General features: G+C 36.5%; 4 protein-coding genes and 1 non-coding gene across 7 annotated transcripts in view; 3 read left to right on the forward strand and 2 right to left on the reverse strand.

Moving 5' to 3' along the window:
- LOC145778001 (ribose-5-phosphate isomerase-like) overlaps positions 1-1,548 on the forward strand; it is a 7,504-nt gene extending 5,956 nt beyond the window's left edge. The window contains exons 6-7 of the mRNA XM_082589382.1: positions 708-807; positions 1,246-1,548. Coding sequence (XP_082445508.1) covers positions 708-807; positions 1,246-1,334 — 189 coding nt within the window. The 3' untranslated portion in view covers positions 1,335-1,548. The remainder of the gene's footprint in view (positions 1-707; positions 808-1,245) is intronic.
- LOC145778000 (prostaglandin E synthase 2-like) lies at positions 1,375-5,788 on the reverse strand. Its single transcript, XM_082589381.1, has 6 exons — positions 5,479-5,788; positions 3,822-4,022; positions 2,740-2,951; positions 2,168-2,371; positions 1,855-1,972; positions 1,375-1,577 (listed from the first exon to the last, which is right to left on the reverse strand). The coding sequence occupies exons 1-6, from the start codon at positions 5,779-5,781 to the stop codon at positions 1,437-1,439; spliced, it is 1,179 nt and encodes a 392-aa protein (XP_082445507.1). The 5' UTR covers positions 5,782-5,788; the 3' UTR covers positions 1,375-1,436.
- Positions 5,789-19,972: 14,184 nt separating this feature from the next.
- Positions 19,973-24,624, reverse strand: LOC145778692 (uncharacterized). Of its 3 annotated transcripts, XM_082590245.1 has the most exons (6): positions 23,689-24,624; positions 23,511-23,604; positions 23,288-23,347; positions 22,695-22,791; positions 21,169-21,240; positions 19,973-20,891 (listed from the first exon to the last, which is right to left on the reverse strand). In XM_082590245.1, exons 1-2 carry the CDS (start codon positions 24,392-24,394, stop codon positions 23,552-23,554), a joined length of 759 nt encoding a protein of 252 aa, XP_082446371.1. In that variant the 5' UTR covers positions 24,395-24,624; the 3' UTR covers positions 19,973-20,891; positions 21,169-21,240; positions 22,695-22,791; positions 23,288-23,347; positions 23,511-23,551. The 3 variants fall into 3 exon arrangements, with proteins under 3 accessions (XP_082446371.1, XP_082446370.1, XP_082446372.1); XM_082590244.1 differs by lacking the exon at positions 23,288-23,347 and having other exon boundaries at positions 19,977-20,891; positions 23,512-23,604; XM_082590246.1 differs by lacking the exons at positions 23,288-23,347; positions 23,511-23,604 and having other exon boundaries at positions 19,977-20,891; positions 23,605-24,624.
- Positions 24,625-24,839: 215 nt separating this feature from the next.
- On the forward strand, positions 24,840-25,002 carry LOC145779162 (U1 spliceosomal RNA). Its single transcript, XR_014290514.1, has one exon. It is a non-coding gene; the product is annotated as a U1 spliceosomal RNA (small nuclear RNA).
- Positions 25,003-37,783: 12,781 nt separating this feature from the next.
- Positions 37,784-40,846, forward strand: LOC145779054 (uncharacterized). Its single transcript, XM_082590632.1, has 3 exons — positions 37,784-39,301; positions 39,589-39,729; positions 40,222-40,846. The coding sequence occupies exons 1-3, from the start codon at positions 37,784-37,786 to the stop codon at positions 40,378-40,380; spliced, it is 1,818 nt and encodes a 605-aa protein (XP_082446758.1). The 3' UTR covers positions 40,381-40,846.
- The last annotated feature ends 17,690 nt before the right edge of the window (positions 40,847-58,536 follow it).

A 58,536-nucleotide genomic window follows, 5' to 3' on the forward strand; every position in this document is an offset into this window, starting at 1 on the left:
AAGACGCACTGAGAATGGAAAAGGTGAAGCTAAAGTTAAAGTAATTTTTTGTACACAGAGGGGAAATTCTGACCATCTTTCTGGTTAAGAGCATGTTGTGCTTTCTGGTTTATGTACCACTTTTCTGTAAACTCTGCAGCCGGCAGCCTCAAGCTAAAACAAAGAACCATTTTAAAAAACCACTCACTGACTTCAACACCATTCGGCATAGCACATGACTAGGGAACTGTGTTCCGAAAGCTAGTGTAATTTGATATTGCCAAAAAGAACCCGCAGCATCAGGCTATAACAGATCGTTTGAATCTACACTGTGAAGTAAGCAACGATCATGCTGCTAAAAGCGAAACTCATTCAACTACATTTACTTTATCAGTATGTTTTTGTGTTGCGCCATCGTTGCTGAACAGGTTGTGTTAACCTGTTTTAGCCACCTTGATAAAGTCAGTCGTGCTGACTGACGAAACGTCGGAAATACAAAAGCTAGTTATCATCTTTAACATCAGGAGGTAACCTAGTAAATAGTCACCAGAAGAACGCAAATTACTTTTATTATAGGGTAGAATTAGAATGACTCATGGTCGACGGTACAATTAGTTCAATTTGCTATTTATACTTACATGTAAATCGTAAAGCGTTATTGCGATTCCAGAACGTTGGTTTAAAACCACTGTTGTGAAGTTTAGGCGTCATGTCTCGTTAACTTTTAGGGTCCAGTTGTTACAGACAACGGTAACTTTATCCTGGACTGGAAATTTGACACCGTTCATAACTGGAGTGATGTTCATCGGTTCATTAAAATGATGCCAGGTGAGATGCGGCTTTACAATACCAATGTAGGGTGGGCGAAACATAATTTCAAGACATCTGTTGTGGTGTCAAATCACAAACTGTCGCATGTGATCTGCATTTGGGGTGACGTTTCGTCAATTAGTGATACTGACTTCTTCCACAAGGAATGCAGAGCTAGCACATGACCGGTTTTGTTTTATTTTTATACAAATGTCACAACCTCACTCTTTTTTTTGTTGTAGCATAATTTGGTCTGCTCAGTTCTAAGCTGCTGTATATCTGGACTAACCAATAATCATACCACCTCACTGTAACCTAAACACTGCAAATTCTGTCGCTTTTACATTGATTCAACGTCTGCAGACGTTGATCTTGGTTGAGAAGCTCCCCAATCTACAGCAATTGCATCATTTCAGTAACTTCACTTGATTATTAAATTCAATTTCTTACGCATAGGTGTAGTGGAGACGGGCTTGTTTGTCAACATGGCTGCTGCTGTCATCTTCGGCATGGAAGACGGAACTATTAAGAAGAAAGTGAAATGAGTCGCTCAGCAAGTCTTTCTGAAGATGCCAGTAACCCGTGCAACAGGCGTGAACGTATATTTTGGATTAAGCGCGCAATAATACACAGAAAAAAAAAGAACTCTACACGATCAACAGCTTTTGTGCATCATGTTCCTCGATGGCCTTTTTTGTACGGAAATACCACTTCTTGATTTTTGAGTGCCGCAGCAAGTCCTCGAATGAATCCAATCCTTCCATGACGGATAGAACACCGAATACAGACTAAAAACAATGTTGAAAAGTAAAATCGAGCTAGCCTACATTCAAACCAGTTTGATTCTTATTCACAATTGTTACAATTTCCGCTTCGCTATTGTTCGTACAAAAATAACTTTAAGTTTACAGCACTGCCTGGATGCATATCCAATAATTTGCTTTGAGATTCACTTTGTTCTAAGTGGTACAGATGGATTTTCTTGTATCGTTTTCCGAGCAAACAAAGCTTGCCTATTTTACCTCGCTTCAACACATGGCAACGTTTTAACCGTGTTTTACTTACAATGTCTGCCAAATTGGGTTTATCGCCACCCATGAATTTTCGTTCTTTGCCAATCGCTTCAACCCACTTGTTGCATGCTTTGTAAAGATCAAGTCGAACGTCTTCACTGATATTGTACCTGTGAAATCATTTGCCGCTGTAAAAGAATACTGATGCAATATTAAATGAAAACAGAACAATCGCCAACGTTTGTTGAATGTTGATACTTCAACTTTAGGCTTGTGAGCGTATGAAACTCCGGTAATTAAGCTTCCTCAAAAGGCGATTTTAGATGCAGATAATTATCCTACTAGCAATAAAAAAAACTGCGCACTTTTTTTTTAGTTTCTTGCTTATGATCCACATCGCAGTGGAACCAAACACAGTGGCCACCACGCCCTCCCAAGTTCCGTTGAACCTCCCCTGCTTCACGTGATGGTTAAATGCTTGGTAAGCCTCTCTGTAGGTGCGGTAAACATTCGGGGAGATAATGTGCACCAGGTAATCGTCCGCCCATTTTCTCCATTCCACTTCTTCCCTGCAACAAAGACGCGAATCGTTAACACTGTACTTCGAAAACAGTTCCTTTTGTGAAATTAAAACAATATCGCTAGCGTTCGGGCAGAGAGTGGTATTCTTAAGATGTAAATTTTGACACAGGGATGATTTTAGGGGCCCCCAAACGTGAATAAACCACCGCATATTCTTTGGATATACAGTAGTGCGTTTTTTGTGTCTTAATTTGGAGCATGAGGATCGCATTGGCACCGGACCCAAATTATCGTCTCAACGGCCCTAGGCATTAGCATTGCCAAAAGTAGGCTTCTTCTAAAGTTATCACTATCAGTAATTACACAAAAACTTGGAAGTGCGTCAACTTTCCCAAATTGCATCGAAAAATTTTACTTTCGCGGGTCTTCGGCATTAGACACAGAACCCTTCCATGTTTCTTCGTGAATAAGCCAATGCTTGTTGAGAATCACATCTTTAACTTTTCCATCATGTTGGTCAACTTCGTTTTTGTGTGGGTATTGTTCTGCCAAGTCGGATATAGACTTGCCTTCATTGATCAAGTAGCTCGCCAAAACGGATATAATGAAAGATGAGTCTGCAAGCTCCTATAAAAACGACACAGTACTTTAAGCATGAGCTCATAACAATACAAAACTACACAACATCAGCTACTATGTGTAACAATGATACAATAAAGTGACACATAAACGGTTTACTTGTGAAGGTGGATATTCTATGAGATTTATTACATCTTTATAAGGACACCTTTCTTTCTAAGTAGATCTTGAAAAGTCGCTCTAAGCCTAAACCTGCTATAAACAGACCAATAACCTTGTTAATTTCCTTTTGACAATTTTTGAAGCAAGAGTGTGGCCAAGTTGTGCCACCTTGTGCACATCAGCGATAAAAATTCAGATATAATTCAATGCTCCAAGAAATAGCGACATATGCCAAGTCTTCACTACTGTATGCATCTTTTGAGGTTGTTGCCACATTTCTTACAATTTGTCATAATCTTACATACACCATGGCCACCTGGAGATGCGGCCTGATTTGTCACATTTTGCAGATTTTGATTACAGCTACTGCTAGTGCTTGACTGACATTTTTTGAGATGTTTTTACTTTTTGCGGTTTCCTAATGACATAAAACTTTTTTGTTGCCTTGGGGAAGCAGTAGCAAATGTAGAAAAAGTAAGTTGAAAAACGCAAAATCAGACTGTTATTGAAAATTAACAGTCTGACTAAAATCTTCGAAATCAAATTTTCTTTGTTTTTCAACATGTGAAGATGTTAAAACCTATTGTGTCATCTGGAGAAAAGAATAAAGAAAGCGTAAAAATCTAATTTTTAGAAAAATTTATTTAAACGTTCGCTCAAAGTTAGAAAAACCTGGAAATTTCTGCAAAATGTAACAAATCAGGCCATATCTTTAGGTGGCCATGCATACACCAATGTATTTAATTGACAGTCTACCTGTGTTTTTCCATCTTTCTCAACAACAACAATGGGCACCTTCTTAGATTTTGCAAATTTGATTTCCTTTTTAAAAATGGGATGCACTTCTATCATCTCAAAAGGAATGTTGTGTGCTTGGAGAAAAAATCTTGTCTTGCTACAAAAAGGACATGTTTGGTACTGATAGAGTTTAATAGTCATTCCATCCCACTTTTTGTCCTGAAAAGGTAATTTTTCATCAACCTTAGTTTATTAAAATGAAATTAGCTTTAAAATACCCTGCAGGGGTAATTCCTGCTTTTCATGTTGCAATACTGAAGGAGTGAGGGAGGGGTTATTGAGTGAAATTTTGTATGCAGACGACCTGGTCTTGACAAGTAATAGTATGGAGGGACTGGAGAGAAAGTTTGAGAAATGGAAAGAAGCATTTGAAACCAAGGGTATGAAGGTGAATCTTGAAAAAACAAAAGTGATGGTGAGTGGAGCAGAAGGAACAGTTGTTGAGAGCAAAGTAGATCCCTGTGGAATATGTGGCAAGAGAGTGATGAGAAATTCAATGCAATGCAAGGAATGTGGAAAGTGGGTACATGCAAGATGTGCTAATGTCAAGAGAGCCGCAACAAGATTGGCGAAGTGTTTTGTTTGTGGGAAATGCAGTAAAGGAAGGAATGAAGTGGAAGGCCATGATGATGAGTTCTGCCATGGCATCGAAACAGTGACAGACTTCTGTTATCTGGGTGATCGGATAAATGGAAGTGGTGGATGTGAAGCAGCGGTGACAACAAGGGCAAGATTGGGCTGGGCAAAGTTCAGGGAATGTGGGGAAATGTTGTATGGCAGAAAATTCTCACTAAGGATGAAAGGGAAAGTATATCGGAGCTGTGTGCGGCCTGCAATGCTATATGGTAGCGAGACATGGATATTGAGAGAGAGTGAACTGGCAATCCTGAGAAGAACGGAAAGGTCAATGGTGAGAGCAATGTGTGGGGTGAAAACGAGAAGGGAAAAAAGGACTGAAGAATTGTTGGATATGCTAGAGATGAGAGAGACCATAGACCAACTGGCAAGGGCAAATGGAGTAAGATGGTATGGACATGTGATAAGGAGGGAGGAAGGAAGTTTTCTTAGAAAGGCACTAGATCTAAAGGTGGATGGGAAGAGGAAACGCGGTCGTCCAAGAAGAACGTGGAAACAACAAGTGAAGGATGAATTTAAAAAAGTCGGACTGAAGGAGGAAGATGCAAGGGACAGGGTGAAATGGAGAAAAGGGATTAAAACAATTGCTGCGCGGAAACAATCGGCCACCCCCACTAGTGGGGAACAAACCGACGATGGATTATGATGATGATGATGATGAATACTATTGATATATATGTTGGATTGTTGGTGCCATGCATTGAAGATATTTTGTAAAGCCACACATACACGATTGACCCAGTTTTGAAACAAGGTTAAAATTTTTGAAGCCGATAAAAGACATACATATATGTAACCTTTGGAGGCTTTACTTATATTATAAGTTGTAAAAAAACTTTATAAATATGAGACACATTCACAAAATAGTGCGCCACAAAGTTTAATTTTTCAAAAATATTGCAGCATTATACATTTGAAGATTGCTGATTTACGATATAATGTAATTTATGCTTTTATTTGGACACGATTGAATACTTACCACACTTTTTTGGTTTGATTCAGTACAATGGGCTGTGTCTTTCTTTTGCAATGCAGCTATTCCCACTCCACAAGCAAAAAGCAACAATGACTTTGAAAGCCATCGATTTGAAGATATGCCATTATTGTTGGAAAAATTTGAATATAAAATACTTGGCAATTTCGAATTTGAATAATGCCTTTTGCTTGTGTTATTTAAATATGCAGAACTTGCAGAAAATATTCTGTTTCGAAAAAGGTCACTTTGTATACAGCGAGCAATCAGAGGACCATTACAAGACACTTTTACAACTAGTTTATACATGATTTTTAACTCTAAAATTCCACAAGTTGTAATAAATTAGAATGTTATAATATGGTCATGGTCACATTACTATATCATCATGCATTAAAGCAGGGGTGTGCAACCTTTATTACAGGAGGGCCAGATATAAATATCTGGGTGAAGCCGCGGGCCGCACGTTTATTTAACACATGCTTTCTAGTAGTTGCAGGCAAAAAAAGTAGTTTTTTACTGATTCATGTTATTCTTACGGCATAATGAAGGGACCTTATCTCCTTGCAGAAATAATAAGTTAAGACCCATAAATTTCTGAAGAAAACTGCTATTCAAATTTATTGTCACACCATCTTTAAACGAGTTCAGTGAGAGATTTGCAGCTGGCTTCTTTTCCCGACGACTTTTTCCAAATTTACTTTAATGGAAGTGCTCGCAATTTGAAGTCGATTATCCAAGTGTTCCTCTCTCAGAACCGATCTATAGGGAGATTTTATGGCGCCCATTTTAGAAAAAAATTTGTTCGCACAAATACGTTGCCAAAAAGAACCATTTTTGAAGCCATGAATTTTTTCAAATGTGCAAAGTCATCTTGGTTGGGATGTTTTCAGTAAAAATCGCCAAGATTCATTTTTAAATACTTTGCTTTCAATTTCGTTTACTCTTGAAGATCAATCAGTTCAAGTTGGATATCAGCTGGTGCTTTGTCATTGTCCGTGTTGAATGGCCAGGGATTCATAGTATAAGGATCGCCAACTCGGCTGAAAATCCGACAATCGGAGTGTAAAAGTGTTGCCAGATATTTTTATATTTTTAGAACAAAATATTATTTTGGCATTTTTAAAGAGTAGCGGTCGCCCAAAACTTGTCCGTTTAAAACTAACCTGAAGTTTAAAGTTGAACAAGATTGAGTTAAAGTAGTTTGTAGTTGTAACTTTGCAATAAGAATGTTCTAAATTTATGCACCAAACTTAAATAAAACTTGCAGGTGTAAAAAAAATTATTAGAAACCAGTTAAGAACAAAAAAATTTGAGAAAGTTAAAATATACCTCAGGACACTGGCGCCGACTTACGGGGTTACGGGGTGGCCACGCCACCCCGTTTAGGTTACATTGCTTACTGCAAATAAATGTAATTTGAACGGATGTTTAAATCTTTTTTTGATCATTGGTTTTCGCTTCAAGTCAACGTAAAGCAAGAGGTGAACCAATACAGTATTGCGAAGAAAATGATTGTTTTTGTCACAAGCATGATACTCGCGTAACATCAAGCAAGCTACGTGAACGAGTTTTTTCCTTGTTGTTGCGATCGTTTTATTTGTTACTTGTCATAAGTCATTGTTACATTTGTTAGGTTTACAATGGGATTTATTAATCAATAAAATACGATCTTTCCAATTTCCAATGCCTCCCTCAAAAATCTTTTTTTTTTTTTTTAAACTGCTTATAATATCGCTATAAATTATGACAGCTATAAAATACTTGGAAACAAAATTATCTCGATGATTGATGGCTCCACCCCCTAAATGAATATCTATTTTCAAATTTCATTAAAAAAAATGCAATTTTCGAAACTATTGTTTGAAAAGTGCACTCAGCATGTAAAGTAGCAGTTTTAACGTTCTGCAAATTTATACGTTTACATGTAACAATGTTAAAAACAGATTTTTGTTTCAACTATGTCGCAACTGCTTGATCTATTTGCAAGCAATGAAACAATTTCATTAATGCTTCCAAACGTGGTCTGCATTGTAAAAATATACTTATCGTTGCCTTCCACCACCTGCGAGGCGGAGCGATCGTTTAGTGCACTCAGGCGCATAAAAACCTACTTGCGATCTACCATGACGCAACAGCGATTGAACCACGTCCTAATTTTTAATGTTTATCAAACTGAAGCTTCACGGTTACAACTTGACCAGTTGATTAACAGTTGGATTGACAGAGCTGCTGTTCGCAAAAATACTTTTGCCAAATGTCAAGTGTCAGAGCAGCAACGTAATAATAAAATTCACGACATACTTCCTGTGCTTTGTTTTAAAGTTGCTTTGTAAATTATTGAGTTACAAATCAGGTGTGAAAAGACAATTGCATCTACGAAACACGCTTAGTAAAAATCAAACAAAAACATGCAGTTTGAAAGTTTTTAGATTGCCATATTGTGCTATCCGCCACCCCGTGCAAAAATACAAGTCGGCGCCTATGCCTCAGGAATAAAGAGCTTCATGTTTAAGTGTTGAAGCCGGTAATTATTTTTCAAGTAGGCTTAATATGTTTTATGTACAAGAGAAGGTAAATTTGCCAAAAATATGATAGTTTGATAAGTGAACAATAAAATTGCTTTAGATTAGTTTTAAAATATTTCTTTACGGGCAAGTTTTGGGCAACTACTACTTCAAAATGCCAAAATAATATCTTTTCTAAAAATATAAAAATTATCTGGCAACACTTTTACACTCCGGTTGTCGGATATTCACCCGAGTTGGCGATCCCTATAGTATGAATCCCTGTGAATGGCGAAGAGAATATATGATATATATCAAACAAAATGTCCATGAGATTGAAGTCCTTGAAACGAGCCATAAATTCATACAATAGTTTTTCAAGATGTTTTGCAAATTCAGTTTTCTCCTCAGGATGCATTCCATAGTCTCTCAAAGTTGGAAATGGGAAAGATATCCTGTCTGCATGTGGAGTTTCCTAAGTCGTAGCCTAATTTGTTCATAAAGCCTTTTATGTGACCATGCATTTCATTCGCATGCTGATTTTTTCTCTGCAGACTTGTATTGCGATCATTCAGGTGCCTAGTTATATCAACCAAGAAAGCTAGATCGCATATTCAATTTTTGTCTTCCATTTCAGCTATTCGCTGCCCTTTAAGTTTCAAAAAATTCACGACTTCTTTACGCAGTTTGTAAAGTTGTCGCAACATGCAACCATTACTTAACCAACGCACCTTGGAAAAGTACAGTAGATCTTTTATGTGTCATGTTGAGACCATCCAGAAACTCTTAAAAGTGACTTAAAAACGATGGTTGAGCCCTTGTGCTCGAATGAAATTTAAATGACCGGGCTTGTCATCATCGATATTTCTCTCCCTCAAGGCAGACTTCAAGCTGGAAAAGTCCAGTTCGAACTTGTCAAAAATATCAATTACTTCAGTGAAGATGTCAGCACCAGTTGTCATGCCCTTTATTGACTGTAGTGACAGAAGCTCTTCCGTTTCGTTTAAGTCTTTGTCCACTCGTTTTACAACTATGGCCAATCTGTGCTGTGTCCTTCTGGTCCGTACTTTCATCAATCGCAAAACTCCATGAAACAAAGTTCTTCACCTCATCCCTGAGAGTGTCACTAATATTACAAGCAAGATCATCGATACGCCTCGGTATCGTCCACCGTGACAGACTTATTTTCTCGAGCTTCATTCTTCATTTTAGGACACATTTCATCGGCGACATCGATAAGACACTGCTTTACAATATTACCGTCAGAATACGGTTTTATAGTTCAGCTTTTCTCTGTGCAATTCTGTGCCTCTGGTCTACTGATGTTCCAAATAATTAAATACAATCGGATTAGCGGTGGCCGGTTGAAGATTTCTAAAATGGTTAACAGAAGGTGCGAAATGTACAATATTCCACTCTACAATGAATTATTCACACGTACCAGACTAAACTAAATTATGAACACGTTTCGCGGCCACACACAATTCAAAATTGGCACATCGTCGCGGGCTGCACAATTTTTCTTTGCGGGCCGCATTTGGCCCATGGGCCGCACGTTGCACACCCCTGCATTAAAGCATGCAAGGTCTGATCACCTTCTGCAGTATTGGTCCCTAAACATAACAAGCATCCTGACTAACCAGTATGTGATCTTTCTGAGAAACCTGTTATTTTTTGGCAGTGGCTATTTGACCGGTGCCGGTCTTTGAATCTGAAACACTATTTGACCGGTCATGACGTCACTCTATAGGCACTTCTTTCTTTTTCTCTTTCAAAGCAAAAGACGAGAAGAGTGCGTATATAACTTGTAAATTCGATGATTATCTTCAACTGATTGGATGGCGCGTGGGTTACGTCTCTGGTTGGTGTTCCAGAGGGAATGAGTTCGATACTTCGCGGAAGCGTTTTTTTTTAATTTTTAACTAAATTTTGACCCGAAGTGACTCAATCGTTAGGCTGCTGCATTTTTGTAGTCAATTTTTATTTTCGGAAGCCTACAGCCCAATTTTTTATGTCTTTTCAACTATGAGTAATAAAGTCAGAGTTTTTTAATTTTCTTGAATTTGAGAATATCTCTGGATAATTTTCCGTGACCGTGTTTTCCGAACGACGCATTACATTTTTGCGATGTGACCGTGTTTGCCGAACGACGCATTACATTTTTGCGTCGTTCGGCAAACACGGTCACATCCTCTTATGACGAACGGAAAATTATCCAGAGAAATTCTCAAATTCAAGAAAATTAAAAAACTCTGACTTTATTACTCATAGTTGAAAAGACATAAACAATTGAGCTGTAGGCTTCCGAAAATAAAAATTGACTACAAAAATGCAGCAGCCTAACGATTGAGTCACTTCAGGTCAAAATTTAGTTAAAAATTAAAAAAAAAAACGCTTACGTGAAGTATCGAACTCATTCCCTCTGGAACACCAACCAGAGACGTAACCCACGCGCCATCCAATCAGTTAAAGATAATCGTCGAATTTACAAGTTATATACGCACTCTTCTCGTCTTTTGCTTTGAAAGAGAAAAAGAAAGAAGTGCCTATAGAGTGACGTCATGACAGGTCAAATAGTGTTTCAGATTCAAAGACCGGCGCCGGTCAAATAGCCACTGCCTTATTTTTTGTGTGCATTAAATTCTTTTTACATTTCTTTTGTATATATTTTAAATGACAAAATCATCATTTCTATCTGGTGGCAATTAACTAGCAAATCATGAGGTCACCTGTTGTCTTCCTGTCAGTATGGGAAATTTGTGCAACTTTTGCCTTTTGCAGTGTAATATGATATATGTTACGGTAAATATGCAACTTTCAAATACGTGTATTGTTCCTTTTTCTATCGCATAAACCACTGATTGCTTGATATTAAGTACAGAACACAACGGATGCAACCTATTTCGTCCTCTGTTAAGAGTGTTAACGGTTTGCACCCGGACACAACCAACAGTAGCCAGGAATTTTGAAAGGGGGGGGGGGGGGTTGACGGCCGGCGGGCAAAGCCCGACCCCAAAAATTTTTGAAAAATTACTTTGAATTTGGTGCATTCTGAAAGCATTTTCAACAAAAATTTGGGTGTGAATTTTACTGTAAAATGGTGCTGTCCGGTGGCATAGCAAAAGGATAAGATCATGTTTTCTTGGGAATATTTTGGTATTAAAGCTAAGTCTCTATGTTTTCTTGTTGCTAATTCCTGGCTGAGATATTTGAATGTTTGGTATTGGAAAAACTCGCTCTTTTAATGCAGTTTTGTTTAAAATTAGGCAAACTTTGTTTTACAGACATAGAGACTGAAAGCATCATTCTTAATATCGTGACGTGACATGCGTGCCAAAGGGGGGGTTGTAACCCCAACCCCCCTGGCTACGCCACTCACAACCACTATTGTTACTGAAATAACTATTCGGTACAAAGCAATGGTAATTAAAGCATGTACGCTAAAATAATGAAGTGAAGTCTATTACCTTTAGAACCAAAAAAATAAAGAGTCCAAACTGTAGCCTAGATACTAAACTAACGCTCAGCAAAACAAACGTTTCGAAAACTATGCTGTCTTCATCTTCAGTGCTCTAGCCTATTGATATATAACGCTACAGTACTGTATACTCACATATAAACAACAGCACAAAAATGAAGACAGTAGGCCTACAGTAGATGTTGAAAATTTTTAATGTTAAAGTGTACATGAGTTATAATGTAGTCTACTAGACCTACCGTAACTCATGCACACTTATCACTTTAACATTAAAGATTTTCAACACACACTGCAATAAACAATGTAAATACGCAACAGGTACACTAAACTAACAATGAGAAATTAGAGATTTTTAACTTCTCCTACATAGCATCAACTTTGACCTGAGCTAATTTAAGTGTTGCCAATTGCTATAAACTCAATGATTCAAAACTTTCTCCGAGTTTGAAAAGATCATCGGACCACTAGTCATGTGACAACTCAGCAGATAGCAAGTGCTTCAACTCAGCAATTACATTTCAGCTACTACCAAGTCAGCAAATGAGATATATCTTCTCACGTCTAACTTGCTTGGTCATCGCTTGTCAAACTAAATTTGCTGATTTGTGTCACGCCAAGTTATGGCTTGCTCTGTTACTTGCTCAGTTTCATCATTTACAAATTTCAGCCACTTGTTGCTGTTGCAAACTGTTGCTAGCTCTGCAAACTGTTGCTAGCTCAGTTGTCACTTGCTCAGTTCGCAATTGCTGACTTGGAGGAGACTGTTTGACTGAGGGAATCTTTATCTTCGAAGTGAGAAAGCTTCTTCGAAAGCTTAATCCTGGTAGTTTCGCAAACTTGTAGATATTTCGCATTATTAATCCTGGCAGAAGATCCAGATGCGTTGAATAACAGTAAGATTCTGGTCCTCATCCTGTTTCTGCACATGTCTGAGTGACACAAACGCCATGGTTTGAAAGTTTCTCTTGGTTCAGAAACGTTGCCAGAAGCCCCTGCCAGGCATGAAGGAACGACGTGGGCCTAGACCTACCTACATTATTTTCTGGATGGGCCTGGCCCACCCACTTTTGAAAGCCAATATTCTTTGAAAAGGTAGCGAAAACGGCAAATCAGAGAGGGAGTTCCAAAAAAGGTCTTTAGTCTTTACTCATTTTATACATAGCCTACACAGTTTGATTATCTTTGATACGGTAGCTCAATGATGAAATCCAATCTTCAAACTTTTCTGTTGAGCTCACTATTGATGCGCAGCACGCAGAGGTGGGCAGTAACTAGTTACTTTTTGAGTAACTGTAACGGTAACTTCGTTACTATTTTCCAAAAGTAACGAAACGTGGTAACTAGTTACTATTTTCGCACTTTTTCAACAGTTACAGTTACAAGTTACTTTTGTATTGAAATTTCTGTTTCTAATCGCCGTCCATTTCTTTGCACATGTTTGTGTCATGCTTTATGCGTGTTTGCTGCGCGTTGCGCAATAATGCATTCTTCTCGCAGCTGTATCGCAGCAGCACTGCCTATCAGGGATGCCAGCGACAAATTTCCAATAAACTTAGATTGTGTGCTAAAAAAAACCCAGATGAGGCAAAAAAAACCCAGGTCCAGAAAATATGTAGTAAAGCGGTAAAAAAAAACTGTGTGTGCTTTCAGCACCATTTTAAATCATTACACAGAAGCCTCAGAAAGCTACAAATAGTGACACGTACAATCGTATATATAATTATACAATATACATGCTTATGCTGGTATGGTAGTTAATATATATACAAAAACAAGAGCTTGGTAGGCCTATATGGGCTCACAGCAAAGATTTTTGTTCAAAATTGCCTTCATGGTAAAGCGTCTAGCTAGCAAGGTTCAGTGTGTGTTTAACCAAAATTTCTAAAACTGACTAGATGTATGAGTGTATAGGCTAGCCATTGAGGTTAGTTTTGACTTTTGAACTAAACTTTTTGCTGTGCGAGTTGTAGACTGCAGCTGAGGAGAATCATTATGCTTGCTTACTGCTTACAGTTTGGTGTACAACTATACGATAACTTGGTTCTTAGCAATAAACCCTGCTTAGCCTTTTTCATTTGAACATAATGTTGAAAAGAATAACTCAAATTCACAATAACTAAATGTTCAGTAACACAAATACTACTCCAATATTAGTCATCCACATTTTCATAAAGTTGGATCAATTCTTCCTTCCTTCCATCCTGTGCCTCACTAACTGCAATAGCTGATGCAAAAAACATTACCGGTACCATATCATTTTTGTGTCGGCTGCATAGCCGAGTGGTGAGAGCCCTAAAACGGCAATCGAAAGGGCGCCGGTTCGACACCGCCAAATCTTCAACCACCAGGTGTAGCCTAAGCTTGAATACCACAAACAACCATCATTTTTGTGTTGCAGTGTAGACCATTTATTGAAGATCCCAGTGTCTTAATCAAGGATGCCAGCGACAAATTTCCAATAAACTTAGATTGTGTGCTAAAAAAAACCCAGATGAGGCAAAAAAAACCCAGGTCCAGAAAATATGTAGTAAAGCGGTTAAAAAAAACCACGTGCGCTTTCAGCACCATTTTTAAATCATTACACAGAAGCCTCAGAAAGCTACAAATAGTAACACGTAGCCTATATATACCGTAATTATACAATATATATACATGCTTATGTTGGTATGGTAGTTAATATATATGTAATATACCGTAACTATATACAAAAACAAGAGCTTGGTAGGCTTATATGGGCTCACAGCAAAGATTTTGGTTCAAAATTACCTTTATGGTAAAGCGTCTAGCTAGCAAGGTTCAGTGCGTGTTTAACCAAAATTTCTAAAACTGATTAGACAAAACCAATAAGGTTAGTTTTGACTTTTGAACTAAACTTTTTGCTGTGTGAGTTGTAGACTGCGGCTGAGGAGAATCATCATGCCTGCTTACTGCTTGGTGTACAACTACGATAACTTGGTTCTTAGCAATAAACCCTGCTTAGCCTTTTTCATTTGAACATAATGTTGAAAAGAATAACTCAAATTCACAATAAGTAAATGTTCAGTAACACAAATAGTTGTACTACTCCAATTTTTAGTCATCCACATTTTCATAAAGTTGGATCATTTCTTTAGCATCCTGTACCTCACTGACTGCAGTAGCTGATGCAAAAAAACATTACCAGTAGGCTACCTTATCATTTTTGTGTTGCAGTGTGGACCATTTATCGAAGATCCCAGTGCCTTAATACCGTGCAAGCTCTGTACAAAGTTAAAAACCAAAAAACCTAGATTTACCTAAATTTGAAATAAAAAAACTTAAAACCCAGATGTGGTCAAAAAAACCCAGATCTAGGTGGAAAAACCAAGGTCTGGCATCCTTGCTGCCTATGCGCGGCGCTCTTGTTTTGTGATCTTATGGAGCAGGATTGCCATATTGGCGAATTCATCGCCAAAATCCAGAAATCTGGCCATTTTTTAAGACGTTTGGCTTCATATTTATGGTTTGGCGATTTGGCTCTTTTTTAGCGCTTTTTGAGAACTGATTTGGCTAAATTAATTGCTTTTGGTGATTGATCAATATGTGACTTTCTATGCAATGTTTAGCAAAAGTGTTTGGCAACACTTGATAGCTCAGTTCATGCTTGTCGTATAGCTGCCAGAGGTGTACAGGAGCCGTAGTTTTGGAGTATTTAGGACCCGGAGTCTCGGTGTTACGTTCACTGTTCAAAACCTTATTACATCATTGTTTTCTCGATTCAAAATCGGAAGTCGATGTCTAAGTAACTTCGAGTCATAGCAGGGAAAACAAATTATTTCCTTTGTTTTGAGCATTTAAAGAGAATATAGTTTCGGGAGCGAGTTTGCTTTTTTGTACCAAAGACAGGCAAAACACAACAATACCATAGAGTTGAGCATTACAACAATATATTTTACATGTTTACAAGTAGTTTAACAGTCAAACGTTTTCGGCTTAACTTAAGCCCTCATCAGGAATCTGAAAATATGTATAAATTGCAATAAATTTAAACTTTTTGAAAGTAACTATCACTAACTGACTATAAGCATCAAGAAACACGCAACGATTATAAGCAATAGTGTGGAAAACAGACAGACGGAAAACAAATTAACTAGAAAAGAATTTGCACCACAGGGTGTGTGATACATCTAATAAATGTTGAGAATAGATGCGCCTCCCGCAAATAATTGTTTGTTTAAATTTGGATTACAGCGTTTATGTTGAGATTTATGAGTAACTGAAAGTAACTAGTAACTGTAACTAGTTACATTTTTGAAATCGGTAACTGTAACGGTAACTCAGTTACTATTTTGGCCAAGTAACTGTAACTGTAACTCAGTTACTTTTGAAAGTAACTTTGCCCACCTCTGGCAGCACGTGTGAGTGTGGTTGCGTGTGATCGGTAGAGCATCTATATATCAATCAGTATAATTTTTCTCTATGGTTAAAACAATGATATCATTGAATATGCATGCACGTAGCCTACTGTAAATAATGCTGCAGATCATTAGGCTACTCCCAGGTGGTATTATAATTGTGTATGTACTGTTGCCTTTTTAATTATGTGGAGGGCCTACATCGCCATATTTTGTACAGCGCTATAAAGCAATTTTGTAATTTTTTGGCCAAATCGGGTCCAAAAATAGACAATTTTCACTGGTTGGCAAAAAAGGAAATCACGAAAACACAATGTAGGCTATAAACGATTTCAAGTAGGCTATTAGGAATGCAACAATGTTATGAGGGGTCTGGGTCGCTCTCCAAAAGTTGGATTGACTGACTGCTGCGCCTCTGGGCTCACCTACTTTTAAAATGGTTCCTGCCAGAAGCATATTTAAAATTTAGGTCTTTGTGTTCTAAATTTAAAAAAGTCATGCAAATTTAGAATTCGGATTCCATATCCGCATCCGACTTCTATCAAAAAACAAAATCCAGATTGGATGAAAAAACAATAAGATCCGGTTCGGATCCTGGAGGTTAGCCTACACCTCTACTGGCTACCAAGCTTGACTGAATAAAGTTTCTGCTTTTTAAAGTGTTGTTTATCTGTAAACTATTCCATTATCCACACTCGTCGTCTGCGAATGAGCAAGTTTTTCCAGGCTAGATTGGAGAGCAGGAAGTCATCAGCCACTCAGCGGTCTTGTCGTCCAGGACCCTCAGTTCATTAGCACCGTGTGGGGGCCGGCAGGTTAGGCAGTGATTAATGATATGGTTTGAAAAACTTTTTAGGCACTTTTACTAAAAAGTAGAAGCCCACGACGAAATTCGGAGGGGAGGGGCAGAGATGGTGCTCACAAGTTTCTTTTCGTTTTATGTGTTGAGTGCGATAATTTTTGTTTACTTCTCAATTCACATGGCAAAACGTGTTATTTTATTTTTACCAACTTTTTGTATGATAGCATCAACGTTCATTTGAAATATGCGACGAAAGTTTGTTTTAAAGTGCCCCTGACAGGTGGGATCCAAGTATAGTAACTTTTTAAAGCATTTCCTAGCGCAGAATTACACTTAGCGAACTTTTTAATCTTAACCTCGTAGCTCGACTGGTTAGGGCGTAATTTAATCAAACGACTGCTCGGCAGCGCCACCACAAGCGAAACTCCATATTTCACTGCTCTGGGACGACTTTGGTGGTATTACGTCATCCTAAGTGGACGTCGTTAGCAACGGATGAAACAAACGCTTCCTAGATGTAATTGGTGGATCACAGTTTGGTCGGAGTTGGTACAAGCGGTTGCTTTTTTCGAAGATATATTGTTTTTTGCAGTTTAATAAAACTGTACTGGATACGTTCCTACAAAACCTAAAATATAGGCTACTTTAAGTGAAAAATGAAGAAATCGTACGAATCATCATTCATATTTAATTCATCATCACTATTCAAAAATAAATAAAAGTTCTTTCTCTCTCTCATAATGTGCCTTCAGTTGGCCATTGAAATCCTGTGTAACGGCCATCTGGATCTTGAAAATTGTTTCGGATTCGCCAAACAATGCATTACGGCATCACAATCCGATTGTTGCTTCCGAGAGCATCACCTTGTAGTCAGGGCCCACAAGAGAGGGGGACAACCGGTGCATTGCACCGGGGCCCGGTGAGTTCAAGGGGGCCCGACAAAATGTCTAAATTTACGCGATAAAAAGATTGATTTCAACAATTTTGCATAAAATATTGTTTTTATATTAGTTCCGTATGTCGAATGGGGCCCCCTTGTGGGTAGCCTAGGCTATGCCCTTTTTTTAAAATTACAGAATTTCCAATTTTTTTAGTTTAGAGGGGCCCGACAAAATGTTTAAATTTGCGTGCTCAGGTCGATTTTGCATAAGATATTGTTTTTTATATGAATATCAGTTTTGTATTTTGATTGGGCCCCCTCATGGGTAATGGGTATGCCCTTTTTTAGAACAACAAAATTTTCATTTTTTTGCATTCAGGGGGCCAATAAAATGTTTAAATTTGCGTGTTAAGGTCAATTTTGCATAAAATGTTTTTATATTTTGGAGTTGGTATTTCTTATATGTAGGCTAGTTGGTATTTCTTATATGAAGTTGGTATTTCTTAATGTCATGAACAATTATAGCAATGCATTCATCCTAAGTTTGCTCCCCTAGTCTCTGCAGATTTCAAGGTCAGAAATGGTATTGTATGTTAATGTAAAGCTGTATGCACACATATGCAATGCTATGTCGGATAGTATTGCAATTTTTATCTTCAAAATGGCTGATTTTACCCACTTGTTGCCATGGTTCCAATCAGGAGTTGCCAGAGTTAGAAAGGGTTAGAGTTAGGAAAGGTTAGGGTTTTGATCTTTGCCCAGGACTAAAAAAATTTTCCAAAATACAAGTTTTTGATTTCAACAGCTATAAACTTTTCCTCAAATTAGGGCAGAATTCCATATCTGACAATGTTATTGAGGCTACATTTACACTATGTAGTGTTTTAGCATTTTACAGTATTTTATCTTTGTGTAAAGCTAGTGTGTATCTGTGAATTTAAAGTTATATTTACAATAGTGCATTGTTTGTGAAATAATGGAGTGTTAATACTTTAACCTAATTTATCCTTTGTAAGAACGCGCACCGCAAATTTTGCTTGTGATTGGTGAGATATCACGCGACATGTCGCGCTGGGGGGCCCGGCAGCAACATCTGCACCGGGGCCCGGCAGGGCTCTTGGAGGCCCTGCTTGTAGTATACACTCCAACACATGCCTGTAGGCATTTTTACTTTAGTGGTATTAACAAAATCATCTTCAGTAAAGTGAACATATACGACTAGTTTTGTACGGCCCATCCCACTTTCGAACACTTGAAGAAAACTTTGATCATTTTCTTCTCAGTACCTTGTTTTGTGGGAAAGTGGGAAAAGAAAGCACACGGTCTTTGTCACTGACAATGTCACATAAACAGCAATTTGTAGGCATTACTTCAACCATAAATCAAAGGTGCTGTTTGTGAAATACTGTTGTTACACTGCAAATGGCTATAGCCAGATTAGGACAAATAAAAAAGTATGAAAATTGTAGCCCTATGAAACTGCAATTTCAATTGAGTTGAGATGCTGTTTGATAAAAGTAAACTCAACCATGACCATACTACTCAACCTATTTGATCGAAACCTGATAGTAATAATAAGTTCACTTTTTCATTTCGGTAATTCTTAATTTGCGCATGCTTTAGACCAACAGAGCCCCACACATTCACGTTTTGCAGTAGCCGTACCATACTTTACCAAGTCATCACAGAGAAAGAATGTATCCTTCCCGCTTACTGTGACGTCACAGCGGTGTTGCCGTTTTTATTTTCGCAATTGAATGAGTGCCAGATTCGCCGATGTCAACGAAAGTTTGCAAGCGTGTAACTTAGTAGCCTGTTGATATTTTTTACGATTTGCTGGTCAGAAAAGTTTGTTAGTGTCATCTTTTTGGTATCTTAGGTAAATTTAGCGAATTTATTTTCCTGTCAGAGGCACTTTAATATGCTAAACGAGACCTTGTAGCCCTGAACATGGACTCTGCCAACCCAATAAATCGCGAGGTGTGAAGGGGAAGACTTCGTTCTCGACAGGCCACACCCTCGACATGAGGATTAATTCATGGCCTGTATAATCAAAATTGGTTGATGATGATGAGCGCCACGGGTGTAGACAGCATAAAAATTCGGAGGTTGGGCAAATAAGCACTATGTCTGTGAACCCGGCAACGAGTTGACGAAGGTGAACCACCCAGAAGAGGCCTTCCCCAGAAAACTTTTTTTTTCATAATTTCGAAATATTTTCTGTTCTTTCGCTTTCAGACAGAATTATTTGACCTGAGTTTGTTTCGATGATGAATAAACTGCCTGCACCTGTGATAAACGAATATACACATTGACTGTGCACAAGGCCTTGGAAGTCAAAATTGTTGGCAGCAAAGAAAACTGATACGATTCGACAGGATAGTTTTTATTGGTCCGATAATCGCGTCTATCATGTCAAGAGTTTCAACCGCAAAGGAATAATGCTGATCTAATGCTTATATCTGAGTGAAGATTTTGAAATTTTTAATAGAGCAGCCTACTTATGTTACACCCCCCCCCCCCTTTGGCACGCGTGTGACGTCACGATATTGAGAATGATGCTTTCAGTCTAAAAACTAGCCTAATTTTAAACAAAATTGCATTAAAAGAGCGAGTTTTGCCAATACCAAACATTCAAACATCTCAGCCAGGAATTAGCAACAAGAAAACACAGAGACTTAGCTTTTTTTCCGAAAAATGCCGAAGAAAACATGATCTTATCCTTTTGCTATGCTACCGGACAGCACCATTTTACAGGAATATTCGTACCCACATTTTTGTTGAAAATGCTCTCAGAATGCACCAAATTCAACGTAAATTTTCAAAACTTTCTGGGGGAGGCCCCCCAGACCTCCCGCCATTGGGTGGTCAAAACCCCCCTTTCAAAATTCCTGGCTACGCTACTGCTTACTGGTTGTTATCAGCAAATGGGCGTTGTTTCAATTCGTTTCAAAAAATATTTTGAATACCTAGTTTAAAACAATGTTAAGTCCAACACGGGGAAAATTACCCTACAAAACGTTTCTGCGCCCACGTTTATGAACCACTATTGCCAACAATACTTTTCAATAACTTCGTACAACCATAAAATCCACTTGGGAAAAACCTTCTGTAACAATAGCTCATATACAGAACTGTAAACTTGAGCTAGGTTCTTAGTACCAAGAAAGGTTTATTGCAATGTTAAAATGTAAGCCAACTTTTTTAAAAATAAATAAAACACTATTAAATTTAACGAATTGACATTAGGGTAGAAAAGTCTACAATGAGCCGTTCAAACGTCTTTATGTACAGTTTTCACAGCAGAAGAATGCAGATCTCAGTGGAGTTGCATGTTGTTTGTCGCCAGGTTGACGGTTTGAGACACAAGCACATCAACCTTGAAAAATGAAATTTCAATTAACACACGGGTGAAAATGAAACTTTTATTACATAATTATGTACAAGAAAATAATAACCTAGTGAAAGCGTGCATAGAAATTCCTCGGTTTTGTACAATGGGGTAAATAGTTCAGCTTACATCAAAGAGCAAGACATGGATGCTTTCTTATTTATGCAACTAATTTTCTGGTGTAGGGATATGTTCCTTTATTAGCTACGGATGTACAAAACTAACTTTAGTGTATGCAGTGTAAGTGTTGAAATTGCTCGCTTACCTTGGAAATTAATCCCATTTGAAAAACCAGCGTTTTCCGGTTCTTGTAAGATACTGGCATAAAACCAATACCCTGAAATGCAAACCGAGTTTGTATCAATATCATTGCAAAAACACAGAATATTGTAAGCAAACTGTTCAATCTTTGTGTTGATTTGACTTTGAGTTCATTTGAATTTGCGACAAAATAGAAACAATTTTGAACCCATGGAGTAACAAGCCAAAGAACCTTCTACCATATAAAAATTAGACTATCTTTTGGATATGCAACATATTTAATCCATTAACCACGAATATCTGTTGACAATGCCATTCCTTCACTTTAAGGTTCTTTTCAAAATGACTACCAAGTCAGTGGTTCACAACAAGGGCCTGCAAAGCGATTTCAGGGGGTCTGTGAAAGTTTCCAAGTTTGCAGCAAGATTGACAAATTATGAAATTGAAGAATTGGCTGTGCTTTACGCGTGTATTTCAGTGATTTCTAAACTGTATATACATCGCAACGCCCTGGTGCGTCCTTTGAAATTTCAAATGACATTGCACAAAGGTTTGGTTCCCTAACTAAAAAAAAATCATATGTAAATGAATTAAATCTTTCAATAATGCTATGTTGGCTATGTCCAACTTAACTTAGAAATGCAAATGTTAGTCAGCAGTCTATCAGCACTTACAGACAGTTTTGCCATTAGGATAACGAATAATAGTGAATACAAATGAAAAAAAAGGGAGAAATTCTATGCAACAATCAAAAAAATGTTACTAATTTTTGATACAATTTAGAGAAAAACATTAAATCAGCATAGAGATTATGATTTCTGATCCTGTGTGCCAACATATAGCTCATAGCATTTCATACATCGTCATAAGTGCATCGCAAGTTTAGTAAATTATTTTAAGTGTGTCGCTTCGAAACTAATGAAACATTTGATTTCATTAGGGGACGCAATATACCAAAATTTCAGATAAAATTTTTTAAGGCCTCTGCAGTCACCAAAAGGGGTCTGTCAAGACAAAAAGGTTGAGAACCACTGACTTTTGATGTATTGCAAAACTACTACAGTAATAACACAGCTAAAGAAAGCACTCTATGCTAATTTTAAAATTGATTTTGATCCGAAGATCAGAAAATCAATTTTATAACTTGAATAGATTGGGACAATTTAATTTAGATTGAATTTTTTCATATGAGCAACAGAATTTTGCTTTATTTCTTGAAAGATATTCAAGCACTGGGAATGAAACTATTTTGTCAGCATAGAAGAATACTGACAAATGCAGTGGGTTAGATCACACATAATTCTATTAAGGTTGTTGCTATCCTCAATTCTGCAAATTGTCAAACTTTAGGGCAAAGAATCTTCAAATGCATGTGTTGGTAATAGCAAAATAATTCATATTAGCCTTAAACATAGAAGCAGAATTGTTAAATTTACTTTAAGAACCTATATTTTTAATGTATTCTACAGTGCTCAAATAACTTTCAAAAAAGTATAAACAATTTTAAATAGCACAGCATCGTATCAATACATTTTAGTTTTGATGATCTTGATTGGTGAGTTATGGGTGATAGTTGAGATTCATCAGCACATAGACCGAACTAAGTCCCCCAAAGCACTGATGAGTTCTGCATATCAAGCAACTGGATTGTGAAAAATTCTTTAACAAGTTTTTAAAGCAAAAGCTAGCACATCTTTGCACTTGTTGCAAATTGTCCACAAACTAATCCACAATAATTTTGCACACATAGAATGATATTAAACCAGGTGTGCCCAACCGTTTGTGATCCAAAGTACATGTTTGGAGTAACTCATCTTCTGAGGATTACTGAGCCAACATCAGCCTCCACACATCATTGTAAGTAGGCTACATGGAAAAAAGGGTACTCAATGGCTTGTTTCCTAATAGATTAATGCATGGAGGTAACATAACCAGTAAGGTTGCCAGAAGGTAATAGTTACTAACAAAAATATAAGCTTGTCATCATTTAACCTTTAAAAGTTGAGTCTATACATACAAAGTTTATTACTGATAATAAAAAACTTGTTATGTGGAAAACAAAAATCATTTACAGTTATTGCAAGAAAAAGATTACATTTATTTTTTTTTCTTACACCCCTCACCATTGACTTGGAAACAGCTTGCGGTGTATCAGCAGAAAATGGGTGGACTGGTTGGGCACCCTTGTTTTAAACCAAAAGAGCTGCATGTCAAGAAAATTTGTTGCAAAACAAAACGCACTAAGTTTATAAATCAACAAAGTGAAGAAAAAACCAATAACACAAATATATTCTTGTTTTGAAAAAATAGTAATTAATACTAAAGGCAATGTTGCCAATACACAAACCGTATGACATCTGAGTGTCAGGCAGGTTGAAGTTCAAGCTTCATTGCCACCCGTGTGATGCCATTCCAACGTATGGAAAGTACTGTATATCACCTGCAAAATGCTTTATCCATGAGTTGGAGGGAAAGTTAATGCATTGGTGAGCAAAATATGTTAGATTTTACAAACTACAATCACCAGTTTCTTGCACAAATAATGAATGTATTGGAGATGAATTCTGGGTAGGTACTTGAGCTTGTTGTAAATGTCTTAAACGAATATTTTCTTTGACCAATTTTGCATTAGTTTGCATGAGAAATATTATTTCTTCCATGTGTTCACGTTTTTCTGTTTCTTTTTGCAAAAGGTATTGCAGGTTATGGATAGCTGATTCAAGTTCGGTGCACCTCGAGCTGAGTACTTCTATAGATTCACTTCGTAACAAGTCAGTTTGAACATCATTGTACAATCTTTCAAAACCTTCTGTAAGAAACCTATCACTTTCATAAGTATCACCCAAATAACTGACATTGTTTGTTTGAGGTTCACGAATTGGTGAAGGTGGAACAGTGCTAGAACTTGTATTCAATGAACATTCACTTTCTGAATTGCTGGTACAGCCATGGATTGAGTTAGAGTTTTCATTGTTGAAAAGCTGATCTAATCCAAGATCTTCTTTGTCATCACACAAAAACTGCGTAGTATTAGCAGGGGCATTTATTTTAGGCCTTCCCAAAAAGTTTTTAGCAGAGTAAGGCCTGTGACGAGTACGTCGCCGCTTTTTGGTTTTACGGGCCTTATTTTTTGCGTGATTATCAGCAACAAAATCAACATCTTCCTGATTTTCTTCAAGTCTTTCCATCACACTGTGACTAACTTCTGGACTGGGAACAACTTCCATCATTTCGCAGTTGCACAATTCCAGTACCGGTAGCCTAAAATATGCGATATTATTGCAAGCTTACAAATTCACTGCTCTTAAGTTGCTGTAATTCTTGGCCTTAAACGTATCGATTGAAAAAGTCTTTAGTAGTTTAGAGAACAAATTTACTCTTGATCTATCAATACAAGCAAGTCTTTTCAGAAAAATTCTTTTTGAAAACTGTTGGCGAGTTTATAAAATCCTCAATTAAAACACCAACCAGATTCTAACAAATTCCTTTGTGACTGAAGAATGGCTACATAAAGAACGCATAACGCAACAGAAACGACTTTTTCCCTTTTTTCTTTTTTTCTATTTTTAACGGTTGCGCAATTTCTAAGGAAACGACATTTTGTGCGCATGTCCTTACCACAAGGTGGAGGTACATACGTTTCATTGGTTTTTACATCTGCAAAATCGTTGGGTAATACTTACCTGACGAGGGTCTTCACCGTGATCACGTAGGCGGTGGGCCCAGGGCGAGACTTCACCATTGCACTTCGGAGAAGTTGACCTCTGCGATTACCCCAAATGTGGGTAACTCGGTCGTATAATTTCTGTTAGTGGGGACTGCGTTCGCGCTATCCCTTAAAAAAAAAAAAAAAAAAAAAATCGTTGGGTAAAAAACAGGCTCAGAAAGAAGTAGCTCACACGGTGCAGCCATTATGTTTATTGATATTGATTGAAAACGAGAGAAGAATCAGAAATTTTAAATAATTTCTATGCTTTAAAGTGCAGTCATCTTAAGAAAGTAAGCATTCTTTTTCGCTAGTTTAATAACTCTTGACGACTGTCATAGCCTCTTTGTAATTTTCAACTTCTAATGAATGTTTACTAATACAATTTATTCTTTCCATCATCCTAACTTATTTCAACTGTTTAGAAACATGGTGCATCAACAACTTCTGCCGGTAACAGCAACGTTAAAATTTAAAAAAAAGACAGCTTTGAGTTGGTGAACAAATATTTTTAAAATAAAATAACAAGTAAAATTAAATTTTTCACCAAAAATTAATTGGAAAGGAAATCAAAATAACTCATCTCGCATTTAAACCATCGAAACAAAAACAAAAATCTCAAAATTTTGAAATACATTTTGTCTTGAAAACACTTTTGTTTTAAACCCTCGTACGGGCCTGAATCTGTGCGTAGTTCAGTTCAGCTAATCAGCTTGATTTTATTTTTACATATCACATCAAAAACAATGCATGTCAAAATAGCAGAGGTTGATGGATTGATTGAATCTTTATTCTCCGACTGAAAAAGTTTTTTTGAGAGCTTGACCCTGGCAGTTTCGCGTAGGCTACTTGTAGAAGCTTTTCAACCACTGGCACTGACGCAAGCCCGGTCATCGAGATTGGCAGAATGAAGTTTCGGATTGTTGAAGTGTTGTAAGCGGGAAATTATTCTATTCATTAGGTGCCGCTGAATGGAGAGCAGTTCTTATAGGCTAATGCTTTGCTCAAGCGCACACGCCGAGAGTCAAACCAGCTCCGCTTGGCCTGTGAAGTAGGAGACGAATTTCTGCCACTCCTATAGCCTACGCATGATTGACCATAGCCGATAGAACTATGATTAAAAGTTGTTAAATCTGTAAACAACACTGTGCAGTGTGCACAATGATTGGTTCTTTCCAAAAAAAAAAATTTTTTTGCAAGTGGTGTCAGCACTCAGCAATGACTCCTGTTTTGTACAACTCAGGAAAATGAGATCCAGGCTAAACAGTTTGTGAAAAAGCAGTTGAATTAAGAAATAGTGAGCAGCGAAGGTAATAAAGCGTAAAATCATCGAAAGCAAGGCGAAAAATAGAAAATTGTAATGCCTTTTAGGTTGCACAAATTTAGGCAAATTTAATCGAACATTAGACTTATTAAGCGTCGTTTTGGGCTTATAAAGCTGGATTTTTTTATTACAAGAATGAATGGAAATAATTTTAGACCAGACGAAATTGAGCTTATTAAGAGGGTTGATCTATTAACTGTGGGTTTAATAAGCGAGTAGGTAGGCTCAGTGGCTCCGAGAGGGGGGGAAGTCGGGCCAGTTTCCCCCCTAGCAAAACACTGTAAAGGAAAAACGAGTAGTTTTTTGTTTTTGCACTTTTGAGGGGGGCCCATTTTTAGTAGCCTACTAAATACGTGTTTTCGTGAACCTCAAAAAGCCACACAGCAAACTTCAGCTGCAAACCAGAACGAACCACCCCATAATCTCTACACAAGGAATCATTGATTGCAACTTTCGAAAGGTTTTTCCAAATAATTTTGTTATGCTTTTTTTTTGTGTTCCGGTAGCTACCTCCAACGGTTGTGCTTTGAGAACGTGGTTTCAGCAACTACTGAAATTTGTAAAGAATTGTTTGCGCTCCAGTAGGTCTATGACTCAAAACCGATTGAAAAGCCTAACTAGACATGTTGTGCATCAATTCAGACGTCGGAATATTTTATCATTTGATGCTGTGATCCGTAACTTTGCATTGCAAAAAGTCCAGAAAGGGTTGAATTAAATCAGGGATGTCCAAAGTCCGGCCCGCGGACCAACTCCGGCCCACGAAACGTTTTTGTATGGCCCGCGCCTGTTGTACAATGTGTTATTTTTGGTCTGCAGACACACAAAAAATCATATAAATTCAACTTGTAGTTTTCAGAAAAAATTTGTGGCTGTTGACCCGCGAACACTTATTATCAAGACTGGCTCGCGTGGGAAAAAGTTTGGACACTCCTGAATTAAATACTTGGTTGAACTATTTTCGTTGCCTGTCGGGCTGTCGGCCTATTGTGTGTTTACAAAGCTTTCTAGACAAAATAGTTTGCCTCAATGGCATTTTTGCTGCAAGTGTAATCCAGTGATTATCTATTGATGATTTTTACATTGAACGAAGTTCTTTTCATGCTGAGGAAAGTAGGCTAATTTCAGCTTAACACGAACATGCAATGCAATATTTGCTAAAAAATATTATGGGGCCCATTTTTCGTGTTGTTTCCCGACCAGTGCTGATTTCTCTCGGAGGCCCTGGGTAGGCTACTATTGTATTTATTGTTGATATAAATAGGGTATATAGGTAGGCGACTGTAGGTCTAGGCCAGAAATATATCTGTAACCTAGGCCTAAATCGAAACAGCCACTTACTTAGATTATGAACTTTACCTGCAGGCAAGGCCACTGTGTCCTGGCTAATAAAATGTCTGCACTTCATGTTGACTCAATCCCTTAAAAGGGCAGGTAATATGAGAACTTGTACGTGCTGATAATGAGACTTTTTAAGGTTATCAAGGCCAGACAGGTGTCCGGACTTCCTGGAAAGATTCAGAGCTCTCGAAAATTGTCTCTGGTCCAAAAATAGGTCTTCCTCTTGGATTCTCCAGTCAACACTACTAACTTAGTCTACTACAACGTGCAAGCCATCTAGCTTATTCCAAAGTCCACTTTTACATTGTTTCTTCTCTTTAAAAATTTGCAATTAAGTTTATCTGTTGGAACTATATGCTGCACCCCAAATATTTTTTTAAGCTTTTAGTCCTCTTAGAACAGCGCTTGCTCGCCTTTCTTTTACTGTAGGCTACCGTATCGCCGTCAGCAGGGCAGCAGGCTACAGGCCACTAAAACTGCTGCAGTCTTGTGTTTGCACCATCATCACTAGAACAAATACAACCTGCTTTGTTTCACAGGATTCTAAGAAAACTTTGTTGTTTTAATAAAGATATATTTAGATATATTGAATAGCCCTATACGTTATTTAATTTACATTATATGAAGTGTGTAAGCCTGCGTAATGGTCAAATAAGCGTCGCTAATTATAAATTACGGACCATTATAGTTTAGCCTACTTGCATCAGACAGCTCCAGATAGTAATTTTTCTTGGTCGTAGTCCCTGCGATATATTTTGTTTGGTTCAAGTTTCTCTACACTAGTACACTTAGCTGTGTTGCAGACCATAGGTGCACAGGAATCGGAATTTGGAGTATTTGGAAGCAAGAGTCTCGGGTTTCGGTTGGAATCTAAATTCTTGACAAAAACTAATCCTGGATTGGAGCTGGTCAGCTGGAGTCTGATTTTTTTACCTGTTGATACCTTTAGCGTACAAATACGCTGCTATAGTCATAAATTATGGTTTATGGTTTGCGCTCGGAATCGGAAGAAGTTTGGAGTCAATATAGCCAAAGTATTTAAAGCAAGAGTAGAGTTTGGACTTTGGAGTCACAATCTTCGGAGTAGAAGTGGAGTAGGAGTTCAAAAAATTTGACTTCGTTCACCTCTGTACATACTGAGGAGCAAGTTTATTGCATTGCGTAATACTGAGAGCTAAATGCGTAACCAACAGAAAGTTGTCAGTGTGACTTCGTGATAAATTCTCTTTGCTGTTGGGACACAAAATATCCCCGAAACGGCCAAAACAAGATAAAGTGTGTCAAATTTTTGTGAAATCAAGCTGCTTTCCCGACCCACTATTCAAATAGTTGACTTTTTTCAGCTAAAGTATTGTTTATTTTTTCTTACAAAGTTTTTCATCGTCGAAATTCGAAACTGTGGTGCTCCACCAAACCTTTTTCTAGATTAGCAACCGGCCGAAGGTCCGACGATGTCATTAATACATCTGTGATTCTTTGATTTCGTAAAATGTTCCCAATGCAGGTTGTCGGGTACCGTACTGAGATAAACGTGAGTGATTTTAATTGTTCCAATCAAAATTTTTAATTTTTAGATTTGAAATATGACTTTTTACGTCGTTTAAAAAAAGGAAATGAAAAAACATTAAGCACGCGGTTTAAAATTTGTTGCGCTATCTGGCGTTTTGTTCTCCTTTCGAGCGCACAACGAAAGTAGTGGCTTGGATATCGGAATGAAATCAAACGCATTCGAGATGATACAAAAAACTAAATAGTCTTTTTTGTGAAAAAAAAATGTTTCTGTTTGACACAGCAATGTTTCAAATATCCCTAGTTTAAACTTGAAGCATTCACTTCACTAAATCGACTATTGTAATGGACTCATTTATTTGTTAGGGTGTTTTTTTTTAAATAGCAAGTTCCATTTATGAGATTTTAGCTTATATACACCATGTCGCATACACCTAAATAAGAAATCGTATTTTTTTTAGTTGTGTTAACGTCGTTAAATGTCGAAATTGTGTAAAAGCGGCAGCACTTGCCAACTGAAATAGTTATGAATTGTCATGGCCACTGCCATGTGTTCATATTAGGCGGTGTTGATGCGCAAGGGAATACTCTACAGCTGTTCAGGAAGATTCTTTCATTTCAGATCTCGGCCAGCAATTAAATGTAAAGCCTGCATCAGTACTTAGACTCCAACCATGAAATTGTTGAAAATCTAACGAAGGCAACCTTAAATTAGGTGTTTTCAATTGTATTTAGCAGTCTTGTTAAAAATTTTCACAAAAAATTTTACAATGTCACCTTTTACCTTTAAAAACAAGAAATTAAAAAGACTAGCCAATGTAGATCTACTGTCTACTCTAGCTGATCGAAATGAATACATTTCAAAAGTCCGAAATATAGGCTACCCGTTTCAATTTGACAATTTTCTATATTTTTCCTATGGCTTATTCCGAAATAAGAGCATGATCTTAGCATTGTGAGTTTGACACAACACGAAACAATTTATGGATTGTTACAGTAGTGTTTAAAATAAAAATATTTTATTTTTGCAGAAACAAACGCTTTGTTTCGTACAGCCATGCAGTCTCCACATACGCACGAGGATTTACACATGGTGAGTTTGAAGTTTTGAAATAAACTCAGAAGGTGATTCAATTCCAAACATAAACATGCATCAATCAGGATATTGGCGGATTCGGTGGCTGCTCGACTAGAAGACCTTCCAGGTCACTTCGCAGCCACCCGTTGCAGTATCCACACATAATACATTTTACGTTATCGTTTGTTTTATCCGATTTTGTTGAATATGTGTGTTTATACTCGCAACAAATAAAATGTCAATCAATCAATCAATCTAACAAGACGAGAAAGAAATGTTTTCTTGGCAGACCAACGTCAATGTGACGTCATAAACTGATGTGACAGCGTTTGCGTTTTGTGAAACGCCATAACACTTTGTGTTGTGCGATTTGTATGCCTGTAGGTGGCGCTAAAGTATTAAGGCTCTGCTGTTGTCGAAGATTAACCCAGACAGCAAATCAACAGTTTTTTACATTGATTCAACGTCTGCAGAAGTTGAATCAATGTTAATTTGGTTGTCAAAAAAAAAACGGTTGATTTGGTGTATCCCAGGCAGTAAATCAGGCGTTCTTTATATCGCCTGCAGACGTTGAATCAATGTTAAAACCAGTGCTTTGCTGTCTGGGCTGGGAAATGATCAGACTAAACCTGATGTTTGGTTGATAAGAACTATTTATTGGTCTGGTGGTCGCTTTAATGTCAAGGTTTATCTTGCCCAAAGTTGGAGGTGCTTCTCCGACCAAAGCAAGAAGCTGTTGAAAAGCAGCCAGTCCTCATCATCAGGACACACAGACATTCTATTTGGTGGATTGAGATTGACACAATCGTTTTTGTTTGTCGTATCCAGGCTTAATCCCGTTAGCTGAAGATTCTCAATAAGTGGAAGAGAAAGCAATCTTCGTGTCCACCTTCGGCTTCAGGCTTTTAGTATCTTGCCAAAGACACAGACATGCGCTCTTGAGTGGTGTTGAACCAGCGTCCTTTTGGACGTCAAACCAGAGCTCTCACCACTCGGCTGTGTAGCTGAACGTTGATACCATTGTAGATGGCACTTCAATGCTAGCACGATAGCACCTGGATGATGTTAGTTAATGACTAGGACGTAAATGGTCCACCCGCCTTTTCTTGTTTAAGTTATAAATAAAAACCAAACAACATAATTTCTACATGTTTTGGATTTTAAAGCAAAGTTTATTTTCAATTATCCATTATACATAGGTAAATCAAAAGATTAGGTATATTAAAATCTATTTTTTCTTTGCATTAATGTGAAGGATGCAGCTGCTTTTTCGAAGCCAACAGTTTAATTCGTGGCTTAGGTTGACAATGCAAACTACATGTCAGAACTACAATCAAAATTACGTCATACTACCAATCAATAATCGCGACACAAGATAAGGTGATACCAACATTTATGTTCAGGATGTACAATACAGTAGAATACTGGTACAACAGCCTACCACTTTCGCGTCCCCCCCCTCCCCCCTTGTAGAATCTTCACGCCTCCCGAGAGGGGCGCGTCCCCAATTTAAGAAAAAATGCTCTACAAGTATGCGAAACTATCAGGAATAACCTACTAAAGGCTTTGTCAGACTGAGGATAAAGATTTAAAACCAACCAACCAAGAGGCCTTTTTAGTCGAAGGATAAGTAGATTGACTCCTCCTTAACCTGTCAATCAAGAAATCATTTATAGCCTGTGTTTTATGAACAAGCATCACGTTTTCACGTTACTGTTAATATTTTATAAATAAACAATTAAAGTGAATCAAAAACCTGTTTGAAAATTTAATATCTAGCTGACTGACTTTTGATCATGATACTTCCATCAGAATAAAGTGATTCAAGTGACCGTGGAAAAATTAAATAGGCTTATTCAAACAATGCAGTTGCTAACACGGCATTAAGATTTTAATTGTATTTAATCGATATTTATATTTTTGAAAAAGGTTTGCTTCAATGCTTTCCACCTGTGAAATAAGTAATTTGATCATGCTTTAAGTACTTCCAGGTGGGGGGCACTATTTCTGATATAAGATTGCAAGCACTTGACAGAAGTTTAATATTGAAAAACGTTGTTTCAATAAGCCGTTGCAAGTATAGAAATAAATACATCTGAATGACATAACAAGATAAGCCATCACTGGATAATAAGTTTTGCAGGATGCAAACTATCCTGTGAGTGTCTTTGAAACATATATTAAAATTGTGCACCAAATTTCAAGTGCATCACTTAAACGGTTATTGGGCATTTAACAGATTAATTTATTCCCGAGTTAGCTGTGTTCCAAAATACAAAAATCAGTTAAGTAAAAATTGCATCTCACAAAGTTAACATGTTTACTTGATGTCACCAGAAAATTATATTTAAGGTGGACTACGAGTAGTTTGTGGCCAAGTAGTTCCCACACAGCAAAATCCGTCATTTTTACTTTGATTCAACGTCTGCAGACGTTGAATCAATGTAGAAATGACGGATATTGCTGTCTGGGTTGCTCTTCGGTATTCTTCTGCGGCTTGTGAAACTCTGTTTTTGTACAGTGTATAAAAATATCATCTAAGGCAATTTTATATTTTGTGAAATTGCAACAGATGAAGCGTTAACACAAAAAAATGCAACAAAATTATCTAGTTTTGTATAAATAAAAATTATACTTTAATTCCCAGTTGAAAAATTTGACAACACAAACTGAAGCGAAGTTTTTTGCTATTTCATCATGTTCTTTGTAAGAAGGAAAGCATTTCTTTTAAATAATATATGATTACAGTTTTCAAAGTCTAGATCTCATTTCAGATGTTGCCATTTTTGCATCCGTAGCCTATATAGTCATAGTGAATGTATCATATATGATACAAAACGTTTCTGCATAGCGCGAACTTTGCAGCACAATTTTTTTTTTTAGTGTACTCCAGACAGTTAAAATTTTAATGAATTTAAAAAATAAAATGATGAAATAATTCGTGCTTGGGGTAATTGATGGGGTAAAGCAGAATACTGTACGAAATTCGTAATATTAATATAAAAGTGATTAAGCCACTATAACTTATTATTATTATTGATTACAATAAATTACCAGATTTTTTTGCACTTTAAAAGTGTTCGAGAAATTCGTCTACCATTTTGTATGATTAATAATCACATGCTTCTTACTTAGTCTTGTGCTGACTGCCAGAAAGGATGCTCTTTTCAACATCACGTTGCAGTGTATGGCATGTCGGCCAACAGTAGCTATGCGAAAAACAAACCATACAAATAACTTAGACAGGCATTCTTTCTGTTGGAAGATCTTATGATTTATGTGGGTAACAGCGTCACATGGTCCTAATGGTTTTCTTTGTCTGCGTAGGCAACAGATTTCTTCTTGTGTGGCCGTTAAACAGCCGCCACTTTTATGGTGTTCAGTTACTAGTTGGTAAAGTAAGCCACAATCAACTTGACCTTCAGCCTTTGAACTTGAAAACGGATCAAATAACAGTCCTGTATATAATTTTGGAGTTGTTACGACTATACAATGTGCTTTTAAGCATCTTCTTATTCGTTCAGCATAGCCAACGTGTTAGCTTAAGATCAGTTTATAACTTTTGTAAACCTTGTAGCTTATGGATTAACATAAAAGTTAAGCTACGCATAAAATGTGAAAACACTTTCTAACTTTTAATTTTTTTTCCATGCTTGCATCAGTTCAAAGCTTTCCTTACTAAATTCAAGTTTTTTACTTTGATTTTTTTTATTGTTTTTCAATAATTTGTCTAACAGCAAGTAGACAACGATTGGTTATTTTTTTCTGTCGCTGAAACTTACCTCTTTCCACTTAAGTGGTGATTAAAGGTATTGCTGGTGTTACAAGAGATAGGTGATGTTCTCGAGACAAGTCTCAAACGTTTTTTTTGATCGAAACACGATCTTTTCTAAGTAATTAGAACCAGTAGCTTGTAAACTAGTGAGGTGACATTAGAATCGTGTGAGACCTCGTAGGGCAAAAAACCTAGTTATAATTTCTCTAAAAAGAAACTTTGCTCTTAATACGTCTATTTTTAGGTTCAAAAACGCAAATACAACTTAAAACTTGAAATAGTTATCGAATCTTCACTGCTGCATGGGTGGCCAAGAAAATTAGATTTATTATCGGCTAAGAACCGGTTAGTTTAGCCTCAGTCAGCTGAAAAGGACCGGGTAATATTTCATAGCTAATTTGGCAACACGAAAGGTGTCACATAAGTAATTCTTGCTTCAGCATACAATCTGTTGCTTTTGTGTTGACTTAAAGTCCCAAGACGTTAAAGCAACGTGAAAACAAAACATTGTATCACAACTGAACAGCCGGTGTTAAGCCTTGTTTTGGGAAATGATAAGGACAACTTAAGCGTCTAATGATGGATACCTTCCCGTCGTCAAGATAAAAACAAAACTTTTTAAACAACTTATTTTTTGAAGCCGACCCTTGTGACTTGAATTGTGACACTTTTGTAAATCGCATTGGCTAAACCTTATCTGCACACTGCACAGTGGTTTTCAGTCACTACAATGGCTTTAAAAAATAACATCTGTCATCTTTATTTCCGTTTTTTGTAAAGTAGTAAAACGTTAAAAAAAGCTTACGCCTTTTAGTGGACCAAGTTTTTTTCGCTTAAGTAAAATAAACAGAAAATTAGCTGTCTTACATTTAGTTTCAGCAAATCAAAAGAAAATGTTATTGAAAATATGTATGACAAAGCAAGTTGAATTTCATGCTGGGCAATGCAGATAAAATTTACATGAATGCTAAGTTTTAGATCGTTGAAAGTTATCTTTGTATACTTTTTATTTTTAAAACACGACCTTTAAGGCCTTGGGGGTAATAAGGTACAATCGTCTCAATCGCTCGTAAATTTAATTTTCAACATAGATGTTACCTAATAAGGAGCTGACTTTATTGAATCAGGAAATGCAAACTGTAGCCTACGATAAATATCCAAACTCTCATCCGAATACGTTCAGGGCGTTAAACTTGTTCAGGACATCATTGGCAAGGGATTAGTGATAGTAAAATGGCTGAGAACTCTTGGGTCGCATTTGCTTGCTACCAACTAAGATTGCCAACACAGGTTGTAACCCCTGATGCAGACCAGGTCAACAAGATTATTAAAGTGAAGTTTCCGCTTGTTGAAGTGCTGCTGTTGTTTGTAAATTATTCTATTCACAAGAGACGCTGAATGAAAAACTGCCCTTGAAATGCTTTTTTCAAGCGCACATACCGAGTATTGAACCCGTGATTGAACCACTGACGCTTGATCTTTCCGCTTCATCGTCCACAAAACAAAGTCGCTGCCTCAACCAACTGAGCTATTGGAATTAAAAAATTAAAAAGATATGCTCTAGTCCCAAAAAATTATTTTTGCTCTCCTGCCTGTCTCGCTTGGACACTGATTTTCAGGTTAAATGGTATTCTTTCGATTTTTAAACCTTTTTATAATCAAAATAAAGTGATTACGCTTCTTGAAGACTATTTCGCATCTCCAGTAGAAACCGAGTCCTTTCTTTGCACTCGAGTGTGAAATAAAGTAGAAATACCCGTTCATTTCCTTCAGAGTAATGTGAGAATAGAAGTATTTCAAAATATTTACACACCGTTGAATGCTTGATCAAGCAAATCAGGATAATCCGCCACTCACAATTTCTAATCCGCATTAGCAAACTTTCTTGCTTTCATTGCCTTCACGTTGCCTTACGGCTTACGGTATATTATTTAATTTGCATGAGAGCCAGTTTGCCATCGTCATCATCATGATCATCATCATCACGAAACTTTCATTTTGCAATTGTAGTCTAAATGCAATGAAATTAAAAAAAAGTAACGAATGTAAAAGCATGCACAAATACGCGCACCACCTAAAATAGTGCAACTAAAGTGACGACAAAATTATTAACTTTTGAAGGGGTTCCCATTTTTTATTTTGAAATTGGGATTGAACGTTGGAGCCACTTTTTTTTAATTATTTTATTTGATCAGTCAGGCCAGTTGTGCTGACAGAGTATCTCCGGGCCAAAACGTCGTGAAGCAGGACTTCGAAATAAATATCAACAGGAAGAAGCTCTTAATCCGGCGTGCCAACTATATTCTTCCCGATGTCGTAAGAACTCATCACCTTTGCCATTCCAAAGCGAAGCAACTGGTATTTCGTAACTTTGCTTTAGTATAATGTTACTCACCAAAAATGAAAAAATTGTTTAAAACAGGTTTGCTTACTTAGTATTAACGAGAAGACCCCAGTAATGCGCTACCGTAGCTCTGTCACCTAAATACACTGAAAACCTGACAATGTTACAATTTCAACAACTCTTTGTTGTTAGTGACAATGTATCTTTGACATTAAGTCTTTGTGCTATAACGTTAACTTTTCATAATTATAATAACACATGCTAAAAAGACTAGCGCATTGTATAAAAAGACCACACAGCTTTGCTTTTAAATTATCATGAGCTTTTCAAGACGTTTCATTTTAAATAAAAGCAACAGCTGTAAAAGCAATATACTTTTTTCTCTTGGAGTTTATTATTTTGTGAACCCAAATCCTCATCAGTTATTTTTTAAATGAGCGTTTGCTGTAGTATTGAAAAATTAATTAATAGCTTTGAAACAACAATAATATTTGTTTTATTAAAAAGGAAACACTGATACCAGTAGCCTACTATTTTAATACTTTAGGCCAAGGATTAAAGATTTGCAGACAAATTTACCTCCTCAATAGATAAAATTTATCCTATAAATTCCCGATTGAGAACTCTTACGTTAGACAACATGATGGTTTCTTCCCAAAAAGAGCGCATCTTTTCAATTGACATTATCATCAACAAGTATCAAATACAGAAATACTCAAATTTTTGAACAAAAAGTTAAAACAAATTAACAACATTCGAAAAGGACAACAAATAAAAGCAATTGATTTCAGATTTGTTCATTTAAACATAACATTAGTAGGAAAGATTGTAATTAAATATAAAAGTATAACAATTTTGATAAAAACATCCTTGAAAACTAAAATTGGTGCTATGAATTGTTATAGAAGCTTTTTCTTTAGCAGCAGACTATATTTAATCTGGGCTTTCTCAACAAAGGTCACATCCAAAATTAATTTTTTAACGTTTAATCACACGTTTCAGTCTTCAAGCTAGACAACTTTTTTTTTAAGTCCAAATAATTGAGTTAACGAGCGATCCAAAAATTCAAATGAAGTCTTTTTTTGCTTTCAGCGACCGAGGTCTTGAAATAAAAGCTTGTGCGCTCGCCATTCTGGAAAAAGACAGCGCTCGGCGGTTGTCGAATGTCGACTACAATGACTAGAATACCAGATAGATCGACCGCTCAGACGCAGCTTCTCGATTTACTTCAGTTAGTAGCGTATCTCTGCTTTGGACTGTAAAAATAAAGGAGTTGAAACCTGGGCCTGGAGGGCAATGGAGTAAATATGGAATAAACAATAATTTTACTTGCATCTTATATTCTATTGTTGTCAGCGAAGTTTTAGAATAAAGCTTTAGCCAGTTTTACCGGCTAATTGAGCTTTAAATTATGTTTGTTGCTGTTTCGAGAACATCGTTATATTTTTCAAAATTCTTACTTTAACTGTATTTTATAGGAAATTTTAGTTTACTTAATTTTTAGATATGCTCGCAACAATAAGCGGAAGGCCGACAGCGAGAATGTGTGATGTTAGTTCCTCAATACAGCGGACAGTTCAAAGGCGGACATCTTTTCTGATTCGAGATATTTTAGGCAAAAACAATGAAGACGCGTTTGACAGTGACGAGACTGAAAAAGACTCTTCTCAAAGTCATCTCTCTGAAGAGCAACAACTTCATTCAAATGACTCAGTTTTAAAAAAGAACACTCTAATAGAAGGAGATTCGTACGAATCCAGCCCACAAGAATGGATGGAGTTTCAGCCTTCAGAGACTCAATCTTACGATTTTAAAAAAGAGATTAGTCTGGAACACCAAGCATCTCCAAAACGACTTTCATCACCGCTTGCAACCTCCTGCTGCAGAGAATGCAACATCAACAACAGTCAACGTATTGCAAGTTTATCGTTTGATCCTACTTTAAAAAAGTCTTTGTCTCCTCAGGAATACGTTAGTGACGAGGAAAAAGATAGAAAACTTTTTTTGCATAGAAAAACCTCCTCGGCGTCTTTTCAGCAAGACCCTTTACGACAACTGAGAAAAAAATCAGACGATTTTAACCAAAGTCGAAAGTTTTATGTAGATGACTTTCAAGACAAATCCAATCTTCATCGTAGAAAGACATCATATCAACACATTTTTGAAAGGCATCGCAGTCTAAATTCAGAAAAAAGTTCAGTAAACAGACGTTTCATTGAATCTTCTCGATCCATATCAAACAATGTCGAAGGAAAATCGTACTCTACGGAGAGCAACAGTGATCATTCTAATTCTTTCGATGAAACTTATGCTTCTGCTGATCGAGAATCAACAGAAGAGTTGAATACGTTGAAAAACGCAAATGCGTTTTGGGTTAAAAACCGAGTTCATCCTTCGCTTGGAGATATAGCAAATAGATTGTGTGACAAGCAAGAGCAACAGCAGAATACTGTTGTAAGCAAACTGCAAGAATCTGTTGCTTTCGGTCATCCATTGTACAATGACTTGATTTTTAATCCCAACACCCAAAGTCTTGTGGACTTGAATTACGCTTATAACCTTAGAGCTGCAGGTTCTCTACCTTTTCCACACATTCCTATTCAAATTAGTGCTTTTAGCAACGCTTCTAATGTTGCTGCTGCTGCCAGTGAGCTATTGAAAACTCGCAGATTTAACCTGAACTGTTCTGCACAACTCCACGAGTCTTATCAGAGATGTAAACTGCTAGAACAATGCTACAGTGATAACGCCAACCATAGATTGTTATTACACCCGTCCTTCAGACCTGCTCCGGTGAGCTCTTCAGAAAACGAAGACTTCAATAATTCTTCTCCAGACTTCATTGGCAGAGAAGAGCATCATTCTTCATCAAGTCTTCCTCTTTCTCCGACTTTTTCGGAATCTTGTGCCATGTCACCATCAACAGATGAACGCCCAATTCAGCTTCCCGCGTATCTCCGGAGTCGTCTGGGAGGGAGTTCTTCCAGCGAAAGCGCGAATGGAGAAAATGGAAAAATGAAAAAATGTCGCCGCAGCCGCACTGTTTTCACAGAATTGCAGGTAATTTTGGAAAACTTGGTTATTTATAGGTTTTTAAATTATTTGTGTGCTTAAATGCACGTACATTGGTTGTCGTACAAATATAGATAATATAGCGGAAAAACATTAGGCAATTTCGTTTCCTTTAGCAAGTATTTTTATTTCAATACTTCGACATAATTTAATTTCTCATTTGAAAAATTCGTCGGTATATAACTGTCTCAATGCACAAAAGTAGGCCCTAAATAATTGCACAAACTTGCTCAGACTTCCGTTTCTTAACTAATATCATTTTATGTGTGTAACAGATGCTTGGTCTCGAAAAGAGGTTTGAAAAGCAGCAATACCTTTCCACCCCCGACCGAGTTGAGTTGGCTGAGCTGCTGGGTTTATCTCAACTGCAAGTCAAAACGTGGTACCAGAATAGGCGAATGAAGTGGAAGAAGCAGGTAAAACTTTAAATTTATAAAAACAGGTAGCCTATAGTCTTCTACATGAAATAGAAATTTACGAATATTTTGATACCGGATGCAGAACTCCTCTCGAGTGCAGCACTGCAGCATGTACGTTGCTGGTTTATAAATGTAATTTTTAAAACATTTGTGTGAACATGCAAAACTTGTAATTGTAATAAAATATTTATTGCATTCATTATTATCGTGGATGTATACAACAGGTCCCATTTGAAAGAGCTGTATATGTATCCATATTTTTTGCCAATCCTTCTTCGAACACCTGCTAGGTGGCTAGCAAAACCACCAGTTTTGCATTTTTTTTTAATGTTTAGCGACTTTAAAATAACGCAAAAACTACTTATGCTAATTGAGGTACTCAAATGGTCCTTTATAAGCTTAGGAGGTATAGTTTTTGAACATGACCGTTCGTTGCTGCTTGATATTCTTCGCAACGATCACTCACAAATATTTTACAATGATCTTCAGGTGATGCAGGCTGGAGGAACTGAACCACCTACAAAACAAAAAGGAAGACCAAGAAAAATTCGTCCAGGAGAAGAAAATTCTTCGCAAAAATCTGCATCTGAGAGCATTCCACTTATGAATAATGAAAAAGCCACAGATTTTAGTTCCGCAAATGAATAATTAGACTTTTTCTGCTTTACTATTTTTTGCGCTTTACATTCCAGTAATGTTGTGAAACAAAAGTTATAACGTTGTTTCACTTTGTGCATGTTTTTGCTTATTCTACTGTACAACTTCTTTTCAACCGTTAGCGAACTTTACATAGAAACAAAGTTGCTCTTAAGTTTTTTTTCCAAAATACAATTTGTCTTTTGTCGGTTACATTGTAATGTTTGAACACATTGAGCCTCAAAAACATTCCAAGTTCAACTTCTACACGACGCCACTGATTTTCGCTATTTTTTGTAGTTCTATTTTCATTTATTTGTACTGTCTTTTATTTTTAACAATATTTGTCAAAGCATCTCTTAAGTAAAGTATGGTAAATGATTTTCCTGACAGAAAAGGCGTCGTAGGCTGTATGCAAGATTATGTGTATTTTATATGATGTCTCATGTTGCAATAAATTTTAAGAATCAATTAAATAAATAAAATACAAGAACTGAAGACTTATGCTATCAGGCTGCAGTTGAGCTAACCTACTTAGACACTAAGTGCTACAAACACTTCTATGTTTACAGCCACGCGTCGAAATTTTATTTTAAAATGGAGGTGTATTATAATTATCATCTGGAAGTTTTAGCATTTTTACATGAAACAGCCTAAAAGTAAAAAATAAAACTTTTTTATGTTTAAAAACTTTGCAAGAAAAATACAAAATGGCAGACAAAGAAGGGCGATGCATTTTTTGAAAACAAAACCCTGTAGTGATGATAACCAACCAGATGTAAAGTTCTTTTATTTTTGGCATTCGTGTAACTCCAACAGATGTTGAATCGATACAAAGATTGCTTCTGTGAACATTAACTGCGTTGTAGGTGGCAATAGTTACTTCATCAACTCAACATTATGTGCAGATAGAATGAAAAGTTGCATTGCAGCAAATTGTTCTTAATTTCCGAAACTGTCTTGGTTAAAGTTGAATAGCTTCCACGTTTAAGAAAAAAATTATACGTGTTTTTTGATTCACATGGTTTAATTGAAATTGTGGTTAAAAATTTTCGTTTTGTTGCATGATTGAAGGTCGTGCTTGTGGCATATCACATTTCATTTACCAAAATTTAATTTAAATATAATTCTAAATTAGCCACATAATTTACTTGTTAAACCACTTGAGATGTCTTTCACAAGTTTCGCAGTGGTCATTAAAATAATTAGATTACTTATTATTATGTAAGTTTTAAGAATCCCAATTAAAAGATTTTCTTTTCAATTAACAAGCTGATAGAGCTTTGGTTGATAATAATTTAGTTTTTAAACCGCAAACATATAAAACAACATAGCTCAACCGGATTCAACCAAATTTTATACAGTCCCACAGAAAAACAAGGAAGTGCAAATAATGAATCGAACGCGAAGAAATCGAACGTTTTCTTGTCAGCACCGTCTCTTAGCCAAAAGAAAAAGTGCAACTACATCCGAAAAAAACACTGACCGTTCAAAATTAGTTTTATTATAATAAAAGTGCAAACTATAAGATACCTCTGATGTAAACATCACAACTCACAGTCGGGCACAAAATTTCAATTGGGCCAGAAGCTACTGAGAACGAGGAACAGACCACATTGAGGTCGAGGTGAGAAAAATAAGCAAACATTCCTGGTTACAGCCCAGACAACCAAATCCGTAATTTTTGCATTGATTGAACGTCTGCAGACGTTGACTGTAAAAGTGGCGGAATTTGTTGTTTGGAAGACGATTGTATGCTTGCTGCTCATCTTTTTTGCAGTTCATTGTCTAATCAACTTCTTTTGTTTTTTTTGGTTATTTTTCACACATCTTGTGGGTTTTGCACATTCCGCTTGTTACTCTTGTGTGCTGTTTATTTCAGAAGTATCGTTTGCAGTTTTAGTACAGTAAAAAATAATTTTTAACTGTGAAGTTTTCTTCATACTATTTGAGTTTTTTTTATCTTGGCAAAGGCATATGGCTACAATGAATAAATAAACTACAATAAAATTGTTTCTTATTTTTATGTTTTTGAATAAAGTAACTTTAAGTCGAATCACGTTACTTCATTTACAAGCTATTGCTCATCGTCAAATAATAAAGACCTATTCATATTTTTACTATATGCAAAATTTAGTAATGTAGATTTAACTGATATCTTTACACTTGATACAGTTAGCATTAATATTGTGGTCAATGTAACAAAAAACATTTAGTAAATAATATTAGTTAGTGATTACTACTTACATATTATTACTAATTATATATTATAACTAATTGTATAATGCATATTATATTATTACTTTACGTTTGTTAATTAATAACTAAATTCTTTTTGTTTTATACAATTTTACTGCACTCCAAGATGCTGGTGCATTCAGGTAAGATGGAGTAAATAGCTTTCTTGTGCTATGTTTGAGGATTGAGTGAGGTCAGACATATAATATATTAATTTGCTTCTTATAACTGTTATAAGAAGCAAAAAAATATTATAAATATAAAAGATGTTGTAGCATTTTTATTTCTTTTTTGTCACAGACCGAGCCCTCAAGTTAAAATGTAAAATAAGTTTTTATGACAATATGTTCGCTTACGCAATGCTGTAACTACATTTAATTTTTATAATTCATATCTATTTATAAAGAATCGTTGCTACATAGCGAGATATCCAAAGAAGAAAACTTTAGCCTGAGATGCACTTTTTGTGACCTGAATTAATTACATTTCAAACCTGAACTACAACGCAGTCACATCACGAAGTTAATTGCTTTACTGTCTGGAAACTTTACAACATACAAGAAAGAAACTGTTTTTGGTAAAAACACAAGTACTTTTATGAATAAATTAACGTCGCTGAAAACTCTCCTATTCGTGAACTTGAACGTTCAGGAGCGGTTGCCTTTTGCGTGTTTTTACCGGCAAAAACATTTATCAACAAATAATAATTCTTAAATTCTTCCTCCTTGGCTCAATTAAAAAGAGTTCCAAGTCAAGGTAAACCGATAATCAGACAGTAATTTTAAATTAATGCTTAAAAACGTTTCAACGTTCAACTTTTGCCTCCAACATTTAATCAATTACATAATAAACTCAGGAAACCTAAGGAAAGTGTTTTGACAGATGAAAAAGTTATTTTCAGATATCTGAGTTTCATTTTTAAAGATATACCAGAAGTGGAATATTTGAGTTCATTGAAATTAATCTAGGATTGCCAACAGCTGATCCACGACACACTCTTACAAAAGCAACCAGAACAGACTAAGGTTAGTGACTATATTGCGTACTACGTTGAACATATTTGACAATCCACTTGCTTCAATAACAACTACGAATCTACGATATGTCTGCAATGATGCGTACTGAGCAAAATGTGAGCTGAAATGAAAAAGCAATCACACCATGTAAACGTATGCTTTCAAGGTTTATTTTCACATTTAGCCTACCTGCTATTTACCAACTACATTTGCAACTATTCAAATTTAGCCATTCATTAGTTTGTAGCAGAGTCCACTGCACTAGTGGCCAACCGGCCGTGAAATAACTCCAGCTCCCCAACTATTGCACTAGGTACAAATCGAATTAAGATACAGCTAAAGATTTGGATAGCTAGGCCTTATTAATGTTATTGTGTTCAGTTGATAATATGCTATAAATTTTGGATAAAAGTGAATAATGATCCTTGTTGCAGAGAAATGAACTTCAATGCAAACTACTGTATTTCAGTCATTTCAACATCACACTAGGATGGATAAGAGAATAGAAGAAAATGTTTGTTGAGATTCAAAAGTCAAGCTGAATAATTTGTTCCCAAACTACGTAATGTTGTGACTTCATCAACGCACCCGTCATAGTATTACACTGTGACCAATTGACCATTTCTATTATTCACATTAAAATCTGCGTCAGTGCTTCAACTGTTCATCGATTTTTAAATCAATCTGGCCTCATTTTGGCTTAGCCTAACTGGCGGTGACTAATCCCTTTTCGGATGTGGGAAATTTTTGAAGAAGAGATCAGATTTTTGTCACTTCCCCATGATTTGTTTAATTCTTTGTCGCTGTACATCTTATTACGTCAAATTAACACAATAGGAAGATATCTTGCGAGCAAGCAGGTTTATTTTTTGCTTACTCAAGCACGTCGAAATACTTGAAATTGACGAAATTCGATCCTTCGATTAACCATCTGGAAAATGGATTAGCAAATGATATGGGTTTGGGTTACTTTGAGCAACTGAAACGATTTAAGAGTTTGATACAGAATTACGGAACTGATTTTTCAGTTCCAAGAAAAATTAAATATTTAGCCCAACGTTACCTCTCAAGAATGTCAATGGACGATGTAAATTTAATGTATTTTCAAATGGTTGCAATGTTATCTTTTTCAAGTCTTTTAAAAGAAATTTTATAGCATTAAAAATAAACCTAAAAAGATCGCAACGTTTTGAGATGTAAATTGAATAGTGTTGGGCAGTGCTATGGAAGAAATACTACGCAGTGTTAATTTTTATTTCACACGGCTCATGATTTAAATTAATAAATCTTCTAACATCTAACCGATGTCAAATTTTTTGTGATTTACCACCAACTAACCAAAGCAATTACACATAACTTTTGAAAATTCATATTTTACCAGCTGTACTTCTAAAAGATCAAAAGTCAGGCAATATTAATCATTTTTTATCTTTTAAAATAGCAGGTGTATAGAGATTAGGAAGGATACGTGTGATGTAATACAAATGACAATGTGTATTTAAACAGCTAAGTCCAAATCATAACATGCTTGATATATTGTAACTCGTCTTGACAATGAAAATAAGCCATTATATTCCGGATACAATTGTGTCCGGCGATGACACATATTTGGCATTCAAAGCTTAAAGACTGTGAAGAATGGGCCATAGGTGTAAAAAGTTTAGACTTTTGAGCAAATTCCACTGCGCAAGTGAGTTTTTCAATCGCTGCCGGTAAGCTAAATACTATTTCTTTGTTTTTTACAGAAAAGCTGCAAACCCAAAACCATTGCACAAAATTACTTTTTTGCAGCCAAGTTGACCAACAGTTAATGCACATAGGCAAACCTAATCTTAGCATTAATAAGACGCTAAAAAAAAATTTGTTTTTCATTTCACTGGTCTGTTGTTTGCTCGAAGAGCAATTTGTACATTTATAAACTAAACGTTTATCTTCGGAGACAATACAAGAAAAAGAGAAACAATCAATCAAATGACTTTCCATTTTCAATAAACGTAAACATAACGTTTTGAGTATGCATCAGTCTAGCAATTACAATCCAAAGTTTCGTTCAGCGTAAATTATTGAGGGCGAAATTTATAACACAATCTTTTTGACCATACTGCATATTGCACGTAATAATAATGTTATGGTTTATTTATTTTCTCTCTACAACAACGGTCTCATACTCAAATTGCTCTGAGGGCCATATGAGCACTTGTGAATTAACCCGAGGGCTGCAATACACAACAAGAAAAAAACGCAATAAAAAAAGTAGTTTTTTTGTCGTATCCAGGTTTACGCCAGACAGTTAATGATTTAAAAATTTAGATGAAGTGGACGGGAAAGCAAAGAAGCCAATCTGCGTGTGCACCTTCAGGCATGTCTTTAAGTGTTCTGCCAAAAACACAGCCGCGTGCTCTTGAGCGGTGTCGAACCGGTGCCCTTTCAGGGCTCTCACTACTCGGCTACGCAGGAAATCAAGAGCGTTAGATCGCAAGAAAAAGTAGTAACAAAGAAATGGAAAGACATTGTATGAAGGCAAAAACGCAAACGAAAGAGAAAAATAAAAAAGAACGCAAACGAAACAACAGACCTGGAGAGCAAAAATCTTGCTATTAACTTTCAAAACTGCGGAAAAAACTAAACCCTTGAAGAACTGACTTCAGCAAATGCCAAGATTATTATTGCGAAACAACACAATAAGCGAATATACAATGTGATTGTGATGTGACAATTTGAGTTTCTCGCAAGCAATAAAATAATGCGACAGTAGCGCTTAAAAGTCATGTGAAGTTTGATGGGCATTTTTAGATTTTTGAGCAATTTTAAAGTAATTTCTATCTTTCTAAATCTATAGAATAAATATGTACTGTAATTGTTAATTATTTCAAAGTTTAAAGTTGGGTCCGCGGGCCGGGTGTTTGAGACCCTTGCTCTACAACTAAGCTCTTTTAGCGACAGAGCTCATTTTCAAATTCATATCAGATTGGTTTAAATTATCGTCTCAACGGTTCTGCGTGTGAACTCTTCAAAAGCGCAAAACCAAACATCCTTAGAAAGTTTTAGATGCATTTTTAAGATTTGAGATAAATGCTCTCACCCCAAAAAAACCTTTCGGTATGTTTGGATCAAACATGACACCAACTTAAATACTATTACGTTCTTAGTTACCGTACTTTTTAAATGTTAAACCAACTCGTTAAATGAGAAAGTGTGAAGGGAGCAGTGGTGAATGATCTGACAAATTTACGGTTTGAAATATCCCAATCTTCGTTTGGCAAAAGACAAAAGATTAGAAATGTAGCCTGCTTTCGAGAGAAACAATCCCCTGACGTTTATTTGCGTCTCTGTCACGACAAAATGATCACAAAGAAAAAACAACTTAACCCCTGAACCGTTGCTCCATGTGTGGCAAGAAACTGTGGGAAGCGATTGAAAAATAATCAGAAGTTTTTTCAATTTTCACGTTTTAAACTATTTTACGTCGCATTTTTGTTGTTTGCGGTTGTTGAGGGGAAAACGATCAACATTTGTAGCTGAAAAACTACTCTGTATAAGCAATTAGTGTAAATTTCAACTAGTTGATGATTTCAAAGCCAACGCAGACTCAAAGCGTGAAGTGGCGAAGTATTTTTATCTTTTGACTATTTACCTTCTAACTGGGTTATTTTTGTATTTTTCAATGTTTTGCGACGTTAAGCAAACGGACATAAGATATTTTTTTGCAATCTTAATCTCCCGTTTGAAATTTAACAAATTAATTAAAGCCGAAGATGGAGACTTGAAGGTGATCGTCTAAGTAGAAAACTTTATATTTAATTACAAATTAAACAAATAACTTATTATTAACTTCGGCCAGTGAGAAATCACGTAATTTAGTACTTTGTGACTTTTGTTGCTTTTGTATGGTTATTAGCGTCTTAAAACTAATAATTCAAATATATAAAATCTCAAGTGCAAGAAATCGTGAAAAAATAAATCACGGGAAAGCCCTTTTTGCACAAACAGCATAAGAAGAGGCATGAAAAGAATTCATTCATTTTCACTCCAAAAAGTGGTATTTTTGAAATTGCAACGCCTTAGCTCTCGTTCAAACTGAATCACAATGACATTCACGATGGTTCGCTTCTTATTAGGCTATCTTCCGATTTCACCGATTATAGCCTATAATTCCTGCAAAAGTACAATTTTAATAATAATTAACATTTTTATCCAATATTTTCAGGTACAATGATGACAAATCAAAAAAATAGATCGCATACTTTCTATATTCAGAATCGTATTAGAATGATTTTGTTTCTATATTCTATTGGTGATAAACTTTAAATGTTAAATTGCGTTGCATTGCTTGCTTTTATATTGCTTGGGTTTACAAAAAAGTGGACTCCTCAACGATTCTAAACATTATATTCCTCTTATACTCGCGCTATCCTAGTGTTACGCAATCTCACGGTGCCATTTTCCAGGTCTAATGAGCTACGATCCACTGTTTGGGGGCCAAGAGGCCATTTTACGGTGTCACAAATGGCGCCTCCCACAGCGAATGTCGGGGAAATATCAGAAGGAGTTGAGGCGCATGAGGTAACATTTACTGTCCTACATTGAAGCCATGAACTGTAGCGAAAAACTATGTCGGTCTATACTTTCCTACAAGACCACCATGTAGCTGCTCATGGGAAAAGACCTTACATGACTTTGGAAGTTATCTGCACTCAAATCTTTACTTTTATAACGAGAGAGGGGAATACAACATTCATTATTTATCGATTCGCTAAGATGTCAACGTAAAAAGATTTGGTCCTATATACCCTACAGTGGATATAAGCAAAGATTGGATTCTTATGGTTTATTTTTTTTAATAACTCATGCTATTGACATCCTAAAAACATTTCTCAATGAATAACCTATGGCCAACTGCTAAAATCACTTTATTTTACTGCGCAAATCGAGTTTTAATTTGTGATGCAAAATCTTTTAATAATATCACCAAAATTCAGTTAAAAATTGTCTAATCTAAATCCTACACAAAGTTCAATATTAATTTCCCATAAACGGTTGCTGTTGTTTGTTTGACAAAATATTCTAAAGCCTGAAAAGCTTGTGTTGAATTAAAGCGTGACAGCGTTTGATAGATGCCTATTGTATAATTTTAACTTACAACAGTAACTTCATGGATCAATATACTTATCTCAATTACACTATGCAACAAAAAAAGAAAAAAATTTTGTCCTTGGGAAATAATTGCTATTTTCTGTTTGCTTTTGCCTAAAAAATACAAAAAATCTTTATTGTACCACAATAACTTCAGGTTTGTGTTCCTCAGATTAGTTTGAATTTTTTCTCATTTCTCATGAAAATAGGCATATACATAACGTTGAAAATTTACTGTCAGCTGCTTCTAGCAATAGTTACCTAATAATGGGTATAATTAAGTAACACTTGGATTCTGTTTGCACACAAAGCCTTGCAAGGTTTTACTTTTGTGATGAAACAAAAAAGGCTGAGCATTTTTGCAGTCGCATACTTACTACTTAAAAAGCGCCCTTACTACCGCCATAAAAAAGATATAAACGATAGTGTCGGAAAATTGTCATTGACATACAAATCCAAAACAAGTACTATCTTTATAAGTCCACTGCTGAGTTACTTATTTCTACATTAGAGCAATGGGACTTAATTGGATGACAGTGTTCAACTTATTTCACAAAGAAGTTTTTCAGTGTTCTACACATTTAAAAACAGTTTATGCTACTGCCATGATATTGAAAAACTTTTTCAGGCTAAATTGGCATTTTCTGCAATCCTTGAGTGGAAGCTCTTCACCGACAGCTCATCTAGAAGTCTCACAGCTGTATTGTTGAGTAACGCAGACAAGTGTCCCTCCATTCTTCCGACTTACTCAGTTTATATGAAGGAAGAATATTAAAATATCAAAATCGTGATGAGTGCATTGAAGTAGGACCTCTACAATTGGGAGGTTGTTGGTGATTTCAAGATTGTGGCCTTCATAATGGCGCTTCAGGGTGGTTCTATCAAGTTTCAATGCTGTCTTTGTCTCTGGAATAGCAGAAACACAGATTTTCACTACAAGAAGAGGAATTGGCCTCCAAGAACCAGCTATGAGATTGGACCTTACAATGTAAAACAACAACCTCTGGTGTCGCAAGTTTAACAGACAGCTTGGACCTGTTTCATGTTTGTAGTTAACAGATTTTTGGACAATCACAAGACAGAGAATTACAGGGTGCTTTTTGATCAACTCAGAGATGCGTGTTAGAAAATGGGATGCAGGATGTCACTGAAACTACACGCACTACATGCTCACCTTGATCAATTCAAAGATGAAAAGGGCGACTCCTCAGAGAAACAAGGTGAAAGATTTGCTCAAGATATCAGGTTTTCGAGGAACGCTATATAAAGGCCAGTTGGCCTACAATGAAAGTATGATGGAGGACTACATATGAACCGTATACGTGAAAGAAAACTGATATATCATCGTCATCGCCAATCTAAAAAAAAACAAACATTTCTTTGTAATTATGTTATAAGTGCTTTACGTGATGACGTATAAGTTTGCTCAGTAATTTTGACCAAAGGCCTGTAGCAGGGTATTCAGGCCTTTAGGTCTTCTATCGTGTTTGTAACCTAAATTAAAATCGCGTTCTATACATGTTTTTGTCTTGTTTATGTATTTAAAGAATCTCTGAAACAACGTTCATCGTCCTTATTTTAGAATGACAACACAGACAACAATAAGTAATCTTAGATTTAACTTTTTTATATTGATTTAAAAAGATATAGTGGGAGCCAGTGCATTAAAAAGGCACAATTAGCCAGAAAATCCAATAAATGAATCTCATTAAGTCAAAACCGAAGTTTGAACTTTATGAATGCTCATTTTTGTTGATTTAGGCCATATTAAAGCAGAAAATAATAGTTTTAACCCAAGGACAAATTTTGTGTTACATAGTGTTATAGATCTGAAATTATTTTGTCACCGAAACCTTGGGGACTTTGAAATCATTTATTACGAAAACATTACTTTTTATTGCTATGCAACAGATAACAACAAGAATATTTTACTAACTTACATTACAAGAGATGAGCAACTTACACCGTGGCGTGCGCAGGATATTTTCAAGGGGTGCATTTCATTTTTTTTTTTTTAAGAGAAAAAATATCTACTTTTGATAATATTCAGCACAGGATTGCTATACCGAACGTACACTGAATACCACTTTTCATGTTAAAAAAGCTAAGCTACTTCGGATAGATTTTGCACTAAAAACAAATAAAGGGGTGGCAAAACTCGGCAGTATATTGTATTTTGCGTTACAAATTGTCAGTTTAAATAAGCGTTGCCAGATGTTTTGCACAATGTAGAGCCAAAAGATTGCCGTTTTTTTTTCATTGCAAATCAATGTTGACTGAAGTTTTTATTTAGGTTCAATGCAGGATATTTCACTGTAGAGCTTAAATTGATCGTTATTGCGCGTCGCGATATAAAAAAGTTGAATTTTTCTTTATTCTATAAATTTTTGAAAGTTCTTTCTCGTCATAAGTTATCTCTATATGATTTACCTTAATAAGTTCTGAAATATTTTTTTAGAAAAGCTCAAAGGTAAAAATGCCATATTTTATTGCGTACGCTTTCTGGATTAAAAACATATATAACAAAATAAGTGCTTTGTTTACGGCTTAGTTTTACAAATGGCCACACTGGGCCTAATCTAAAAATATAACTTTTATCATTAGTTGGTAAATGGCTCAATACCGTAGCAAATCTGGCAGCTTTTGTACAAATCAATACAGAGACAATAAGTTCAGTAAGGATGAGTTGAACATTGGCCATAATTTTAGTTTTTAACAGATTTCTGGTAAAAGTTTGAAGTTTCTTCGACCGCTGCTAACCCAAAGCCAGCCAAATCATTTGTTGCAATTACAAAAAAATGTTGATGAGGGCATGATCATAGAGGTACACTACTGAAAGCATGATATAGTCATAAACTGTGATTTTAATGCTTGTACAAAATTATCATTTCCAAAGTTTATAGTAGCAGGTTAAGCAGTCTCATCTTCCATATAGTCTAGGCCTAGGCCGATTTAGCCGCGTCATCAACTAAAATATTGTTTGCTCTTTAAAACTACCACGAATTGCTTTATCACGCTTCATTGAGACCACACGCATTTTAAAATTTAACTGTTTTTCAAAAGAAACATTAAAGTTTTTCTTAGCCGCTAAGTGGGTTGCCGGACATAAAACGGAGTCGTTTTGCTGTCACTCAGCTTAGTTTAGCCTACATATGTTTTGAAACTAAAAACCGTGAGACCACTACAACCATTGCGACATTCGTGGCCTTTGAGGTATGAAGGAAATGGTTCAAGTTTATATTTTAAATTCTTGTTGCCCGCACCAAAACACACTAGTACTTTATTAAGTTTTTCCTCTATTTTGGCGGAAATAGGAATGATTCAAAGTTTATTGACTAAAATTGTATCTTTTAATCGATTGTTGTCATAGCGAGACCATATTTAGAATGGGAAGGGCTGCGATGTTGCAGATACCCGTCTGCTGGTTCAAACGGTTCATTTGCGTCTCTACAGGTTCATAATAATTGGAAGACTTTATAGCGAATAACAAAAGAAATACCAACCTTGCTATTATAAATATGATAATGATAAGATCTTTTATCTGTTTAGATCACAAAAGAAACTACAAAATGGACGTGCTGCCAAGCAAATATATTGTAATGAGTTGGATTTTTGCAAAACACCAAACTTTAGTTCAATTTTAATTATCTTAATAAAGCCTAGTGTTTCGACAAAGGTTTTGTTAAACTATTCTATGTTTTTTTTAAAACAACACACCCAAAAGAGGTAACATAAACTTGAAAAATGACAAAATAATAAAAGTTTAGTTATTTTGTCATCGTCATTGTTATTACGTCATCTAGTTTTATTATTTTGTCATTTTTCAAGTTTATGTCACCTCTTTTGGGTGTGTTCCTAAATAGCCTAGGAGTCTACGGGTAGAATACCATTATAATAGCTAAGCTATATCAGTATGGTACCTCAATATAAATACTATGAATAAACATAAATACCTTAATAAACAATAAATACTATACAAAAAGTGCTCAATGCCAAGCAAAAAGCCAAGCAGAGCAAACTAAATCAAATATAGTTATTACTCTCTAGTCTAAACCCTTGACAGCCTGTTTCACCTTAATAGGAGATCATCAGAAGGTCCTTATGCAAATAGAATAAATATAGAATACTAATAGTCTTCATCTAGAGCAGGGGTTTCCAACCTGTGGTACGCGTACCACTAGTGGTACGCAAAGATTTTTCAGGTGGTACGCGGGTAGCTTCCGTTTTTTTTCACAAAAACCTGGATTCACTACATTATATTTTGTTTATCTGGTTTTGTTTACAAAAATAATTTCCCGAAGCCTATTCTTGTTGTTACGTAACTATTCTTGTTACTTTATATCATTAGGCTACGATCTTCAAAATACAGGTCATGTCAATTGTCAACAAGGAGCGCAATTGCTTTGAAAAGCCGTAAAACGCCTTTGAAAAGGCGTTAATTATGTCAAATGATTGCTCTTGATAGATATCATCTACTGTTTTATAGCTTAAGCTACAAATATCGTTGAATAATGCTAGTTGTAAGATAAAAATGGATCGGAATAAAATGTTCAACAACAGTTACAAGGAATGTTCTCCAATAAACTTCTGGCTCAGTATGGCCTCTTAATATTCAACGTTAGCTTCCCATGCTGTTCCACAGCTACTGATTTTCCCTTCCACATGGAAATACCTGAATGCGAGCAGGGATTTTTAGTCATGATGAACATCAAGTCAAAAAATCGAAACCGACTAGGAAATGACTTTCGTTGCGCTGTTAGCAAATTTACACCACCCACCGACCAATTGGTGGACAGTAAACAAAAAACTAAAATCTCATTAAATTTAATTGTGGTGCTTTAGTGTTATTTTAATATGCCAATATTATTCTTCTGAATAAAATATGACTCGATCAATTTAGTTGTTCTGCAAGAAGTGGTACACTTGGCAGTACAGAGCGTCCAAGTGGTACGAGACCGTAAAAAGGTTGGGAACCCCTGATCTAGAGTCTAGACTGAAAAAAAATCAGTTTAATAGTTTGAAATACTGGAATTGGGGGAAACAGTTTGGCTAATCAGTAATTGCAATGTAAACAAAAGAACTACTTGAAGCAATGAATATGATTTTAGAATGAAATCATCCGAGACTATTATAAAATGCTAATACTTGTAGTCAATTTTCAAATATATTCGTAAACTATTTTTTTCTTATTTTGGCCCAATTTGTGTTTTGGTGTTCGATCATATTGACTAAAGCTATAAAATGTCGATAAATTCATGTTTTGGTGCAGCCTATAAATTTCTGTTTTAGTTTTTAAAGGTTTCTGTTTAAAATAGTAATTTTTATTTTTATATCCAGCCGAACGCATAGATCGCTTAACAAATTTGATATTATAGTTTCTTTGACACAACAGTTTTACTTTTAGAAATTCAATCATTGTAAAACAGCTATAACGTATTGATTTAAGCTTAGCAAAGATACGCTAAGTCATTGTATACGCCAGGTTTAAAATATTTTTGTAGCGTTTTCTCACGGTATTCTGTCATTGGAATCATGTTTTCTTTTTCAATTTGGTACTTTTAATACGTATTATTGTAACATCCATCAACAGAGTTTCATAAAAAAAAAAAGAATTTACTTTAGACAGGATGTGTTTCTAAATTGTTATTTTATTGCTTCAGTGGCAAAGTAACGTGTGCAATGAAGTTCGTAGGGCTGTGACGTAACTAAAAAGACCATTTTGGCCGGCAAAAGCAACTGTTGGGGAGCAAACATCATTTATTTGTACTGGTTTATATTTGTACCGTATACTATTTTTCGCAGCAGACAAAATAAAAGGTTTCTCTCTCTCTCTCTCTCTCTCAACATGAATTACAATGATATTAAAAGATTTTTTACGAGTGTCAAGATAGAATTTGAAAGGGAGCGATTGCTTCCCAAGCCTCAGTGACTACGTCCCTCTTGTAAGGCCTAGATCAGTGGCTCTCAACCTTTTGTCTTGGCGGTCCGCTTTTGATGCCCACGAAGCGGTTGCGGATCCCTAAAACTATTTTATCTAAAATGTTAGCACAGTAAGTAACTTTGAAGAATTTGCTGAACTCCGACGCAATTGTGACGGTTAACCAAGTTATGTTATGTCTCTTATGAGCTATATGTTGGCACACAGAATCAAAATTCTGTGATCTATATGCTGACTAATCTTTTTCTATTAATTTTTTGATAGAATTCTTACGACCTTTACAAAGAATTTTCCCTTTTTTTCATTTGTAATCAATACGTCGTTGTAATTACCGGCATGGTAAAAACATCAGTGCTAATAGGCTGCTGCCTAACGTTTGCCTTTCTAAATTATTGATCCACAATCTGCTGTGTCAAACGAATTAAGCTGAACATACATATCCTTATAAAAACTGCAGACAGTGGCACACCGTTTCGGCTTTACAGCCTCATCAGTCAAGTAGGTAGCCAGCGTAGCCTACACTGGGTATGATCTGGCCTCTGGGTAGCTATAAACTCGAGTGGCGATTTTTCAATTTGTGGCCCCTACTGGTCCCCCCTACCATGCAGGGAATGGGATGGGATGGAATGGAATGAAAGATGGAATGGAATGGAAGACAGATTTTGGGATGGAAGGTGGAAAATGCCAAGGGTGGAAAGGAAGACAATTTTCCATCATTCCATTCCAATTCCATCATTAACTTTCTAACGCTTTATCAAGACATGCAAAATATAACGTTGCTTGCTAAAATAATTCGATTTTCGGTTCGTATTAAACCAACGGGACTGTTGCCTGACGCGCATTTGTCAAACCTACTGTCGTTAAGCAGAATTTACAAATCAGAAAGAAATAAACGATTCACACTTCTCTCAAGTGGAGGAAACTTCTCGACGTTTGACAGTATTCCATCAGAGGTGGGCAGTAGCGCGCTACTTTTCTGGTAAAAGTAGCGGTAGCGGCGCTACTTTTTAGTTGGTGTAGCGGCTGCAGTAGCGGCGCTATTTTTTTTCCAAAGTAGCGGGAGAGGCGCTACTTTTTTTCAGTCGCACTCCCGCTACCCACTACTTTTTATTTTAAATTGAAAAAAATGCTTGTTTTTTTTTGCAATACTGGCGTGGTCAAGCATAGCTATATAATCGGTTTGGTTGCAAAGTTTCGGTCTTTTCTAGCTGACTTCAACTTCTTCGGCGAATATCTCCGTGTGATGAAGCCTATCTGCCAGGGTTTAGACATTCTCCAGGGCGAGTCCAAGGCGTATTACGGAGTCTTGCTTCCAACCATCACAATTTGCGCGAAGAAGTTGACCGAGATCAGTGATCTTGCGGCCTGTGAGGAGTTGAAAGTGAAAGTCCTTGAAGGGGTGAAGAAACGATTCAACAAGTGCTTCAACGACATAAAATGCGTTATGGCATCATGCCTTCATCCCTCCTTCAAGACGTCGTGGGCTCGTGGCTACAATTTCTGCACTACGTTTCCACGGATGATGCTGACGCACTGCGAGAAAAAGTCAAGACAGATGTAATTCGACTGTTGCGGGAAACATCAAGCCAGGTTGATATCGAGAAGAGTGACACCAACACCAGTGATGACTCCGAGGATGTATTTTTTGGAGTGTTTGCGCCATCCCGTGAAATGTCGGTGCAGAAGGAAGCAGCAATTGTGGACGCCTTTTTTCGGACAAGAGCAAGTCCTTGAGCTTTTCGAATACCGAGTTAAAACATCTGTTCATTAAATACAACACCCCCATTCCTTCCAATGCTGCGGTGGAGAGACTTTTCTCTGTTGGAAAAGATGTGCTTAAGCCAAAGCGGGCAGGACTTAGTGACTCTCATTTTGAAATGCACGTGTTTTTGAAAGATGCGTAACATTAAATTTCCCATAGAATGTGTTTTTTATAACGACGTTAAAATGACAGCGTAAACGAATGATAACATTCGTTTTCAAGGTCATTTTTGCGTCACTAGGAACTTGAGTGTTTCTTAGTGTCATTTTAGACAAAAGTAGCGGTAGCGCGCTCTACTTTGGCCCGAGTAGCGGTAGCGGGTAGCGCGCTACTTTTGTAAATTGGTAGCGGGTAGCGGTAGCGCGCGCTACTTTGGCCCAAGTAGCGGTAGCGGGTAGCGCGCTACGGTACTTCAAAAGTAGCGGGTCCCCACCTCTGCACAGAGGTGGGCAGTAGCGGCGCTACTTCTTAGTTGGAGTAGCGGCTGCAGTAGCGGCGCTATTTTTTTTTTAAATAGCGGTAGCGGGAAAGACGCTACTTTTTTTTCAGTCGCACTCCCGCTACCCGCTACTTTTTAATTTAAAATGAAAAAAGTACTCGTTTTTTTTGCAACACTGGCGTGGTCAAGCAGCCATATAATCGGTTTGGTTGCAAAGTTTCGGTCTTTTGGGAATCTCGTTTTCTGGTGTGGAGCTGCGATCCTGCGATCAAGGTTGATACCGAGAAGAGTGACACCAACACCAGTCACGACTCCGCGGATGAAGTTTTTGGTGTGTTGGCGCCATCCCGTGAAACGTCGGTGCAGAAGGAAACAGCAATTGTCGGACAGGAGCAGCTAAGTCCTTGAGCTTTTCGAATACCGAGTTAAAACATCTGCTCATTAAATATAACACCCCCATTCCTTCCAGTGCTGCGGTGGAGAAACTTTTCTCTGTTGGAAAAGATGTGCTTAAGCCAAAGCGGGCAGGACTTAGTGACTCTCATTTTGAAATGCACGTGTTTTTGAAAGATAGGTAAAGGTGAGTCCCATACTTGATTCAAGCCTCGGGGAACGAGAAGATAAGGTTCTCATTAGACTAAGCCTTCGGCACTAACGAGAGTAGGGTGGCCAGTTCCTTTCTCTCAGCCGCCTTTCCTTCAGCAACTACGCCCACCCAATTTATTACACCCTGGGTAGAGGTGAGCGGTGTTTTTCAACAACCAGCTTAAGCCGGGAGTCGAACCAGGATTGCATGATTGGAAAGCGAGCTCCTTATCCGCTGCGCCATCCCACAGCTTTGAAAGATGCGTAACATTAAATTTTAACATTAAACATTAATTTTAATTTAACATTAAATTTTTGAAAGATGCGCAACATTAAATTTCCCTTGGAATGTGTTTTCTATAACGACGTTAAAATGACAGTGTAAAGGAATGATGACATTCGTTTTCAAGGTCGTTTTTGCGTCACTAGGGACTTGAAGTGCTTCCTAGTGTCATTTTAGACAAAAGTAGCGGAAGAAGTGAAATGAAACTATTCTTTACATTGTATTTGCTTTATTAAAGCTTAAACTAACTTATAACGAAAGTCTAGAAAACAAAACATGAATTAAACCTCCATTTAACAAAGATACATAAACTAACAAAACAGACAACCTGACGGTAGGTTGACTACAAGGCTACTGTGAAACACGTACAGTTTGTTGTAACAATGCAACAAACGGCTAGCAGCTACAGGCAAGATCACGTTGCATGCCGTACAATCACTTTAGGTATACTACATTCACCCCTCCTAAAAGAAAACACAAACACATAGAAAACACAAACACATATCGCCTACCGAAGAGTAACAGGTAGTTTACAACTTTACGGTTAAAATGATCAATATTCCAAACAATAAGGTTCGATTAAAATGATTGTTAAATGATTGTTAAACATCTCCGTATCGTAGAGGAGGCACCCCTTTGTTGCAACGAGATGACCGTCTCGGATAACATTTTTCAACATCGTCTTCGTCATCATGACGGCCGGGCGATACAAGGGGCGGATCATTTATTTCAATTGGGTTTACAGTTGATGCATCTACTTCCGAGATTTCAATT

The sequence above is a fragment of the Aplidium turbinatum genome, chromosome 10, assembly GCF_918807975.1.
Source record: "Aplidium turbinatum chromosome 10, kaAplTurb1.1, whole genome shotgun sequence".
Classification (NCBI taxonomy): Eukaryota; Metazoa; Chordata; class Ascidiacea; order Aplousobranchia; family Polyclinidae; genus Aplidium; species Aplidium turbinatum.

Bases quoted from the DNA above. Each gene is read 5' to 3' on its own strand.
- LOC145778000 (XM_082589381.1), bottom strand. From the start codon at position 5,781: ATGTATAAACTAGTTGTAAAAGTGTCTTGTAATGGTCCTCTGATTGCT. The intron at 4,023-5,478 runs GTAAGTATTCAA...TTACCTTTTCAG, and splicing joins AATCAAACCAAAAAAGTGTG to GACAAAAAGTGGGATGGAAT. The intron at 1,578-1,854 runs GTAAGTAAAACA...CATTGTTTTTAG, and splicing joins AACCCAATTTGGCAGACATT to TCTGTATTCGGTGTTCTATC.
- LOC145778692 (XM_082590245.1), bottom strand. From the start codon at position 24,394: ATGATGGAAGTTGTTCCCAGTCCAGAAGTTAGTCACAGTGTGATGGAA. The intron at 23,605-23,688 runs GTGATTGTAGTT...AGCATTTTGCAG, and splicing joins ATTATTTGTGCAAGAAACTG to GTGATATACAGTACTTTCCA.
- LOC145779054 (XM_082590632.1), top strand. From the start codon at position 37,784: ATGTGTGATGTTAGTTCCTCAATACAGCGGACAGTTCAAAGGCGGACA. The intron at 39,302-39,588 runs GTAATTTTGGAA...TGTGTGTAACAG, and splicing joins CTGTTTTCACAGAATTGCAG to ATGCTTGGTCTCGAAAAGAG. The intron at 39,730-40,221 runs GTAAAACTTTAA...AATGATCTTCAG, and splicing joins GAATGAAGTGGAAGAAGCAG to GTGATGCAGGCTGGAGGAAC.